Source organism: Cryptomeria japonica, chromosome 7, assembly GCF_030272615.1.
Source record: "Cryptomeria japonica chromosome 7, Sugi_1.0, whole genome shotgun sequence".
Taxonomy (NCBI): Eukaryota; Viridiplantae; Streptophyta; class Pinopsida; order Cupressales; family Cupressaceae; genus Cryptomeria; species Cryptomeria japonica.
The window spans coordinates 130,973,320-131,045,408 of record NC_081411.1 but is presented as its reverse complement, the minus strand read 5'-3'; the positions used below and the strand labels follow the sequence as shown (position 1 = coordinate 131,045,408).

Sequence of the window (72,089 nt, the reverse complement as noted above, 5' to 3'; positions counted from 1 at the left end):
CTGATCTGCAATTGCTTGTCCTTTGATGGCTCGTCTTTCTGTGTATTGGATGTCAAATTCACTGAGAATCATGATCCATTTAGCCAATCGACCTGTAAGAGCTACCTTGCTGAGTAGATATTTGAGAGGATCAATTTTTGCCACTAGCTTGATGGTGTGTGCTAGCATATAATGTCAGAATTTCTGAGATGCAAAAACCACTGTTAAGCAAGCCTTTTCAATGAATGTATAGTTGAGTTCATAGCCATTCAATGTTCTACTGATGTAATATATGGCGCATTCCTTTCCTTGTTGATCTTCTTGTGCCAATAATGCCCCCAGTGATATGTCTGTGGTTGAGATATATAAAATAAGAGGCTTTCCTGCGACCAGAGGTACTAGAACTAGTGGATTCATCAGGTATTGTTTGATTTGGTAAAAAGATTCTGCACACTTAGCCTCCCATTTGAATGGTACATTTTTGTGTAGTAAATGGTTAAATGGTAAACTTTTATCTACTAGCTGAGCGATGAATCACCTGATTGATTGAAGTCATCCTTGCAGAGATCTGAGTTGGCTGATATTCTTTGGTGGTGGCATGTCCATGATGGCCTGTACCTTTACTGGATCTACTTCAATACCTTTAGCTGAGACTATGTAGCCTAGTAATTTGCCTGATGTAACCCCGAAGACACACTTCTTAGTGTTAAGCCTGACTTGGAATTTCTCCAATCGATCAAAAATCTTTGTTAGGATGCCAAGATGTTCTGTTCTGGTGAAGGATTTAACTAGTAAGTCATCCACATAGTCTTCCATAAATGTGTGTATCATGTCATGGAATATTGTGGTCATTGCTCTTTGATAAGTGGCCCCTGCATTCTTTAAGCCGAAAGGCATAACATTCCAATAGTACGTTCTCCAAGGACAGGTGAACACAGTTTTATCTTGATCTTCTGGGGCGATTTTGATTTGGTTATAGCCTGAGAAACCATCCATTAGGGAGAGCACTGCATGGCCTGCTGTGAGATCTACAATGATGTCGATACTGGGCAAAGGAAAGTCGTCCTTTGGACAAGCTTTGTTGACGTCCCTGAAGTCAGTGCAGATTTTGATACTACCATCTGGTTTTGATACTGGAACGATGTTGGAAATCCATTCCGCATAGTCAATGGGTCGGATGAATCCAACATCTAATAATTTCTTTAGTTCAGTTTTGACCATGAGTGCCACCTGTGGATTCATCTTTCGTAGCTTTTGCTAACTGGCTTAACTCCTGTAGAAATGGACAGATGATGCATGATTAAGTGTGGATCCACTCCAGGCATATCAGCATATGACCAAGCAAAGTTGATTTGCTGTCCTTTAAAGAAAATGATGGACGCTGATCTTTCTTCCTCTGTTAGAGATTCTGCAAGGTGTAGGTTCCTAACTGCTTCTATGGTACCAATGTTGATTGATTGAGTGGGCTCAATCAATATGGGTGATCGCTCATGAAAGTGCTCAGGAAGAGTGTCAAGTCTCCCATCGTTAGGTGCCTTAAAAAGGTTTTCACCCCCCGATGCTTCCTTTACTTTTACTTTTTTATGATCTAGAGCTGCCATTGACTGGTTTTTAACATCCGATCCTTTATCTGGTTCATTTTTGCAACTAAGAGACTTGGCACTCCCTGGCTTGCAGACATCGTTATTTTGTTCACTAGCAGAGCCTATTTCCGGATTTATGGTACATAAGTAATGGATAATAGATTCGTCATTTGAGAAAATTGGTATATTATGGATTTCAGGTTCATCCCAGTCGATGAGGTCAGGAAAGACAAGTGGTAAGGAATCGTTAGGTGTATCAAGTTCAGCTACTATGAGTGTTAGGACAGAGTTTTCATCGTGATGGTTCTAGGTTTTAAAGAAGTTCAGGATTTTGTCGAGGTCTTCGGTCGTATTATCCTCTACATATACTTGCTCATAATGTCCTTGTTCGCTTTCCTCGGCGTCGTAGATATTCTGCAATCCAAATTCCAGAGGTCTATCTTCTACGTTATGTTCTTCTTGGGAGATAGATATAGAATCAGTATCACTAGAGATATCTGTAGTAGCATTGGAGCAGGTACCCCATTCATATTCATTGGAATCAGTCTCATAGGCATCATCCCAGATTTTATCTGTGTTGTAAACAGGTATGTTGTAGGGTGAAAACAAATCTTTGATGATGGACACCATTTTGATGGTTTTTGTTGTCAGATCCATCCTCCACTTTCTGAATTTGTTCATAGACTGTGCTTCCTCGGAGAGGAATAATGGTATCTGGAGATGACATGATTTGTTCTTGAGATATTGGTGTCTGAATATGAGCTACTACTGTAGCTAGGGCCTTCTTATGACTTAGAAGCTTTTCCTGATGTAACTTCTGATCTTGACGTTCCCGTGCCTTGCGGATTGTTTCTGCAGATTCAAAAAGTGCTTCCTGCCAGGATTCTTCTTTGTACTTTGTCTTTACTTTCCATTGAGGTTTGATAAGTAGGTGTGGCGGCCGTTTCAATAGGAACGTGAGTTTGGAACCCAATCCTGCTTTGTTTTTGCTAGGTTGTGAAGGAAGATCTATAAGTTCAGTGACTCCTTCTTTGCGTTTGCTAATAGGTCCTTTACCGTCATATCCCATTTGTTTCATGATTAAATAGCCTTTTCCATATAGGTGTGTTGGTATAACAATGTCCAGAGCGGCTGCTCTATGATTTTCTTCCTCATCTTTGTATAACCAACTAAGAACATCTTTGTCTTCTGATTCATGTGCCAGAGTACCCAATTGGATGAAGGTACCATCAAATTTAGTGATGGGCCAAGTAGTCAGTTGTGTTGATGTAGTAGGCAAACCATGTGATCTAGGTGATGTTGGCAATTTTGCCAAGCATAAAGGCTCTAGAGAGTATTCTCCCATGCCTTGGTCTTTGATTTGCATTTTCTGCTTGAAGTCTCCCTATAAGGAGTTGGATTTTGCTGTGTTCGGATCTGATGTTGAAGATTGCTGCTTTTCTCTATTATGAGGAACCAAACTGTCCTGGGCTGCCCCCATTGCATTGCAATGTTGAAATGGATTGTGATCAGCAGATATGGAGATTTTTTGTCCATTATAAGGAAACTTGACACACTGGTGATATGTAGAAGGTACTGCTTGCATTTCATGTATCCAGGGTCGTCCTAACAAAATATTGTAGGTTAGATCAATATCTAAGACTTGACAAATAGTATCCTTTTGTACTGGGCCTACTTGAATAAGTAATATCACTGTGCCTTTAGAGGACCTTTCTTCATCATCATATGCTTTTATGGTAATCTTTTTGCAAGGATCAATAGATTCTTCTGAGAAGCCTAATGCACAGATAAGCTTTAAAGTACATATATTAAATCCGGCTCCTCCATCTATTAGGACTCTTTTGACTCGGTGTTTGCAAACAATGACTTCAATATGGAGAGGAGTATTATGTGGATGGATCAAGGAAGCATCGTCATGCTCGGAGAAGGTGAGGTTATGAGATCCTGTCATATGGGCAACCATGGCTTGAAATTTGTCTGTATCTAGATTTTGAGGTACATTGGTTTCCAATAGTGCTTGTTCCAATATGTCTTTGTGCTTCGGTGATAGTTTCAATAATTCCAGGACAGATATCTGAGCTGGAGTCTTGTGTAGTTGGCTAACCAAGTCATATTGGATTTTTGGTGTGGTAGTTGCAAGTGCAGTATGTCCCTTCAAGACATATTTCTGAGTTCAGGTTGTTACATTGACAGATTCATGATCACGCTGATCTCGGATGGTGATGACATTTACACGATGATCTTCAGTGGATATGTGGTTGATGGTGTTGTTGTAGATGTGATTAATACAAGCTCCGCATGTATCATCTGAAGTGGATGCTCCATCTTTGTTGTAATTTGGGAGAGGATTTTTAAAGGCTCCGTGATCATCATTTGTTTTAAGTCCATCGACCATTAAGTCACCTCGATCAATCATGTCTTGTACTATGTGTTTCAATCTCATGCACTCGTTTGTTCTATGACCCTTGTTGCGATGGAAATCACAATAGTGTGAATCATTCCACCAAGGTGGTTTGATTGGGGGTTCATAATTGTTGATTGGAGGTAAAGACAGAATCTTGTTTGCCAAAAGTTCTCTGAATGCGGATTCTAGTGATTGTCCTAGTGGTGTGAAGATGCGCTTTTGGAAATTGTTCGTGTTGTTGCGTGAATTGTTGTTAGGTCCCGGATTCATATTTTTGCTTTGAGTATCGTTGGTATTGTTTGTATTGAGTTGTCCTTGATTAGTGTTTTGTGCATATGTGTTAGCATTTGGTGCAGTATTTTTAGTATTTTTCGTGTTCTGAGGATTTTCAGATAATGCAAGCACTGGTTGCTTTGATTTAGGATCATGTGATTCGTTGTTTGCCTTCGTTTCTGTTTCGAGTCCAAAAGCGAGATTTGTCAAGATTGGTGTTGTTTTGGTTATTGTAGTTTGATGAGTTCGTTCCTTCCTTGTAAAATTTGAGTGTTCCCTTTTTGACACACGCTTCTTCCACTTGAATGCCATTTTCAATCAATTTAGCGAAAGATGGTGTGCATTGAAGTTTTAATCTGTAACTCATTTCGTCGTTCAGGTTATCGATGAAGATTTCCATTTTCTCCTTTTCAGGAATATCTCGAGGATATCTGGAGACCATGCGTTGCCAGCGTTGAAGGAATACCATGAATGTTTCATTGTTCTTTTGTTTGGTATTACAAACATCTAGCATGGTTATGGCATGTTGGATGTTGTAGGAATAGTGGGTTATGAACTTGTTAACCAACTCATCAAATAATCTGACAGGTGGTGAGATTTTGGATAACCATTACATGATTTGCCCTCACAAGCTTCTAGGGAATAACCTCATTAAATAGGTGTCATCATGAGCAAATTCAAGGCTCAATGTGCAAAATTCGCGAACATGATCCCAGGGATCACTTTTCCCATCATATTTATCAAATTTGGGAACGTCCGAGTTTGGAGGAAAAGGCACCATGTTTAAGCTTCGATCAAATGGATAAGCACAGATTTCATTTAAAGAGTACCGCACTGTTGTCCCTTGTTGCATATCCTGTATTTGCCTTTGCAACATTTGCATTTGTTGAGTAAGTGTTGCCAAGGGTATATTGTCTTGCCAAGGAAAAAGTTCTTGCCTTGTATTGGTTCTTAGCTGAAAAGGTGTGGTAAATGGTATATGTTGCTCTGGTGTCTCTAGCTCAGGTATACACATTTCTGGTATGCGTTGTTCTGGAATGTGTTGTTCAAAGTTATGTTGTTCAGGTATGCGAGTTTCTTCTTCTCTGGGTTGTTCTTGATATGCATATTGTCGAGAACCAGTTTGAAAGATGTTTGGGTCGAAATCTTCAGGAAGTTTAACGCCTTTGCTTGTGAGCATCAACAGATATTTTTCTTTGTCATTTTCCATGAGTTTTTCGACAAGTTTTTGGAAGGAAGGATTTTCTTGACATTCCCGAAGAAGTGCTTCAGTAATTTCAGGTTCTTCTACGGGTGGAACTTCAAAAAGATTTGATAATCTGCGATTCATACTTGATTCTACGTGTGTCTCGCTTTGTTTGTCTCGTTAAGAGCGAGTAACAAGCATTTTAGTAAAAACTTTCAGTGATGAAAGGGACAAAAGCCTCTTCGATGGGTTGCTCGGGTGTTGGTGGTTCTGGTCGAGATGTGTTATATGTGATGCACTCGTTGGGCAAGAATGCTGGATTGATTTTCCCGCCGCGGTTTATGGTTTGATTAAAAGCAGACTTTTGACAGTATGCTCTTGTTTTCAAAGGTTCTTTGTCAAATTCACTAGATTTGTTTTGGATGTAACGTTTGACGTGATGAAGGAATACCCGATGAGATTTGAAGAGTTGACGATTGATGTATAAAAACTTATTTCTCTTGATGAATTTGGAAAAACTAGGTTGTTGTTTCTTCAACGTGATGTTACGATAGAGGTTCTTTCTTCTCAGAATAAGGGGATTAGTCATGCATGAGTGATCAATGATTTCCTTTGATGTGTTTGGATTCAGTTGATTCTTGTTTTGAAAAATTTCAAATCTTACTTTATCAGAGTGAACGTTTAGATGCCCCTTCACGATAAAGCGTGTCAAATGATATGGATAAAAGCTTCCCGATCTGGAAACTAGATTTGACAATTTGAGAATTTTAAACAAGTGTTTTAAGATAGAAATCTGTAAGATGGTAAAGGATTTTATTGATACTGATGATGAAATCTCTGGATTATGATAGGAGAGACGTCCTCTATTGTGCGATTTGTTTAGGATTCTGACAACTTTTGTTTTAACACAAATTGAGCTCAAGAAATAGTTTTAGTGGTTCGTTTGTCACTCTTGCTTGATGAAAACTGGTTTTTTGATGAAAAAGGATTCTAAAAATGTTTTTGAAAATTTAAAATTTTTCACGGTTTTTGCTCTTTGTTTTCCTGTTTTGGATCACGTGCTAGAACAGAGTCTACATGCGCTACTGAATTTACTTGATGCGCTAAAATAATGGGCCCACGCGCTAATCTGCCCCTAGACACGCGCTAAAATTTGGATTTTGGAAAATGGCAGTTTAACAGTTTCAAAAGTTTATACGCTATCCTGGGTCTTCCAAGCGCTAACTTCTAGACTGCATGCGCTAATGTATCTATGCCACGCGCTAAGCTGTTTTGTCTACGCGCTAAAGTTAGGACTATTGAAAATTGTTGTGGAATTTGTTCGAAAAGGCTACGCGCTATACTGGGCCTGTTACGCGCTAACTTGTAGACTTTATGCGCTAATTCTTGGTACCTACGCGCTAAGCTGTTGCTGCCACGCGCTAAACTGTGTTTCGGATGCGCTAAAGGTTTTTATACTGTTTTGCCTATGGATAAAACGCTACTGTTTTAACTCCACGCGCTATTTTGAGGTGTAGATGCGCTAACAGAAGTATTTCACGTGCTAAGATGTTGCTCTTATGCGCTAGACTGCCCTAATTTTTCCGTTTGGGTGATTTTTTGAGGATTTTGAATTTTGTTGAGAAATTTTCAAGTGCGATGGATGATTTTCTGAAATAATAAATGCAAGCACGGCACAAAAAATATAACCATTTTGCCTAATCTAATAGAAAGTGTATGTTCTGCGAGGATGTGTTCAAATCTTCAATGTTTTAACAGGTTTGAATACAAGTAATACACTTCAGAAAGACTATTTATTCAAGGGTCATAAATAACATCATAGCCTACTAATCTCGATACTCCGTCAGCTCAAATAGCCGTGTCACCCCTAGAGGGCGCCCGTTTTTTTGCCTTTTGCCAGAAATTAACCCAAAGTGAATTGCTTCACAGTTGAGTAGTTATCTTGGGAGATATATGGTGAGTAATCTTGGGGGTGGATTCTTCTCCACCCTTGCACTATGATGTTATAAATGTTCGGTTACTGACTCAGTTCAAAGCTTCTAATTCTATGGTTCGTAATCAGGCTTCCCGTTCGGCCGTCAGTGATAAACTCCTTCAGGAGGCTTCCCAACTTTTAGAACAAAGGCTTTACGTATCTCAAGGATACTGGGGGAAGGCTAATCACTGTGCGCAACCGTTGAAAAGGACTTTCGTCACTTTTCACGTTTGATTATAATAGGTTGGAATTCTTGGCGTCAAAGTTGTTCCCCACTTAGGTCGTTCCCTTCACACCGGCCATAAATGGCTTTAAGAGTTGATTGCAACTCCTCGGGAAGGCAGGCCTGCTAAAGGTTTTAATGCTTGAATTACTGAAAGCTGTAAGAGTGGTCTGAATTTTTGATCACCCAGTTAAGGGGAGAGCATATACCTTCCACTTTCGAGACAAAGCAAATAAGGTTCTTTTTAACCTTCAACACAATGATTTTCTAACTTCTATTTGGAGGTGTTGCTCCAACAAGCATGATGTTCTTTTTAACTTTTAAAAGAAAAGATTGTCTGATCTATAAAAAGGAAATGGTCAACAAAACAAAATTTCCAATTTGGAGGTCAACAAAAGAAATCATTTTTAACATAAAATCCCCCGCTCTATCTGCAAGAAACTGTTAGCATCCTGCAAGCAAACAACCAAGATAAAACGTCAGGTGATTTGGGGGACTTCTACAAGTCTAAAATTTCAGTTTGGTTACAATAAATTTTTTTTTATTTTTGTCTGTGATGCGCTACAGAATTGACTGTACGCGCTACAATAAAAGCCAGATGCACTAAAATTATGCTCCTCTACGCTGTACAGTTGCTTGGATGCGCTAATCTGTGAATTAGAAGCACTGCTCTGTTCTTTGTCTTTCTCCTGCGCTCAGTTCTGCAGGAAATTTTGAAATATGATGCGCTAACTTCTGAGGTTCACGCGCTGGATGATGGACTATAAGCGCTGAACTGGGGATTGGATGCGCTATTTTGTTTACTGCATGCGCTACTCTGTGTTTTGCCAATGTCGAGACCTACAGGAAATTATTAGTTTGGTCATGCGCTAAGAAAATGTCTTCACGCGCTAAAGTATAGGGCCCACGCGCTAAACAGTGAGCTGGATGCGCTAGACTGTTGATCAGATGCACTATGGAATGTTGCCGACGCGCCAATTTCTTTTTCCCGCGGACCTGCAAAAGTCATTAATTTGAAAAACTGATTTGTTATTTGGGGTCGGGCCCCACGGTGGGTGCCAGAAATGTATGCGGAAAAAGTGGGCGAATAAAACTTAATATGTGAAAATATGTTAGAATACTAGTCCACACACACACAGGACTTCTTGGTGCAAGCTATGGAGTAACGTAGTATTACTTAGCTTCCCAAGGAGGGTCCCATGGTTCTCTATCTCACAATGTCCCTCAAACCAATGTTTTGCTCTCAGATCACTGAGCAAAATGGTTCAAGGATGGCAAATGCAAGAATGAGGGATGTTTTGATTGATTTTAGTATAAGATGTGTTGTAAGCTATGTATGATTCTAGGAATACAATAAATTAGATGATAAGATGACGAGATTAGTATGAATACTATCCTAGCATGATATGTTTAATCTATGATTGAGCTAAAATGATAAAGAACTTATTCTAAACATGCATATTTAGTCTAATTTCTGATCTAAAAGAGGCTAAATGATGAGCATATATGAAATGAAAGCTTGAAAGAATTTGAGCATAAGTGTGATGCTTCAAATTTGAAAGATGATTGTTAAGAATGGAGAAATGAGAGCTCTATTTATAGCATAAACAGGGCAATGGATGGTCAAGATTGAAAGGTTTAATCAAGGGTCAAGTTTGAAAGTTGGGGATCCATGTACACAATTGGCACCAATGAAATGGTGACAAGTGTCAACATAGGGTTGGGTTGAGAGAAGAGGTTGGAGGCATTAAAGGCCTGAGAAGACCTCATGGTTATCTAAAGGCTAAGGGTCAAGTCTAAATTAGGTTTACCCAATGGATTAAGATTTAATCCAAGGATAAACCTTTGTGCAAATAATTAAGAGATAATCATGGTCAAAGCATTAATGGTCTGATGAGACCTTTGGGTTGGGTAGAGGTTGAATCAAAACAAATGTTTTAACCATGTGGGAGGGTTTGAGTTAAACCATTAATGGTTATTGGAGACTTTGGGGATTAAGTGGTTGAAGGTTGAAAGCCTTCAATGGTTATCAAAGACTTTGAGCCATTTAGTGGTTGAAGGTTGAAAGCCTTCAATGGTTATCAAAGACTTTGAGGGTTTGAGAAGTGACTTCCCTTTGCTTAGGGATGTGACAAAGTTTAGAGAAGGTGTTAGGTTAATTAGAAGTGATTAGAAGATTCTAGAAGGGTTTAGAAAGGGGTTTGTGATTTTGCAAGTGGATGGGGGGGATAATAGGATTTAATTGAAATTATTTAATTCAATTTGGTTGTAATTAAATAAATTTGATTTATTCAATTTGGGGTAACTATTTAATTAAATTTGAATTTAATTAAAAGTGGATAGGGAGATTTAATTGAATAAAATGATTTATTCATTAAATGGTATAGTGAATTTTATTTAAATAAATTGAGTAATTTACTTAATAAAATAGAAGAATGTGGATAATTTAATTAAATTGGATTTAATCAAATGGAGAAATGAACATAAAATATTTATTTGGGAATGTGGTCATTTTTATACGTTTACAATTACAGAGGCAAATGATCAATTAACTTTATAAAAGAACAACCACAAAATACAACGAATACACAATAATGAACTCAACACTCATTTATTGGATCGAATATCAACATTTATATACATATATATAAAAGGCATGTTTGCCAAGTCAATACAAGTATTACAAAAATGGGGCATATGCCATGTCCAAATTGATATACAATAAAAATGTAGAATATATCTACATTTATTAGTCATTATATGATCACAACTAGCACTATATGATCCTAAACTTGTGGTGGATCATCAAAATCAAGCCTCTTCGATGCAGTACATGGCTCTATAGATGGCTAGAAAACCACAATTCAAAAGCCAAGTTAGAATTCTTTTGTAGAAAATAGTTCACAATTAACAACATAACTATGCATTTAACTATATTTCCTTTTCAATTGAAATGTAGATTACCTCATCGATTGATCTCAGAACTAATGTCTTCGCTCTCCTCTCTTTGTCACTCTTAGGAGTTTTCTTGAATACAAACTTAAAAGGATCCACGTTATGGTTGAACCACGAAGGGGTCTATTGTAGATTAAATATACAATTAATACAATGTACTAAGATAAATACATCAAAAACACTTAAAAGCTATAATATAGAGAACAATGACGTACCGGTGCCAGTGATGCTTCTCCAATGGATTGAGGATGGCTCACTATCGATGGAGAAACTATCGCTATTACCTATACAAAAAATGATTAAAGATTAAATACAATTAATATAATGATAAGTATTGCAAGTTAAAAACAATTAATATAATATGTCAAACAAAAGTGTACCGGATCTTGAGATGCTTCTCCAGTGCATGGAGGAGGGCTCACCATTAATGAAGTAGTTATGGATATTTCTTGTATGAAAAATTTTAAGATTAGAATTTATCACAAGTTCACATGTACATGTGCATATAATCATGAAATCAAGAAAATAAAGTAGAGATACATACCTCCGCCCTCTCTTGATCCACGGGCGAATCTGGTGCATTCAACAAATCCACGTAGCTCAATGACCATTGTACATGTAAAATAGACAAAAAAACACTAATCAATCTACAAACCCCAACTAAGACTTGATTTCAATATTTTCAAACAAAATTACAACTAAAAATGTGTTCAATTACCTTCTTCCCACGTTTTGGCGTCTTCGAGGAATTCTTTTTCTTAGGAGGCCACCTAGACGCAGAAGGGGTACCCTAAAAACCAAAATTAACATGAGATATTAGTACAAATAATATATTAAACATAATTTAAAAAATTTAAAATGAAATGACTTGCATATTCCATCAAAACAATACATAAAAAATGGTTGTATAAAATATGATACCGTATAGCCTTATAGGCCAAAATCGATCGCTGAGAGAATGATGTCATCAATCTAGGACATTTGGTCCCCTGACAACACCTACAAACCAAAAATTGGACCAAGCATTAAAGATGGTTAGTATATCTTGTAATTTTTTTTAATTCAAAGTGTACTATTCTATTTTAACATGTTACAAAATTTATACCTTAGGCATCGAAGTTGCAGTTGTAGTAACTGTGGGAGGAGTATGGGATACTGTTGCTGCATCCTGAAATGCATATTATTTGTCTCAATTTAAATTGATGTATAAATAAAAATTAATTTATGTAATTACAAATTTAAAGTGACTTATAAATAAAATGCTATGAATTGAAATCAACACACCTGTGTCTGTCGCTGATGGGCAAACACCATGTCCATCAACTCCTTTGTCAGTGCCAAATCCTCAGTCATGTGGGCCTGACATCTACTCCCACAAATCGTGCATGAATGAGCTATGGATCCATCTGCAAGGGTCGCATCATCTGTCTCTAAGCATATCCCCGAGCAATTGACACGTGTATGTTGAATGGGCTCTCTATCGCCACCTGGAGCAACTAATGGCTCATCATCCAGTACAAGAGGGTGTGCTAACGACGTCCCATGCTGGATGATGACACTAGTCAATGTTGTGGCCGCCTAAAGATTTTGTAGCTCTGGCGACTCTTTTAGTTCTACTGGGACAACTTGATGCACCTTGGGTTTGGGTGCTAGGGGGCGACGACTCTTCAGGGCTACTCGCCTACGGGCTCCAGGTCTATATTGGGCAGAGCTGCCACCTCTACCATGAAACTCTCTCATGTCAAAATAGTTTGGTCGCACATTGAGGACAAACTCACAGTATACCTTTCTCAAAAATACAATGGCACCTCATAATTATTACAAGGTGTATCATCAAAGACCATTGCCCACCTCTGCCAAAAAAGATTCTTCAATCTGCACATTGGTACACCAATGTATGGGAAACCTCTTTGCATTAAGAGGTAACAACTCATCAATTTTAGGATCAACAAAAAGAGCACATATTTGTTGTTTACTAATATTTTTATTTTTCACTTCCTTGTATGATAACCCATCAACATAGTATTGACGACACATATCCCTAAAGTTTCCCCATTTTGTAATTTGTGTGGAAATGGTTGTGGCACCACTAGCTAATATTTCTAGGCTAGTGGCGAGGGATTTATGATGCTCAAGCTCAGATGTTTTCAATTTATTAATCAGTTTATTTATTTTAGACGTGTTTTTCCCTAACTGATTAATCAATTGCTCCTATGTTTTAGGTGTGCGGTCAAAAGGAGGAACTGGAGGTGTATCTTGTGGGTTTTCTTTAGGGTTTTTAAGAGGTGCATTTTGTTGTTCTTGTTGTGGATTATCAGAATCTGGTTTTTGAAACAAAAAATTAAAAAATCTAATCAAAATTAATGAAATTAAATTTAAAACGTAAAACAAATTGAATAAATGAGAAAGAAAGACAAAAATTAAGATAAACTAACCTTGATCCATAGTGTCTAGAGGAGAAATGAGGCATCTCGTTCGCGATTTCATGGAGGAAATGAAAGAAAAAACATCATGGTCATGAGAAAATAAGACCTAGTTTAAAAATAATAATAATAATTTGACAGGTACTGCGTATGCAGTTCTTTAGAGCTTATGAGCGCATAAGCGCTCACTTTTTTAAAAGAATTTTAGGCTCAGGAACAAAGAACCTAAGCACGTACGGGGTGGTTTCAAATTTTATAACCGTGTATGTGCTGCTTGTTTTTTCATGTTTTTTTTGGGTGGTGTCCACTTTTCTGACCACCATCTTTGTGCACAGACCCTTGGACCAAGGGATCTGTACCAATCTAAAGCTCTCCCTTTGAATGATGCCATAAGCAATTTCAAAGCTATATTTTGCTCAGTGATGTTATGGATGGTACAGACATTGACTACATCTTATAGGTGCTCTTCAGGGGTCTTGGGACATTCTCTGGTGAATTTAGGGACAACTTTTAATGCGATAGAGGGAATCGACCCCATACTACAGGTGGAATGTGAGGAATGAGAGGGCTTCTGTTGTTCCATGTCACAAAGTTCCTAGGAGGAATGTAAGCCATTATTATAGGGACAACTGCAGGGAAGATATGTGGGTTCTAGGAAGAAAAGGCTACGGGCCAATGGACGTTTACCAGGGGTGGAAGGAGAAAACTGGGATTCAAAGTTGTTTGACTCCTGGTAACAGGTATATGGCTCATAAACTAGCTTAGACTTATTCAAAATTTGGGTCCCATCAGGCGTGCCAGAAAAAGAACTGTTGACTCTTAATTTTACCTTAAACGCAAACAACCTTATGGGAAATTCAGTGGTGGGGGACTTGTTGCGCGAAACTCACTGAATGACCTTCGGGTTTGAGAAGTCAGCTCTTCATACAATTGAGGGAGAAAAAGGGAAGGAGAAAACTTAAAACAAATGATCTACACTACTTAGGCGGTACGCTAGAAAATTTTAGAAAAGCATTAGCAACATATAAAACCTAGAAACATGTGGTTTTAAAGCTCATTCAACAATCTACATGCTCAGAAACATTCGAGAGAATAATTCAACAAAAAATCATTCAACATAAAATGATGTTAACCATTCATCCAACAGATAACAAGTCTCATAACATAGTTTAATCCGCGGAGTCTCACAACAAATATCATATAAGTTATTGAACTTGAAAACAACACAGAAGACAATATATCAAGCTTCAAATAAAAAAATCACAAAGGCCATAGGCACAATCTGACATGTCTATCATTCACCAAATTAAATCAACATAAAGGCTACTTTTATGAGCCAAAGTCTAAATTTTTTTTGAAAGTCTGAACCCTTTTAGGCAAGGAAAAGAAAGCATAAATAGAGCCCTCGGCTCCTAACTAACAGCTTGCAGCGTCAACAACATCCTAGCAACTGCTTCTGACAAGAAAACTTGGCATGGCACACCGCAAGATACTACCCAGCAAAACAACCTTAAAAGTTGTTATTTCCATCGTGTCATGACGATCCCTGCACCTGCCCAACAAGAAAATCATGATGCAAACCACATCTTGGTTCACGAACTACCATGGAAGACACACGACAGCTCAGGGGGCATCTGCAGTCGAGCGCGGAAAGAAAACCAGATCGGGCAACGTGGGAACACCAAGTGTCTTTACCTTCACATGATGGATGGTGGGGTTGTGAAGCGTATAATGCTATAAAAACTCGAGCCATGCGGCAGCTCCGCGTTCTCTCAACTTGGAATGAGAAAATGGCCGAAAATAAAAAAGAATCATTGCCACTTGATCAAAATACCGCCTACGAGCAATCCCAAAATAATGTTAACACATTGCAACAACATCATGTTGTACTCAGGTTCTATGGATATAATAGACTCTTGAGGATATTAGAATGATATGTGATGAAGCTATTCATATTATGTGTGATAATACTAGTGCTATAAACATCTCAAAGAATCTAGTCATGCATTCAAGGAAAAACATAGCTCAATTCATTATCATTTCTCAAGGGAAAAGATTGTAGAAAAGGAAGTTAGATTGGAGTATATTTCTACAATTTAAGAACGGGTTGCAAATATTTTCACTAAGGCGTTGGGGAAGGATACCTTTGAGCATCTCAAGTAGAAACAAGGGGTCATTGCCCCTTCTTTTTCAAACCAAGTGCATCCTTCTAGGGGGAGATTCATAGCTTATCTTTTATCTCTTGGATTGATGTTGTTGTTGCTCTTAGTGAGAGTAGTCAAGTATGTGTTAGATGATCAACATGACGTGTTTTCCCCTTTGACTTTGATGCCAAAGGGGGAGAGAACGTGTTGATAGAGAGAGATGATTTGATGTGCTTAAGTGTTGTCATTAATGACAAAGGGGGAGATTGTTGGAAGTTAAAATTTTATGGTTGTCATTGATGTCAAACTTGGTTGTCCGAATGGATTTTGGTTTTGATATGCTCTTGATTGTTGCAGTTGTGTTTTGGGTTGCAGATTGAGTTTGATATCTTTGGTGTTGGTTGTGGCATTTTGATTACGGTTTTAAAAAGTTGGTTGTTTCTATTTTCTCGCAGTAAGAGTGTACGTTAGACTAGTTCAGAAAGTCTTTGGTGGCCTCCGAATATGCTACAGTTTAGTGGACGTGATTTTATGGCTCGTATAGTATTCTCAGTATGCTTCTCTGGTGGATTCTCTATACAACAAGAGAACAATGTTGATTTGTGTTTGGAATATTCAACTGTGATTTGGTTCGGTGTGTTTGGATGAGCTATCTTGACTGGATCATGTTCTTTGGTACAAATATGCGTTGAAGAATGAGTTACAAGGTTCTTATTGGTCTCATCATTGTGTGTGGTGATCTGCGTGGCATAATTTGCATAAGAAGATATCTTTTGGCCAATTGCTTGATGAGTTCTATTGTCTATCTACACATTATATTTGATGGCAACTTTGGAGGATGAGTTACAAGGTTCTTATCAGTCTCATCATTGTGTGTGGTGATCTGCGTGGCATAATTTGCATCGAAAGATATCTTTTGGCCAATTGCTTGATGAGTTCTATTGTCTATCTACACATTATATTTGATGGTAACTTTGGAGGATGAGTTACCATGTGCAGATCATTGGTTTCTTCTTGGAAAGATGTGTTATGATATATTTGGGTCCCCTCTTTCTTGTGGAGTGAACCACTTTGAGTAGTTTTGGGCTAGGTGTCTTATTTTGTGGAATATTGTTTATAAAAATTATGTTCACAGCCCAATTTAACTATTACTAGTGGAACCCATCACTCCTTATGAATGTATTACAAATAATGGTTATGATTAAATGTTACAAATTGTTTTTCCAATATATCCTAAGTGCCTTTGAACACTTTCCAAGGATGTTAAAACCATGCCATAATATTTACGAGGTAGATATCACCTTAATCTTAACAACATTTTTCCTTAGGTTTTCCACAAATATTTAGGGCCTCCTTGGCACTGATGGATACTTTCTTCCTCATCTCTATAGAAAACAAAGATCTCACCACATCTTCAGTCTTCAAAATAATTGCGATGTTGAGACACCATTATTCTAATAGATCTAAGCACGATATTTCTACATTAATGCAACTTCATTTTTCTGCATATACATTTTAGATTTTCATGTTGTTATAATATAAGCCTTGTTTCTCATCCTTTGATTGGTTATTTAGATAAAGATTGAATTTCCCAACCTTTGGTATTAGAACATATATATTTCTCAACAAGTTTAATACTAGAACATTGTAAATTTATTCTATGTCTCACCAAAAAGCACTACATTGAGTTGGGGTTATATTATTTGAATTTTACTTTTTGATGCTTATAAAACATATGCCTAGCAAAATGTCAACATAAATTTAAGATAATTTTTATGAGGTTGATAAAATATTCATAAAAGTAATTTTTTTTTATAAATGCCATCAACATGTCTATTGACCTTTATGTTGTGACTCCTACTTATATGATGTTATGTTTATAATATTAATTATAATTTGATTTTATTTTTATTTTTTTTATAGGTAATAGGCCGTAGTCGCAATATTTCTATAAAATTTTTAGAATGACACCTCGGTTCAGTGTGGGCACTGGTACGAAATAACCGAGACAAGGAAACCTCTAGTCTCGCCCAAGGAATTTCTTCCTAGCATACAAGTTTACATAAATTTCCGGGTGGGTTGGCATTTTGCCATACATTAGTGAAACATGCTTTGTTTTTACAATTAGGCTTGTCCAGCCGATTACATAAATACACAATACCTATTGTGTTAAATCTTTCATTAGTACCGTTGTGGTGGTATTGTTTATTTAGCTTCAGAGTAGTGCCATGATGCTTTCCTATTGAGCCTCTCCTGATACTCTTAGTTCCTTATGTATTTCCTCTTCTTCTTGATGCCTCTTGCACATAGCATAAACCAAAATACCAAAACACATATCCAGCTATCGGGTACAATTTGTCAGAACCATATCTTCCTCAATATCCTGGGATTATGCAGTTATTTTATCATTTATATGCTCAATGTGAAAGAAGCATACCCCCCTAATTCTACAAATAAATATCAATGAATCCCATTCAAATGTTACAAAAAAATGCATAACAAATCATACATCTAATATATTCAATTAACATAGTGAGATAGGTACTTTCTTAGCATACTTCCATGCGTATTTAAGACAGACAACAATTACTAATAAGGAAATATAGATCAATCATATATCCTAGATAATTGTCTACTATCCTTCCCATCCAGCTACACAAAAATCATTAATATTTTCAGAGGGGAGGATACAGAGTCTTGTATCCTAAAATCAACCCAGCAGGAAGCTTGCGGTTTGCGTTGACTTCAGGATAAAAGGACCTCACATCTTCCCTTAAACGCGCGAGGCTATATCACACCCAATACTATCAGATAGTATTCTATAAGAAAAGGAACTCAGAACCTTCAAAACTCATTTGCCTTAAATAACAACCCACTTCAATCACAAGCTCTATTGAAAGTTAATACAATAGAATCCCTAGACCAACCTTCAAGCCATTTCCTGCATGAGTTATACTTGTCATTTTACATAGGCCCTAAATGACCCATTCCAATTTTTGATAGGGAGTCTTAACACGAAGAATCTTAAGTAGCAAAAAATAGGCCCTCGCTTGTTCTGTTTTGACAATTTTTTGACAAATTACCATGTTTTTAAAATGATAAATATTTAATGCCTAAATTTAGTCTGAAGGCAGCCTAGATAAATAGACAACTAGCCGAAATAAGCAATTAGCCCATCACAACAACTAGTTTCTAGAGTGGACTGCCGATTTTGTTTCGATAAACTATTACTTACCGAATATATTAACACTTTAGATATGCTGAGTTATCTTATAATCCCCTAACCAAAACTAATGTTATCCTCCTCAACAGTGCGCTTTCAGTCATAATGTTAATAAACCGTGAGGGGAGCAGTCAACCATGAGAGGCTGCTATTGGAACAAATCGGGCAAGAAGGATCCAAAATACCCATCCGCTAGGCACGAGGGGGCAACACATATAAAAATGTCAATATATATATATATATATATATATATATATATATATATATATATAAAGCTAGTATATTCAGATATCAACGAGAACACACAATATAGAAATGTGTAACAATATCTTACCTGTTATGAATACAACACCTTATTATAAGTGATTATCTAGGAAACAACATGCTTATAACATTTTTCACACTTTTAATGAAAGGTATCATTTTCATAGAGAGGGTCAGCAAAAATTACGTTGAGTACTATATAGTTAAGCATAATCCAAAATTATCAGAGCAATTAGGGTGGTGCTTGCAATTTTCAACATTACCCCCTGTAACAGGGCGAAATAACAGACACTTGCCACAAACTGCATATGTCCAAATTGCAATAAACACTACATAACCTTAGCATATATTTAATAAACTATTATCAGAGGGAATTAGATAGTTTAGCGAGCGTCGCCCATGAATGATGAAGGCTTTGTCTAGCTTTTTTAAGATAGAGATGAACTTTCTAGAAACCGCTATAATTAATAGGCAAGCCTATGATGTCGAATCGTAATTATTATTAAGACAGGTCTTTCTCATCTACCAAAAAGTGATCATATAAGTACATCTTCCCAAATCAGGGTAGAGTGTTAATAAGATCGGTTTCTTACTCCTTATGGTGTGAGGCCGACAGAGTAATTAAATGACAACTCATCTCCCTCTAAACTATACTTTTGTGAGGAAATAAATATTATCCACTAATGACTATCTCAACATGTGTTGAGTTTAAATGCTATCTTGGTGTTAAATATAGAAGGGGCCTCGAAGTTACCTAACTTCGATCCGATTGCTAATTATGAAGTGTATACTTCTTTTAGTGAGAATTGTGTTTTTCTTTTAATTAAAGGTATTACTTTTGTAGTTTCTGTTTACAATTTTAGGTTCTTTTAGTAAACCCTTGCCACTATTAACTGTTATGAGGATCAACTTAGGGGTGAATGGCCAGGCTTTATGTAGATACTAGGTTTTCCATCTGCACCTTGGTTTGCAAGATGGTCCGCCCTGGAGTTTCCTTCCCTATATATGTGGTTGAAGGTTACTCCTTCGAAGGATTGGACCATACTAAGAATGTTGTTTAGGATTGCATTGAGTTTCCAATTGGGCATATCCCCTTTCCTGAGGGCATTGATAATGATGACAGAGTCTCCTTCTATGTTAATTTTGTCAACTTTCAGGATTTTACATAATTTAATTCCTTCTTCAAGAGCTCTAAGTCCAACTTCATATTGGTGTTTATACTCAAAGGATGGGCTAGAGCAACTATTTCTTCTCCCTTTGAGTTATGTATGCAACAACCAATGCCCGCCACTCCTGGATTGCCTCTAGAGGCTCCATCGAAATTGAGTTTAACCCAACCCTCAGTTGGGGGCATCCACTTACAATCTTTGCATTTTTGAATAGTAATTGTAGGACCATCCCCAACAAACAGGGGAATCTTTAAGCCAATCCATTTTAATCTCATTTATCATCCCACTGTGTCATTTCCATGTTTTTATGGCCTTTCAAAGAGTGACTATTGATTAGTTCTATTATGGCCGCCTCTACCTTGTTTGTGAGTTGCTGCCATTCCAACTTGTCTTCTCTAAAAATTCTCCTATTTCTTTCTTTCCAAATCTCCCATACAAGCATTGAGGGAGCCACCACCCAAAGCCCATCATATATACACCTTTTGTTCTTGGTGGGCCATGCCTGAAACATAGCCATGACTGAGTCTGGGATGGGGGAGTACCAATTCAATTATTTTCTAAGCCACCTCCAGCAATTATGAGAATATTCACAAGTAAGTAAGAGATGATTGGTTGATTCTTCTTCCTTCTCACGTAGCGGGCATCTATTGGGGCCTTCATACCCCATTTTTTTGAATATGTCAGCAGTTAGGACTCTATTTTGTAATGCAAGCCAGGCATATAGCCCTGCTTTGGGAAGGCATCTCTTATCCCAACAGAGTTTTAACAGAATGTCCTTAGCAATATCAGGCCCCTGTTTCATAAGAATGTTGTATCCTTCTTTTGTGCTATACCTACCATTCTTAGCCCCTGCCCAGATTACTCCATCCTCATCCTTACCGAAAGAAATTTTCTTTGACAATAGTATCTCTTCCAGTTCTCTTAGCTCATTGGCTGGTAGACCCAAATTTCCAAGTGATTTCCACCTCCAAGCTTTTGTACCCTCCACTATTTTTTCCTCAATATAGTCAGCAACCTTATCACCCCATAATCTTTCCAGGATTACCCTAGAAGTGTCAAATTTGTTATCTTTGCCTATTGCAGGGTAACCTCCCCATGAATCTAACCAGAATAGTGCTTTCTTGCCATTCCCTAGATTCCATGTTAGCTTTTTTGATACCATTTCCTTGCAGATCATCATGAAATTCCATATTTTGGATCCCTTGGATGGGGAGAATACTCTAAAGATGCTGGTTGGATGATTATTATGGAGATATTTGTTATATAGGATTCTGGGCCATTTTAAATGGGGATTGTTATGCATTCTCCATACCAATTTTGCCCCAAGGGCTTTGCTTTGTAGAATCATATCTTTTATCCCCAATCCCCCTTTCTTTTTAGGTTTGTGGATTTTTTCCTAGACCATCAAAGGCATTTTGAATTTCTCACTAGCGCCCTGCTAGAAGAAGGTCCTAATGTATTTATTTATTTCATTCTTTTTTACTAAAGGTAGGTCTATACAAGAGAGTTGGTATATGGGCATAACAGGTAGTATTGATTTTATCACGGTGGCCTTGCCAACTGAGGATAGCCATTTCCCGCTCCATGAGCTAATTCTATTTTTGATTTTTAATATAATTTGATCCCACAAATTTGAGTATCTACAGCCTTTGTCCAAGGGTATGCCCAGGTATTTACATGGCAGTATGCCTTTATTGAATTTGAAGGTACTGCATAAATTGTCTACTAGTTTCTCTTCAATATTGAAGAAGAAAATATTTGACTTTGTGGTGTTAATTTCTTGTCCTGACACCATTGAGTAGGTCTGTAGAATTTGTTTAATAGCTTTGGCTTCTTGAACATCACTATGTCCAAAGAGCATGGTGCCGTCCATAAATTGTTGATGTGTAGTTGCTTCCAAGCCACTGGTAATTTTAATTCCTTGAATAGATGACTGTTCTCTTGTAGCATTTATCAGTCTTCTGAGGGACTCAACCATTAGTATGAAGAGGAAGGGAGAGATTGGATCCCCTTGCCTCAGTCCTTTGGAGATATTGAAGAAGCCAATAGGAGATCCATTGACGAGGATTGACATTCTTGGTGTTGATATACACTCATATATAAGATTGATCCATTGTCTTGCAAAGCCAAAAGCTTCAAGGCATTTACATAAGAAGTGCCAGTCAACCTTATCATAGGCTTTTTTTATATCTAGTTTGATGAGCATACTTGGGTCTTTATTAGTTTGAACTGTATGTATCGCTTCTTGGGCAATAATGATTCCATCATAGATTGAGCGTCCTGGTACAAAACCTATTTGTTCCTCACTAATTAACAGAAGGAGTAGTTTGTGAAGTCTGTTTGCAATGGTTTTAGTTAGAAGTTTGTATAATGTATTACATAGAGCAATAGGTCTGAATTCTTCAAAACTTTCAGCTTTGTCTTTTTTTGGTATCAAAATTATGAATGTATTGTTTAATTCCTCAAGGATCTTCCCTGAATTCCTAATTCCTTCTAATGTCTTTGTGACTTCATCCCAATGAAGTGCTAGCATTGTTGATAAAAGGATATACTCATGAAATTTATTTACTCATTATAATACGATGTGTTAACATAGTCAATGATATACTCATGAGATTTATTTCTTATGTTATTAAAATCACATGTTATACTTTGACTTGTAACTATCTAAATTTTCTTATTTTAATATTTATATTATACAATTACACACATACTAATAAACATATAAGAAAAAGCAAAAGAAAGAAAATACTTGACTAAAAAACTAAGAATATTTATGCCTATAAACCATTGTTGGATACCACTTTTTAGGCAATTGGATAACACCTTTAAAATGCTATTTAGAGTTTAAAGGCAGACTTCTCCATCCCCAACTCATACTCTTACTATTACAGTTAAATCATGATTGGTTTCTTTGAAGCCCGGAAGAAATTGAGTAAGCATTATTTTAAAATAATTTTATCTATGGTTTGAAAAAGACTCATAAAAAAACAACCGGAAAAAAAAAACAAACTTAAAGGCGGAGAGTGGTAGAAGAAAGAAAAGAGTGGTACCTACCTACCAAAGCAGTGGTGTAAAATCAGATGACCTGATATTGTTTTTCGGATTTTTATGAAAGTGCAGCACGCGAAGCTCCATCTCATCGATCAAAATCAGGGTTTTTAGGCAGATCGCGGAAGGAATTGTGGCCACGAAAAATAATCATAGTTATAGCAATACCATCCTGCCGCTTATCGATCAATAAGAAGCAGGTGAGCAGAGCCTCATGGTTATCAGATAAAAGCTCTGTTTATTTTATTTTTCTGTCACTTTGTTTGCCGGAAGGAAAAACAGAGGAGGGAAATAATTTTGAGCATGGCATCTGAAACGACCCATTTGACTGACCGCCGGATTGAAATGGGGGCTAATGATGCCGATTATGAGAGCGATGCAGAGGGGGGGTCTCTTGCCCTCGCCCTGCGTCGCAGACAGGCGAGTGATGACGAGGATGAGGGCGAGCACTCTCAGCTGATGGTTCCGCCCGCTTATGCGGACGATGATTCCGAGGGCGAGGGCGCTCCACCTCCGCTGGAGGACGAGGAAGAGGAGGAAGACGAAGAGGAGGAGGAGTATGAAGAGGATGTTGTAATTGTGGAGGAAGAAGAAGAGGGGATGAGGTTGCTCCGCCGTGGCGGTGGAGAAGAGGGAGGAGAGCTTGGGGTTTTGAAAAATGTTGGGGATCAGGGAATTGCTAAGGATCAGGTCGTTGAGGAGGAGAAGAAGGAGGCCGAGCCCTTTGCCGTGCCCACTGCGGGAGCATTTTATATGCACGACGACCGCTTTCGCGATAACGGCGGGGCGCGTCCCAGGTATTGATTTCTTGATTGATTATCTTGATTGAAATTCTATGTTTTTGACTGATTGAGTACTGTTGTTTTCGATTGGGTTTGGGGGTTTCTGTTACTTGATAGTTAATTTTGATTTTTTTCACTTGTGAGTATCGAGTGGATCTATATAAGGTAATAGGTTGTTGTGGAAATTCAGGCAAGGAATTATGGGTCAGCTCCCAAGGGATTTGGATATGATTATTCTAGTGCTAGTTGGCAATTGTTTTTTGCAATTATTTTTTTGACAAATCTTTGCAAGACGTGTCAAATTTTGTATAAGTTTTGTGAAACATAGAAAGTATTTAGGAAATTACAACAGCTGTATACTATTGCCAAGCATAAGAAAGCAAGAGCTCCATGTTGAAAAGGATTTGCCACGGGCTCTATACTATAAAAATGTTTATGCCTAGATAAAATCATCCCTAAGCAGCCAAGTTTGACTCGTGTGGAGGCATGCCAATTGCATATGTAGGATTGGCTAACAAAGTTTGTGATGGAATTCGGCACAGAGCCTTATTGAGGTAAATTTCAATTTGTGAGCTATCAACATCCATGGTTACAGTTGCTGTGGCAATTGTCAGCCATGGATAGTGACACCCAGTTCCACTCCCAAAATTCATTGTTTGGACATTTAGATGTTGAGTACTGGTATTTTCCCTTTGCAGGGCAGTGGTTTTTTGTGGAGTTAGAGACCCGTCACTTAGGAAATTACAAGTTCAGCTCGTAAGGGATTTAGATAGAGCGAAGTCCAGTTCTAATGGAATCGTGCCAATTGCATATTTTTCAGGCCAGTGGTGGGTTGTGATGTGTTTTGGCGTAGAGGCTTAATGGAGGGGAATTACAATTTGTGATCCATCAACACCGATTACAGTAGTTTTTGTCACAGCTGTCAATTATGAGTGTCAACTGTCATTTCCGTTGTACAAATGCTTTTGGTGGGTACTTAGATGTTTGACTATTGGGGTTTTCCTTTTTGCAAGGCAATGACTCTTGTGAAATTTAGCCAATTGTCTCTTAATAAGTTATGGTTTCAGCTTCTGGGGAATTTAATTAAGGAGTCAAGTTCATTTCTAATGGAGTCATGTTGATTGTATATCTGGTATCCTCTAACAATGGCTAGTGATGGATTTTTGGGTGGAAGTCAAAGGAAGAGGAGTTTTAACTTTTAAATTGTGGGGCAGCAGCACCCGTGGTTGTAATTGCTGGGAATTTTTTTATCTTCAATCATTGGTGCTGCCAAATACAAATGGAAATCCTTTTTATGGGCATTCAGAGGCCTGGGTATTAGGCTTCTACCTCCGCATGGCTGAGTGGGTAGTTTTGTTCCCAGCGTATCCCAGGTGTCTGCATCTTGCGAGTCAATACCCCTGCAGGAGAAATTCTTGATGCTTAGGCTTTGTCTTGGAGATTTGGATCATCTTAATAAGCCAAGGTTACAAATTGACCACTAGATATATTTATTAAGGTCTATTTATTTTGGTAACGTTCTGGATTTATTTATTTATATTAGTTAGAGTTTATTGCAACTTTTTTTTTGAATTTTTTCCTCTTGCTGAACTTTTACCCGAATTTTATTGTTGCTGAACACAAACACAAGCTTGAACCTTTTGACATAGGTTTCCAGGTTCAAAAAATTTGATTTGTTTGGATAGTAAAAAAGGATTGGCAATTCAAAAAAAAAAGAGAAGTAATATTTCTATAGCAATATTGTTTTTTTGATAGAATTTGACAAATCTGGCTGGTCAAAAAGCCTCAGATCTGGCCAGATTTGAACCAATTCTGGCTCTATTTGGTAATTATGGTGGGTAGTTTTAGAAAACAGGTAAGGGTGTCAGACATGTCTTTGGAATTTGGAAATCTTTTACCTCGTACAGAATGCTGATTAGCTTCTCATGGAGTCATATTGATTGTAAACTGGAGTTACTTTTAGGTTCTCTGTAGTATTGCAATTTCACGCATAACATGCCCCATCAGTGGCCCTGGACTTAGTCCACAAAAAATATAAATTTACCTGTATACATTGCAGAATAATTATTGGACAGTTGAATGCCTACAGAAAGCATATTGTTGATATGCACCATTAAAGTTTAATCCTTAAAGATAATTATAAAGTCCTTCATTTCAGATAGTTTAGGCTTCTGAAACTCTATGAACTTTCAAATTACTTCCACTTTTACTAGAGTTTTTTCACTCAAAATTCAGTGGTATAACAAGAGAAGCTTGAATACTGGCAAGCCAGTTTTTTGTGTGCATTAAGTTGGCTCTTAAAAAGAGAGAGGTGAGTGTGTTTTTTTTCAAGAAGCGCAGGGCAGAACCACTCTAGGAAAAGTCAAGCTTTCCCTGTTGATTTTTCCTGCTTCCTTGTAATTTTCATTCATGGAATCATCAATGCTGTGCATAATAGCAATAAATTCAGTTGAAAGCCTAAGCTGCCACATAGATTTCTTTCCCCATCAATAATCTTGCATTTCAGTTAGGATAGCTTGGGCAAATTTGAAAAGGGATGATTGCATAAGGAGTCTGTTCACCATAACTAATAAATGTAAAATATAAAGAATTCATGTTGATGTAGGCTCAAGTGATACAGACACAACCAGATTTTATTGTTTTTGAGTTTTCTGGTTCATTTGAAGTAAACAATGCATTGTTTTCTTCAAAAGTAGGTGCATATAATGGGCCGATTCTTTAGACAATTACATAGTTCTTGTAATGCCCCAATTTTGACACAGTGGTCTGTCAGCATATAATTAGCATAGATGGGTGTGTTTGTAGTTTCTGTCAGATAGATAGGATTTGAAATAAGTTGGGTGTGTGGTCAGTTAGTTAGGTCTGGAATGAAGTGGATAAGGTGGTCAGTTAACTTTTTGGTTTCTTGATTGAGGAGTAGCTTTGACAGTTGACTGTTTAGAAACTACCATTGATTGAGGAGAACTGCTCAGTTCAATTTTGAAACTGCCTGTGATTGGGAATGCAGGGAGTGGGCACATTGGCTATAACTAAGTATAAAAAATAAAAACAGTAAAAGCCAAAATTAGATATTTTTTATGACAAGTGTGAAGTGGCTATTTTGAGAAGCATGTTGTATGGAGACAGGGACAAGTCGGTGCTCAAGATAAATATCATATTTATGATGAATGATATTATCTTTTTTATTAGCTGTTTCTAAAATGGAACCCTACTTCTAGAAGCTTCTCACATGCAATGTAATTTTATACATATTGGTGGTTTAGATAGTCATTTAAGAGAGTTTAGTTTTTCAAGTCTGTAGGTTGTTGAAATTTCTCCAGGATTTAGTTGAGGTGAAGAATCTTGTAAGAATTTGCATTGCAAATGTGTTGTAATCTGTTGTAGAATTTGATAATACATTTTGTAGGTTTTGTAGTGTGCTCTATTTCTTCTGAGAGGGTTTTCCCCATGTGTTTCTTCAAATCTATGTAATAGTTGAATTGAAATTTGCATAATATTCCAGGTTCCTATCAAGATTAGCATAGGAAGTGTTCCACACACCTTTGCTTCCTCACAAGAAGTGCTGACAAAAAAGCAGAGGATACTTTTTAAAACATTAAAACAAAAATCAACTTAATTTTTAGAACCGTGAAGCTTTTTGCAGCACCTTTTGGGTGTTTGGAGATGGAACCCTTCAGACATGGCAGCTAGATTTTCTTGGGGACCACCCTCAAGCTGTAGATTGAGTGTCAGAGTGTTATAGGTTCAGAGGAGTTTAGATTTGCATGTTGAGTGTGTCCAGTAAGCTGTTGCAGTCTGTTATTTTTCGATTTGATTGTATGTGTTTGATAATAATAAAAAATACAAAAATATCCATTCATGTTGCTATAGTATGTTCTGGGTTATCATCACCTATTGATTTAGTTGGATTTTAACTTTTTTGAATGGCAATATTTATTATCCTTGAATTCTATTATTTGTATGTGCACTGGTAGTAATCTCATTGCTAGTAAATGGAATACACAGATCTTGTATAACACTTTAACTTGCTAATAATATTATCCAGCTATTTATTTTAGCAACCTTACATCTGATTGGAATGCATATTCTAATTGGATGAGTTTTTGTACTTGTTCTTGCTTAAGTATATAACAATGAGTGTGAATGAAATCTGATCATTTTGTAAAGTGTAAAATTCACCTTCTTGGTTTATCTTGTTAATAAGTAGATACAAATAGTTATCTGCATATAAATAGTAGCTCAAATCTAAGCATGAATTATTTTTAGTTATTAGAATATTGAGTTGTCGTCATAGTCAATGCAGTTTTTCCAGAGTTGTACTGAGTCTAGAAAACAATTTGCCAGTTAATACCATCTAAATTCTTAGTTTTTGTAATTTTGCATTTTCTTCACTATATTTTCTATGCACAGACGCAGTGCTGGTGGGAGGAAGCTGTGGGAAGCCAAAGATGACAGGGAGTGGTTGCATGACAGATTTGAAGATATAAATTTGCAAGATGATGATGAAGTATGTTCTCCTTTTTTTCTAGCTTATGATACACGTTTTCTTGCTATATTGTATGATTATGTGGAAGGTCCAAAATCTGTTTCATTATGAAGTCAAGTTTAACAAATACATGAAACGAAAGCTACAGATTTCTCTCTGTTAACTTATAAACATTCTGAGATGTCATGTCCATCAGGATGAACATTTCTTGGCACATGTTTATTCTGTGCATTTCTTGTTTTAGCTTTGAGGAATGTTTGGATTACTATATGAAAACTTCTAGGCATTTTAAAGGGCTAACAACCCAAGGAAGCAAGTAATGAGGAGTATTTTGGAAATTTGGAGATGTAGCTCAGATTTTGATGCCTTATTTTGTTGCTTTTCATTTTCTTGCTATAATATGTTTTGCCTTTGCTTCTATATATGCACAATAGCCTTTCCTGAGGTCTGACTGGTATAATATAAGATCTGCACTTTCCCATGATGTTCAAAAAATGGCTTAAAGGCTGAAATCTTCAAAACTATGTTTGAGAGATGAAGGCAATTCCTTTTTGACATCCAGTTATCCACAGTTCGGAAATAGTTCATAATTTTTTTAATACTGTAGTTTTTGTCCAAGATTCTGAGTAATATGTAGAAGAGGCAAAGGTTAATGTGGAAATATTTTCTGGACAAAAAACTCTGTTGAAAATTTCACATCTCACTGTGATCCATCATTTGACCCAATTCAGATACCATTCCGGCACTGTAATGTCCCCACTTTGAAATAGGATTTAATAATAAATAATAATAATAAAATTTAAATAGTATAAATTAAATTAAAATATAAAAGAATATAATTAAATATAATTAAGTTAATGAATGGTCAAAAGACATGAAAGGAAAAGTTGTGACTCCCTCAACAATGAGATACAAAAGGGAGAAGAGATCCTCATTTGAGAGGGGGATAATTTGGGAAATCAGAAGTGCTGATCTGATTTAAATAAGAAATGCAGATCTGATTGTGTCCCTTTCAAAGGGCAGAAATAATGAAGAGTTGCACTCTTTTCAAAGAGTGCTAATGGTGAAAGGGTATGTCTCCTGCCAAAGGTTACACCTGATGAAGAGGTGTGACCTCTCCCTCACATTGAGAGATATAAAGGAAAGGAATCAAAGCATTCAGTAACAGCACCATCGTCAGATCAGATCAGAACTGTTATTAAGTTACTGGCAGTAACATCCTTGTCCTTGGTGGTTGCATGGGGATATGCTTAATATTTATGATTAATTTATGAAGCCTGGCACGATTAGTGTTAAGCATGTTAACCATTCTTTAACTGTATCAATGAAGAGCCAAAGTGATTAAGGAGGAAAGGGCAGCAACCCTTCCAAGGGGTCGCTGCCACTAACCATTGTGCCCAAGAGTCGTGGCTATCTACCACGGAAAGGAAGGATAAATACCTTGCTAGGGGAAAAGGAAGAAAGGTAAGAGGAACAAATCTGAAAGAGGAAGAGAATATAATACGAAAACTACACTTGGGTCAGAAAACACACGCTTCCACAGTAATAAGGCATTGCGTATTCTTTGGTATGTATTTTTATGTTTATATTCTCAATATTGTTGGGGTTACCCTGTCAAATAGGGGTTGTATATTCTTTAATAATAATATTAGCACAATCAAATATATGATGCAATGATATGTTAATTTCTGTATATAAACAATCAGACACACCCTGCAGTAATCTGGGAATTGGTAACAATCTAAGCATTGATAATTATTTGAATTGTCTGAAAACTGATAATAATCTGAATATTTACAATCGAACCTGGATACTGGTAATTTTTTGGCAAATGAAATGAATACTAATTAACACATGGAGGCCGATAACAATCTGAGTATTGTCTAAACAATCTGGACACTGGTAATTATCTGATAAATAATCTGAATATTAATAAATACACGAATACTGATAATAATCTGTACAAGGGCACCCTACATGGTTACATAGGATAGGGGGAACTGTTAATCAAGGCACCCTACCAAATCTTGCACTATAGCTCACTACCATAATTCTATGATTTTTACTCTATTAATGTTACAGGAATCACTCCTTATGTTATACATAGCTAATTCTCTATATATAGTCGCTCATATGATCATTCCTTAATGTAATTTGTAGTATCTTCTAACTTTATCTTTGCTGGTCATTTGACAACAGCAGAGGCTAAGGTACCTTCTCTTAACCCTTGTACTAAGAATTGAGATCCATAACTAGGATATTTTAAACCAATTCACTAAGGGACATTACAGGTACACACGATCCCTTTTGTGGGGACCCAGAAGGGGATTTCTTTTCATTTACCTTATATACTATTCAATTTTAGTAACCCTGGGTGGTGACCATAGATGAACACCAATACTCGTTCATGATGCATATGGTTTAGCCTATTTGTTTGCGGTTTTTAATTTCTTTTATGCTCATATTCGTAACTTGTATGGCATAATTTTGTATTTCTTCTTTTTGAGTATATGGTCTATTGACAAAGGTTTGATCATAATTAGAAAAGTAAAAGCTAAATGTTATGGGCTACCGTTTTGAAATATGGGCACTGATTTTATTGCATATTTTTATAATTTGTATCATTTTAACATCTAACAGGATTATTCAATTTTTTCCATATTAGTTTTTTTATTTGTTGACATGTAGATTATGATCTACGTTCCCAACTTTGGTTGCTTGATCACATCAGTGAATGATATGTACTTTTGGCTCTCATCCTATTCTTATGGAACAAATATTTAAAAAAGTCTTAGATGTTTTCATGTTAAAAATCAACATGAAACAAAGGATGTGTTCAGTAGCATAAGAACAACATTGTATGTCACAAAATTTAAATTATCAATGGATGAATAATTTGATTGAGTTTTTTAAATGGGCAAGTAGTGATTCTTCTCCTCATCTCAGTCAGGATTTAGTATCAAACCTGTTCTGGACTTTTAAGAATGGTTTCCATTATAACTGAAATGTGATTTTTGGAGCCTCTAAGTTTTGTACTGCAGTTCTGTGTGTGCGTGCGCGTGTGTCCTTTTCCATGAGAGCTCACAATTAATTAAGAAATAATAAATTAATATAATAATTAGGATGGAAGTTTTGACACCTTTACCAACAAAATATGTCACATAGATTTAACTAGCAAAAGAACTACTTTTTAACAATAAGTATGCAAACACAATAAATGGAAGACATCGGATAAAAAATAGACATGACACAAAATTACCATAAAATTCAGTCAACACAAAATTCTCACACCATATGTATGTGGATTTGCCTGTGCATTACATATAAACACACACAGACAGACTCCTAAATGTGCAGCATATATATGTAGACATGCATGCTTATTGGTTTGTTATGTAATGCTTATGGGATTTTTTGAAAGTGAGTAATCAAGGTTGAAATCCCACTGTGGGATATGGCATCCTACCATTTAAATGTCTCTCTTTTAAGGGGGTGATGTGGTTAATAAAATCATGGGCACTTTGTCTGAGGTAGGGCTCGGTAATGCCTCTAGTTGCTCTTAATTGCTTACTTACATTTGTCTGTTCAGGATTCTTGCAGAATTATATATCTTAACTAGAAATAATGAGGATTCACACTATCAGGAAGGCAATTGGTTTATTTTCAAATAGAAGGATAAACAAACAGAGTTTTCTTTGGCTTTCAATCTGTGTGCCATGTTTCCTAATTGAATTTTTGCCCTTCCATATAATGCTGAAGAAGAATGTGATGATTTGATGATTGCTGCTAGTATTTTTGAAATTATTAAGATACTAAGGATGTGTGGAGTTTCAATTTTTTTCAGTCCAATTGAAAACTTTTATTTTGGGATGGTGTGTATTGAAAAAGATGGATGCAGGGATTGATTAATTCTTGGTTATATGCCTGAAGAGTTGTTTAAATACAAAGACATTTCTCTCACATTCCATTCCCTTTCTGGATATGCAATGAATGTTAATACAGTGCAAAATATGTCACAGTTGTATCATTTCTCTTCTTTATACATTTATTTGCATGTACAATCTGGAAATTGATACAATACAATAGACAACTCTCTGTAAATAACTGATTAGGCAAGAGTATGGTTAAAAGCAGTATCCAGCAGGCCCATTAGCTTGTGGTGTAATGATAATGAGATGCTTTTGAGAGCGAGTGATCAAGATTTAAATTCCACTTTGTGTAAAGATGTCCTGCCACCCATCTTTTGTATGTCAATTGATTACATATCGTGGGTGACGGTGTATGTACTCCCATTCTTTCAGATGAGGATGGATGAAGTGATTTTTTAATTGTTTGACATACTTTCAATGTGTTCAGTACGAAGGGATATGATATTATATTGTATATAGGTTGATGGAGATGATGACGTGTGGCACATATTCCTTAAGTTAATTATATTGAATAATTAAGAATTAGGAGCATGGGTTTATTGGTTTGCCCTTCCATTAGGTTATTATTAGGAGGTATATATAAAGAAGGTGAAATCATTGTAAGGATAGGGGAAAAGTATGTTATATATCTAGGATCTTTTGGTGATACAGTGTGTAGTGATGCTTTCCATAAGGAGTATTTCATGGTGTTATTGCACCTTAAAAGGATTATTTTATGTCTGCATATATTGGATATTAACGCATCTTGGCCCACAAACATTTTTTGTTGTGGTCGTATCTCTTCTACGTTATATTACAATTAATATATGTGAGAATCTTGACACAATAGCTTTGATTTCGAGAATGATTTGAATGTGGAATGTGGCATGTGTTGGTGGGCGATGAACATTTGGATCTTGTTGACCTCAACATACTCTTGTTTGATCCAATTTTTTTTTGCCCATCTTTTGTGGCATTGGGTTGAGTGGACAACATAAGATGTCCAAAAGATGTATGGCATGCCTTAACAACAAATCATCTACTTTGCATTTTTTGCATTGTCCTATTTGATTTGGACAATTGTTGTAGCCTTCACTTCCTCAATGGCACTTATGAAGATGCTAGTGATAAATTCATAACCTTCATTGTCCTCTCACAATCAACAACTTTCAAAAACATTGCTCATTTAGTCCACACTGCAATCACATTAATCAAGGCTCAATTTTTTTGAATCCTTTCTTTTGTTGGAAACTATGGTTGTCTTTGTCTTGATCCAAGAGTCCTTAAGGGGTTTATCTCCTTTGCCTATAAGGTCTTGCATATCTTCTTGAAACCTGGGCTGTTGTACCCTTTTGGAGTCCCATTATTTTTTCTCACCCTTTCTTGACAATGTGTTGACCAAATAATGTTGAAAGACAACCCACTTTCAAAGGACCATCATATAAGGTGTTGATCAATGGTCTCTCATGATTCATTTTGAAATGATTTTTACAAATGGTCCCTTTGTTCTCTTAGGTGAGTGGGTTCTTCATGTGTGGCAAAAATTGGATGGCTCGCTATCACAACTTTAGATTTGCTAGGAGATAGGGAAGGAGAGGGGGTTTGAATGAGATCCTCTCATTGCTAAAGGATGACCTGATCTAAGGGCAATTACTTGTATTTGTGTCTAGTCTTGAATATATTCCAACACTTGATGTTGGCATAGGTGCATTCTTTTTTGTCAAGGCAAGGTTTGATGCCCATGCTAGGAATATCGATGATTCACTTGAATATATGAGCTTGCATATCTCAAATCCAAAAGCATGTCCACCACTTTGAACCTACTCTATTATGTTAGGATACTTACATAATGGTGAATTTTGGTTTGTTTTGAAATAAGTTGGTATGAGATAGAATTGGTTGCCAATGTAATCCTCAATGGCAACAAATTTGGAAAACAACACATATCGATCGAATAATATTAAAAAAGATCTTAACCCATTTAAACATTGAAGAACAAAAAACAAAGCAAGAGAGGTTGTTCATAGAAAAAATGAAAAGATAGAAGCGTACATCCTATTCAAGAATTTTTCTCCATGGTCTCCTTGGTAGTGAATGAGTTCTTGGTAGTCAATCTTCAACTTAATGTGTGCAATGACAAGCAAGATTGAGAGAAAAACAAGCGTAGTTGGTTTGAGTGTTTTGTTTTGTGTTTTACCTTGTTTTGAGGTTCAATTTAGTGTTTGGAGTTAGGATTCCAAGTTCATAATTCAAAGGTGAGGTCCAAAAAAGTTGGCACTTGGAATCAAATTAAAAAATGGTACCTAGTGGAACTTAATAGGATTTTTTTTTTGGTCCTTAAACCATCTAGTTATGTCTAGTTCTAAGATGGCTTGTACCTAGCTAGAGAGAGAGAGAGAGAGAGAGAGAGAGAGAGAGAGTGTGCATATTCAAACTTCATACACACTCTAGGAATGCTCACAAGTAGATGGACAATTGAGTACATGGCTAGTTGAAAATGCAAATGTTGATTGCAAATACTTGGTTTTATAGTGACAAAAAATCCCTTTCCTTGTTGCTTTGTAGGAAACTTTACATTTGTTGTTTGTTGATGTTGTGATTTGGGGAAAAACATTCTTTATGCTTTGGAAGAGGCTCTCATTCACCCCTTTAGTGAGATTAACAAATTTGACTAAATTATTGTTAGTGAGATTAACAAAGCTAGACTAATGTGATTGCCTAAATTATCAACAAAGCTAGACTCTAACCATTCATTTGAAACAAAAATTTATTTCAAATTCCTCTTCTAGGCAAATATAGTTTGCAATGCAAGGTAGTGGGTGGCAAATCTCGTCAACCTACATCGAAGTTCTTTTCTATTCATGAAGGTGCACATTATATGTAACACTCATATGATCGTAGATGAATTTCATTATTTCTTTGGACGGATTTAGTATAAATTTAACTAATTGAATTTTTAGCATTCTAGGGTTAAATTAAATTGAGACAATGAGGATTACATAGATTTTAAAACAAAGTGGGATATTTTTCCATTAGAACACATGTTGTGGCTCATTGAAACTACCATCTCATCAAATAAAGTGAATAATGTTTGCATCTATGTGCCTAGGGACGTGTCCCCTACCCTTAGCCCTATAAGGACATATGGGGGATATAGGCACAAGTAAGGAATGTCCACCTTGTCTTATTTTTTTTTCAAAATTTATAAATGTCCTAAGGACATCAAAATTTTTCCTAGGTATATTGGAGGATGGCTAGCTATCCCAAGGACAACCAAGGGACGTCTAGACATCCCTTATCTATTTTAGGGACAACTATTGTACCAAACAAATTTTAGTTACCTTATTTAAAAAATTACATCTTTTCAAAGCTTGTTTGGTTTATGACATGCCTATCTAAGATTTACAAAAAAATATGGAAGTGGTTTGTTCCATTAAGGTTTTTGTGGTTTTGAAGGTCTTCATTTGCATTTGGTGGCGTGGGCTCTACTCCTCAACCTTGCCTTGTACCACAATAGGGATCTTGCAAGGGGCATTGCCCTTCAACCTTGTTGGGGCCATTGCCACCAACCCCCACCAAATTATAACAAAGTAATGGACCAATGAGAAATCATGATTACAAAATCTACAAAATATATATCTTCTATTGCAGATCCCTATATCTTCATAGTTGAAGTCACTATCAAAGATTGCATTGCTTTATACATTGGACAACTTGTTCACTATATAGTGACTACCATAGACAAAGTTAGCATGCTATTGTCATTATGTAGAAATGTACCAATCATGCCTTGCACATACAACTCATAGAACAATCCCATCTGTTAGTATCCCAAGAAAGGTCAAATTGGAACATATATAGCTATCTTTTTACTTAACCAATCCTCTTATTTAATGAGTTTGACAATAGAACCTGTAGTCTTGAAGGCCCCAAGAAAACTTTAGTAATATATCCCTCAGTTGAATATACATAATAGTTAGGCATGTTTGTATTAACTCATGTTGACATATAAATAACATTATATTTCACATTTAGTGATCCATGCTCACAAAAGTTTATAATGCCTATGATGAATGTTTTATCAATACTATTATATTTGTAAGAATTTGTTGAAAATAGCCAAGGTCAAGAGCACATTGAATAGCACAAAAGAGAGACAAAATAGAGAATAAATGGTATTCTCAATATTATCAAAATGATCATTAAAAATTACATGCAATGTAGATGAGCTTGCTTATAATGGCAAGGCTAAGAGACAAGAGAGCACACAAAGATGACATGTGGCTCAATGAGATGCAAGGGTAGGTAGGAGAAATAATAAAATATTCCACATGAGGTGGATCACCAACCGAAGGTGGAATTATCATCCCACAATAAGTGGATATGATAAAGTTGTTGAAATTGTAGCTAGCTTGGATACCTATCTATTGTATTTTAATGTTGTCAATGACAATTAAAATACACATGTATTATCTATTATGTAAATTGAACTTAGGGCTGGGCCCAAATACATGTAACTTGTAATTATGTCTTGTTAAAATGTAACTTGTGGATAGGATAGGCCCTACAAATGTAACTTGCAATTTGGTCTCACCCTAATTTGGGCGATGTAACTTGTGGTCCTATAGTGAATGTAACTTGTAGCTAGGGTAGACCCAAATGTAACAATTAACTATGTTTTGGGCTGGGCTCAATTGTAACATGGTGGCTATTGGGCTGGACCCAATACTTAATGTGGGAAAATGTATAATATTAATTATTTATCTTGCAAGCCGACTTGAGGATGTTTAGCGCCAAAAGGATGGTATATAATCCACTTGAAGATGAAGTCATTTATACAATCATTCTTAGCAAATGCAATCTGCTCTGCTACACTTTAGCGAACTCTTCACTTGTTGCGAATTCAGTCAAGGCTATTGTTGGGCGAAGTTGTCAAGATCTTCTGCAATTCTGCTCCAGCCTATTGTTGTCATCTACTGCTGATCCTCTCTTTTGGTCATCTACTGTTGATTAGGGCTACATCCTTCATTACCTTGTCAACTTGCTGTTTGAACAGCAATCTGAGATAAGTTTGCTATATTGTAATTGCCTACAATTGAGATAATACATATCATATTTAAGGCTGGGTTTTTCACCTCCAAGAGGGAGGTTTTCCTAGGGTATTAGCGTCTTGTGTCTTGTGTTTTATTACTATTACTGTTTATTCACAGTCTGATTATAATTAATTGGGTTAGTTTAACATCTGATTGCTTGAAATTAACAAAAGTAACAACAATATCACACCATAAAAGGTGTAGTTTCTCCTACATACACACTCCCAATGCATGCATATCCCTAAGTGTCTCATATGCAAACTACGATGTTATGCTTTTACCTAAGTCAACTTAAGTAACGTGTAATTATATCTTATATGAATAAATAATTTTATTTTTATTTTTTTTAAGCAAGTGCTATCTAGTTTGGGGATAGCGCCCTTTTATTGAAAGAAAACTGGGGATTACATAGAGTCGGGCCCAAAAGAATAGCCCAAAACCAAAAAACAAAACCAGACAGCCAACAAGACAAGAGGGACTAAGCATTTACAAAAGCTTGAGAATTGTAGCCACTCTGGCACCTAACGTTGCCACCCTTTCAATGTTGTTATCCGACAGCCAACCAAGTTCCCCATTCATCATCCGTCGAAATGATCCCATCTCTCCATTCACAACCCTAACACGGAAGGCATCCCAAGCATTACACATAAAATTCTCTTTCCTCTCCCTCAGAGCTGCTGTAATCTCCTGATCTTCCCCCTATATGAATAAATAATTACACCAACAATATTCATAAATGAAATTTCTTTATATTTCAAAAAATTCCTTATTTTTTGATCACTAGAAGAAGAGAGAGAGAGGGGAGGAGAATATCTAAGAAATTTTAATTGTTTGGAAAGGTTTCTCCAATCTTCTTATCACTTCAACTTCTATAATGGTAGATCACTAGAAGAAGAGAGAGAGAGGGGAGAAGAATATCTAAGAAGTCCTTATTTAATAATGGTAGATCACTAGAATAAGAGAGAGAGAGAGAGGGGAGGAGAATATCTAACCAAATTTTAATTGTTTGGAAAAGTTTCTCCAATCTTCTTATCGCTTCAACTTCTATAGCCCTTAAATATATGTTTGAGACATGGCTTTCTAGGATACAAGATGGTAATCTTTTCGAATGTTTGTTTCATTGCTTTATATGGTCTCAAGAACCAGAATTACATGTTGTATTTAGTAATAGTAGTATGATATCATGTAAATGCTTTTAGTATTTAATAGGGATATACGATGATGCATTGGCACTGCAAAACCCATATCCTTGTTCCACTATTGCCTTTGTGCCCTTGGGGTAACCCACTTCTCATTTACATCACCACTCACAATTACCACAATCATTTTTCATTTGCAGCTGTGAACTTGAAGAGAGAGGGAGTAAACTATTCACTTTGCCAAAAAAATAGAACTCATGGCTTGAACGCATGACATTTAAAACACACTGTGCTCGTGTTAAAATATTTGATGTTATTAAACAATAGAGTGTGAGCTCTATATAAAGAATTTACAAGAGACGATGTTTCTAAAAGAAACAATCATAAACTGAAGTTGAAAAGAAACTAACTAAAGATGGCTAAGATGACTAAGATGATTAAGATGACCATTGAAGAAACATTACAATATTCTAATACCCTTAATGGTCATAGTTCTTAACTACCCAGAGAAAAACAAAGAAGGCTGCCCCCTTCTTCTTAGAACGTCTTGCAACATGAGCTTGCCACTGACCTTGTCATTGAGAAGAGCCTGCCATTAACCCTTCTAGAATCTGGAGAACTTCTAGATAACACAAATCGTCCACAAACTTTTGCAGATGAGCATGATGCCCCAAAACAGGCTGCAATAAGCCATGTTTTTTGAGGAAAATATCACCAAACCCAGAAATTGAAGATTACAAAGCATCGTTTTTTTGGTAAAAATGGTAAAAACCCTAAGATAGGAACACCTGTATCTGTGATTTTTGAGGATAAAATCAAACAAAACCTAGAATCCCATGGAAACATCGCGAATTACTGAATGTTCAGACATGATTTTTGAGGAGAAAAATTGATCAAAATTGGACACGGTTTTTGAGGTGGAAAATTGATCAAAATCCACAGACAAAAAATCAGAAATCCGAGGTATAGATCAGAATACAAAACTTCATTTTTTCCGAAAAATGGTAAAACCCAACAGAATTTTTTAAGGATAAAAATTATTAAAACCCTCCCAAAATTTCTCGAGGGAAAAAATTATTAAAACTCATAAGAAATTTTTAAAGGGAAATTTTTTATTAAAACCCATCAGGACACGTTCAAATGACCATACAAAGAGGCAGATTGTGTGCCCTAGTCGCATTGTTGCAAGGAGATGAAGACATTGAACAAGGCCTGACTCCACGAAGCCTTAGACCGCATGTATAGAGGATCTGAAACCCTAGGTCACATAATGCATAATACAAATGTAGGTTGCACATCTGAAACACCATAGTCGCGAACAAAAACCAGAAATCCGTGGGCACGAAAAAACAGAAGAAAACCTCCAAGATATTCAAATGCAGCACCCAAACTGCCCACGAACACAAGTTCATGAACCCACAAAGATTTCAACAAAACATCGAACGATTTATAAGAAATTGAAAAAACAAATTTCTGGAAAAAAAATTCAGATCAAAAGAGGTTACGAATTTTTGGCCAAATTTTATAAAATCCCATTGGGCTGCTTTGAGACCATGTTAAAATATTCGATGTTATTAAACAATGGAGCGAGAGCTTTACATAAAGAATTTACAAGAGATGATGTTTCTAAAAGAAACAATCGTAAACTGACATTGAAAATCTAAACTAACTAAAGACAACTAAGATGACTAAGATGACCATTAAAGAAACGTTACAATATTCTAATAGCTCGATGTTAAATATTATGATATTCCACAAAATCTATAGTGGACCCAAAGGCAGCTTAAGAATGTTGGATATAACAATTTTCCTTATATTTTTTTGTAAGGCTCTCTAAACAATGTGTTGTTGGGATCATATGGTGATAATCTTATATTCTCAGTGTGTTATAAACTTGGAAACAAGGTGATTTCTATGTTGGAAAACAATTTGCTTGGTTGTATGGCATTATTTAGTTGCTTGATTCTACAATGTAATTAGTTCTATTTCTTTCGATAAAGTTAGGGACACCAAGCATACATTCTTTTGTCTCCTTTTATATATATCATCCCATGCTGTCCCCAAAAATTGGCTTACTGAATTGTCATCCTTCAAATGTGTCCTACTGTCCCTGTCCCACAAATGCTGTGGAACATAGGTGTTTTGCAACAAAAGAAGCAATTACATACTAGCTAAATATTAGACAACCTTAACCTTGAGTCTTGGAAAAAATTAGGGTTTAGGGTTAGGGTTAGGCCATATTAAAGCATAAGAAAGCCCTTACCCGAACCCTATATTGCAAAAAAAATTAAGATTTTAATATGCCCTAATCCTAAACCTTGAACCCTGAATATCTCTAACCCGAAACTGCAGGAAAACTTGATTTTAGGGTTAGAGTTCACAGGTATGGTTATGGTATACCCTAGCATACAAAATGAAAATCCTAAATGTAATGCTTAAAATTTCTGGGTTTAGAGTTAGGGGTTAGCATGTAGTATACTAATTCATTAAAATAATCCTAACCCTAATCTTAAGCATTGAAAATAGTTAGGGTTAGGGCAAACCAAAGCATAAAAACCCTAACCCTAGATCTAAACCCTAAAAATTCAGGATCAGGGTGTTACAGCATACAGTAGTAACAAAAATACTGCATCCCTCCCGCAAACCCTAAAACAAATTTAAGGTTTAGGGTGTAAATAGACAATGTTTGAAATGACTAAATAAATTATAAACAAACTCTGCTTAGAGATTCGAATAATTGGTTACCAATTTCAAAGGTACTGACTGTTGAGAGACTGAGTCAATCTGTTCGGTTAGCTTCTTGTATGCTTCAATGCTCAAATCCAAAGAAAAATCCTGAAAGGTCAACCCAAATCACTCTGACAAATCATAAAACCCAGAGAAAAGAGCAAAATATAAAACTGAATTTTTGGAAAAAAATGCAGCAGGAATATATAAAGTTTAAAATTGTGATTTTATGCAGATAAAAATTGGTTGAGCAATTTATTCAGTGTTGCTGGGAGACACGTCTCCTACCCACAGCATATCTTTCTGTTACCGGCCACCACCCCATGCTCTATGGTAGGGAAATCCAAGTAATATATAGTAGGGGATTCTTGACCCCGAGGACCTATACGGATTGACAATCTGCAGTCTGAGCATGAGTAAACAAGGACGAGGATTGTTGGAACAGCTGGTAACAGTACCTGTCTCCTATTTTTTTGGAAAATCCTGTAGTGGTACCTTTCCTGTCCCTCATACCAGTACCAGTACCAGTCTCCTGATGCTGTAGAATGTATTGCATTAACTTGATTTCCAGATGTCAAAATTGGAAGGGGGGGCCGAGAAAAGATCTCTTGCATTTTTCAGCTAATTTCTGCTTGTACAACTTAAATATTTTTATAAAATTAACAGCCCTGGATGCTGTTGGTTCTGTGGGTTATTGTTAAATGCTGTCCCAAAAGTTGGTTTTGACCCTCTGGTTATATGCGTCACCATAAAATTGGGGTCAATAAATTATCCTTTCACATTTCTTTTCCTTCTGTGCTTGCTTCCTTCTTCGATACAATGTCTACTGTTTGTTCTATAGCTTTCTTGGCAAGCTTGTGCTTGCATTTTCCTGAAGCAGAAACAAGATGAAAATCTGATTTTCCATCCCTGCTCAGTTGTGGGTTTTGTCCATAGAATATGATATATGTCACAATTTGCTTTACAGGGACAACGCAAGGGAGGTCGAGGCCGTTTCAGAGGTCGTGGTAGAGGTAGAGGTGGCAGACGTGGTCAAGGGAGAGGTAATAGATCTAGAACCTATGAAGATAATAGTGCCGCTCCATTTGTACGTAGAGGTGGTGGAAGGGGGAGAGGATCCAGGAGGAAGGAAGCTGAAGTAAGAAATGCTGGAGATGGTTCTGTGGGAATAAGCAAACAGTGAGTATTCTTATTTTGTTTTGTCTCTAACACTTACAATGAATATGTATCACTGTAGTAATGTTTCTCCTTCCTCTTATAGGGCATTGAAGGCTTCAGATACTCTACCAAATAGCACATCAAGTAAAACTATTTCCCAGCCCAGTAGTGGACACATTGATGGTACGAATCCAAAGAAGCATGTTGGTTCGAGCTTGAGTTCCGCATCACCTCCTTTCTATCCATCTGGTGCACAACATCAAAATGTGCTATTACCTTTGAAAAAGGAATCACAATATGGAGGTGCCACTAGAAGTACTTCTAGTTCAGCAGTGACTGGAGATGATGAAATGAGGATTTCAAACACTGCTACTACCTCAAGGAATGGCAAGAATTCTGTTTCTGTTCGTGGACAGTCACAGGCTCAAGTTGATCCCAACTTGCGTTCAAGTGCTGGGAAACAGACAACCAATATCCAGCAAGCTTCAAAATCTTCTTCAACTAATTTGCCTCAATATCAGCAGTCCAAAATTCAAGGAAGGAGTCCAATGAATGGGGGACAGCCAACTAATCATCCTACCAATTCAGGTCATCAAATTAATAAAGTTCCCACTTTCACAAAAATGGAGCCTACAGCTCATCCAAGATCAGTCCAAAGCCAGGGGCAATCAGGGTCACGAGCTCATTCCCAGCAACCAACTCAACAAAGAGCTGGTAATAGTCAATCTTCCTCGGGACCTAGCACCTCTGAAGTTGGAAATGCTTCATCTCCACCTAGTTCAAATAAGGGAAAAAATGTGGCATTGGCAAGGGGTGGGCCCAATCCTCAAGGAGTAGGAAGAAGTTCTTATGTGTATAATAGCACTCAGGCTATCACAGGAACAAGTGGCATGCCTGTGGCACACTCTGAGCAAAGCTTTCCACGTGCACCGGCATTATTACCAGGTCAGTATACTTGGAATTCATTGCATTGCAATTTGTATAATGTGAGGATCTTTTGTTTCTTTTCATAATGCATAGAGATTATCACATTCAATTTTGGTATGGATATTATCAGTTATGCAGTTTGGAGGACAGCATCATGCCGGGCTTGGGGTTCCTGCTGTTGGTATGGCACTACCTGGATATGTGGCTCAACCTCAACTTGGTTTTGGAGCTACTGAAATGACATGGTCTGTAAAAACTTCCTTGCACTATAATACTGAATTCTTATTACATCATAGAAGAAAGGAGTGCCAACAATAATTTGATACGTATTAACTATTATGCAAAGAGTTGAGTAATATGGTGTTTTGTTTTGAATATTAAATAGATTTAGTATTGCGAGATGGACATAAGTGTTTTGCAGTAAAATCTAGTATACCAAACAGGACATAAGTTATAAAGTATTGCGAGAAGGACAAAGTTATAAAGTTTTGCAGTAAAATCCAGTATACCAAACAGGAACTTGGTTTTTAATTAGAAACATGACTTGTATCTGGTTATCATCAGTAGTTGTTGAATAACTCGATGTTGAGTCTGAAACATGAAAAATAAAAGGGAATGATCTTTAATCTAGTTGGGCACTTGGTTTGGAATTCAACCATTTGTTTCAAATTCTACATCAGTGTATCTAAGTTTGTGGGAGGATGTTTTGCTCTTTGAACATGATATTGACTGCACATGAGGGTTTCATTTTTTCGGTTTAGGGTGCCTCTTCTAGGAGCTGCTGGTGCCCTTGGAGCCACATACTGTTCTCCATATATAGCACTTGATGGTAGTTATTATCCTCAGCACACTGCTCAACCCGCTTCATTTGGGGCTGCCGGGTATGTGTGTACTGTTACATAATCTTTTATATATAAATCTCATTTAGTGTATTCACTACCTATGTATAAAGAATTATTTGACTCTGTGACTACCTACTGCAGAAGGGATTCTGACAGCAACAAGCACCAGAGCACATGGAAGCCAACTCCAAGATCAGGTATGCTTGAAATGTTTCAAGAAAGTGTTCTTGTGCCGTTATATTTATTTCATGTCTTTCTTTTAAAAGTAGTTGGGAACTAATTAAATAATATATGGTGTTATGCAGAACTTGTAAATGATGAATTTGGCCAGCGCCAGAATAAGCCACGCAGGCATGAAACCTTATCTTACTGTTCTAATTTGATTTTTAATTTTTTACTAGAAGGAATAGTACTGATTTGCAATTCCTATGCTTAAAAAAGCATGTTTCTGAATTATTGGTTTAGTTTGATGTTTGTTCTGGTTTTCCTTGTTTATGCAGATATTCTGAGATGAACTTTGGTCAGTGAGCACTATAAGTGATCCGTCAAGCAATTTGCTATAGCAGTTACAAGTAGGTAGCATGTGCCCCTATTTGATGTTCATATTTTCAATATATTAACAGCTTTTTCCGAAATTAATGTTTGATGTGTATTTTTCAGGGTTCACTTGTATCAGCCTTCTGTGATTTTCACGTTTGCCCTGATACATTTGAGGTGGTAACGTCGTTCAGCATATTTTCTGTAAGTAATCTAATAGTTTGCTGCAGTGATTACCAAATTATTGTGTCTGCTTTACATTCAAGTCCTTGCTTAATTTAAAGAATTATAGTAGTATTTAGTCAAATCTATTCTGTTATACCAGCAGAAGTAGAACAAATTACAGATGCTGCCTGCTACAATGCTAAAAGTTAATCATTCGATGACTTCATCACTTGAGAAGGGCATGCCACTAAATTTATTTGAAAATAAAATATTCCCATCAGATTGTTGAAACGAGAATGGTCCCCCATCATAAAATATTTAAGTGAGATCATAAGACAAAATGGAGAGGATAAGATAAAAACAGGTGACAATCCGCTGTAAATAATATATTAGCATTACAGATCAGCAAGGTCGTGCTAAAGTTTGGAAACTTCTATGATCTCTAGATATGATTCAGACATAATTTTATATGCTGGGTTCTCCAAGTATCTCTGTAAGTATATTATGAATAGAGTTAGGTTTTGTTTTGAGTTAGCAGAGCTTACCTATGCCAGGCTTCATTTGAATGAATTGACTAGAAAGAAAGAAATAACAAAGTACATAGAATAAACGAAACCAGGTCATTAAGGCTCAGAAAATACTCAGTTATAAATGAGACTTACTAGGGCAGAAAGGCCCTAAGTTCTGTAAGTAACAAAGTACAAGGTGTGTAAGATTTTGTTATGGAGATAGCCACCCAAGATCTAGAGGCCTAATGGAAAGCAGAAAAACATGAGAAGATCAAAGTTGCATGGATATGGATACGGATACGAATATGGATATGGTATCGGATATGGATACAGCGATTTTTGAAGACACATAATATGGATACGGTTGGATACGGCATTCATTAAAAAAATGTACATGTATATTTAACACAATTTTCTAAGTTATTAGAGGAGATTTTCATTACTTTGAAATCAACATAGACTCATAATTGTTACATAAATAATTATAAGTTGATTTATCAATTTACAATATACACAAAAATATACAAACTAGGACCTATAATTAAATATATTAAAATAAAAATAATAATATAAAGAACTAGATAAAGAATAATTTAAACAAAAAATAAAATATCACATAAATAGAAAAAAAAAAATTGCAATATTGAAGTTTTTTAAATTAAGTTTATGAAGGTTCATATCAAACAAATCAAATCACAAGGTTTTTGACACGACTGGAAAATTAGTGCTTTTTTGGGCATGTTTGGATATGGTATCCAACACATATCCTAGCCGTATCCGATACAGATATGATGGTATGCGCACCCAGAGAGGGGCATGTGTGTATATGACTACTTGGTCTCAAGCTTGACTCTGTAAAGAAAGGGAGTCGGTGCTAACTTACAATCAACCATGTGGAATTGAGTTGAAAGATCAAGAGCAGACGGGTTGAAAAAGTGATTTTGAAAGGTCGTGTAGTGATTTTGGAAGGTTGTGTGATCTCAATCTTGAGAACATTTGACACAATCAATGATGGATGATGTACTCCCTGTAATGATCTGGTCATCAACATAGAGAGCAAGAAGCAAATGAGAGACAACCTAACACAAAATGTAGACATTCGGATCTAAGTGGCATTCGGTGAATCTTGTTGGGAGAAGGAACCCATCATACCAACCCCAAGGGGCTTTCTTGAGGCGATAGATAGACTTCCTCAACCTGCAAACCAAAGAACTTGGAACAAATCCCTGTGATTACTATTACGAACAAGTAATTGGTAAAACCTTGAATGAATTAGATGAAATGATCGAGAGATCATTTAAAGAATTACAAATTCGATGTTTCCAAAAAGAAACCATTGAAAAAGGAAACGAACTAATTATTTACAACACATTACATAATTGACCATTAATTAATAATAAACAATATTATTCTAATACCCTCCCTTAATGATCAATCTATCAACTACACCAAGTTGCCCCCTAAATTTTACAAACTTGTCTGGGCTCAGAGACTTGATGAGAATATTTGTTGTCTGATCCGTTGTCGAAACATACAACAACTAAGTTGATCTGTCTTCATCCAACTTCCGAATGAAATGATAGTGAAGTTGAATATGCTTGGTTCTCTTGTGGAATACCGGATTTTCGGCTAGTTTGAGCACTCCCTGATTATCATAGTAAAGGGGAGTAGGACCTGCTTGAGACATTTGCATGTCTTAAAGCATTCGTTGAAGCCAAACTACCTCACAAGCTGCCTTAACTGTTCCTCAATGCTCAACTTTTGTTGAGGAAAGAGCCATTGCCTGCTATATCTTGCTAGTCCATGTGATTGCACCGGATCCCAAATTGAACACATACCCAAATGTTGATTTCCTGTCATAAACCGAACCTACCCAATCTGAATCTGTGAAACCACTGAGTCTAGGATTGTGACTCCTAGTGTAAAGACGTCCATAATCAAAAGTGCCCTTCATATAACGCAGCACACGCTTTGCTGCTACCCAATGAGCAGCCTTGGGGGCTGTCATGAAGCGTGAAATGTAGTTCATTGCAAAGTTGAGATCAGGCCTAGTAGCAGTAAGATAGATGAGACTGCCCACCAATTGCTTGAATGTTGTTTCATCTACAGGAGGAAATTCAGACTTGTTTGACAACTTTAGTCCTGACTCCATATGCATGGAAGTAGGTTTACAATCCTGCATTCGAAACATTGTCAAGCAAGTTCTTGGCATACTTAGATTGAGAAATAAAAATGCTACCATCAGTGTACCAAACATCAACACCTAAACAATAATGGAGAAGCCCCAAATCTGTCATGTCAAAAACCTTGCATAGGTCTTGTTTGATTTTTGCAATCAATTGTATTGAACTACCAATAATGATCAAGTCATCAACATAGACAACAAGAAAGAGAACGTCATCACCAGAGTGTTTGATATATGGATTAGTGTCAGAAGGGCTACACTGAAAACCATGAGCAACCAAGTACTCATCAATCTTGATGTACCACGCTCGAGGAGCCTGTTTGAGTCCATAGAGTGCTTTCATGAGTCTACATACTTGATGTTTTTTGTTGACAACCTTGAAACCAAAAGGTTGCGTCATGTAGACTTCTTGTAACTCACCATTGAGGAAGGCACTCTTAACATCCATTTGATGGACTTTCCATCCAAACGGAGCTGCAATAGCGAGAAGAAAACGAATTGTACTCATCTTGGTAGGAGCAAAAGTCTCCTCATACTTGACCTTATACAACCATTTGCAATTAATGGGCTTCTTCCCTGGAGGAAGATCAGAGAGAACCCGAGTCTTGTTTTTAAGAAGGCTCTGGTATTCTGCGTCCATTGCATATTCCCACTCTAGAATCCCTTCTGCCTCTGCATATGTTTGAGGCTCATAAATACTATGAATGTTGGCCATGAGAGAAAAATTGACTATAGACTGTTGTTTGCTCTTGTTTCTGGATGATCTACCCTTGATGAGCTCATCAGGACAAAGATCGCCGATGGTCATAGCCCACCGTTTAGGCCGGAGAGTAGAAGAACCAACATCAAATGCATGAGGAATAATTGGAATTGGAGGTGGAACATGGTTTGGAATAGGTGGAAGATTAGTATCATCCAGAGAAAATTCAGGTGGTGCATCATCAAATTCAGAATCTGCATCATCCCTTCCAAATGGAAGACGGACACCTAAATCAGAAGCCTTAAAAGGCTGATCCTTAGAATGCTTCTTAGACGGGGAAAGCTGAAAAGGTCCTTGTTCTTATCAAAGACAACATCACGATTGAAGATGAGACAATTAGTGTCTACATCAATCAGTCGGTAAGCCTTGTGGTTGTCATTGTACCCTGTAAACATAAGCTTCTGACTCTTGGAATCCAAAAACTTTCAAATGACTTATCCTAGGTTTGCGACCAGTCCAGGCTTCCTCATGAGTCTTCCCCTTAACATCATGTGTGGGAGACCGATTAAGGAGATAGACTGCAGTGTATATTGCTTCTGCCCAATATTTCTTAGGAACATTTATGTGTTCCAACGTTGACCTAGCCATTTCTGTAATGGTGTGGTTGCGATGTTCAACAACGCTGTTTTGTTGAGGAGTGTATGGTGTGGTTAACTGACGTTTTATTCCATGTGTATCACTGAAAGTGGAGAAAGCAATAGAACAAAACTTCCCCCCCCCCCCCCCCCCCCACAATTATCAAACCTAAGAGTAATCATAGTACAACCTGACTTTTTTTCTACTAAGGCCTTAAATTTTTGAAATATAGGAAACACATCTGATTTTTGCTAAGAAAGTACACCCACATTTTATGACTGAAATCATCAACAAAATGCAAGAAATACTTGCACCCAGTAACATAAGGTGTATTCATTGGACCACATACATGAGCGTGGACCAACTGTAGTACCTTAGAGGCTTGCCATGAGTCACCATCCTTGAACGGTGTCTTGTGTTGCTTCCGAGCTTGACAAGCTTCACAAACTCACTGATTCTTAGTTTGAATTTCAAGTAGGCCATGTAATAAATCTTCTTGAACAAGCTGAGCAAGGTAGTGAATGTTCAGGTGACCATATCGCTGATGCCAGAGATTGTTGATAGAAGATGATTTAGCTGGGAAGGCATGCTCAAGAGAATCACTTGTATCGACAACTTTGTAAAGACCATGATCCTCAATGCCAAAAGCTACAGTAGTGTGTGTCGCATGATCAACAATTGAACACTTGTGTGCACTGAATATCACATCAAGTTGAGGAGAGTGCCGCATAATTTGGTTTACGGAGAGAAGGTTCAGTTCCATACTAGGAACATAATGATCAAGACTGAATGTGTAAAAGGCAGATTCTTTCTGCTCTGTGTGCTTAACGACATTGGCTTTAGGCCAAGACCCTCGGAAGCTATCCGATTGTGACAATCCTTGATCATATGGCCATATTTATGACAATAGTTGCGTTGAGCCTTCTTCTACTTCAAACCATCTTGATACTGACTGGAGCCCTTCTACTGAGATGACTTAGATGATTGAGATTTGCCTTAATCGTTGTGAAAGGATTTGGCTACAAAGGCTTGCTTTGAGGAGGACGAAGTGGCACTGCTACCAAACTGTTATTTCCAACAATCCTGCTGCAAAAGTTTGGTGCACAACTCTGAAAATTTCAGATCAACATTTGTTGAAGTAATGTTGAGAGTTTCTATGAAGGGCTCATAGGATTTTGGCAGACTCTTGAAGATGATGACTGCCATATCCTCTTCCTCCATTTTTCGACCAATAGCTTCGAGCTGATCTCGAATGTCCTTAATCTTCGTGAGATGCTCCTGTAAGGACATAGGCTCATCCATCATGATGGAGAACAACTGGTTCTTCATGAAGAAAGCTCGTCCCTTGTCGGATGTCTCATGCAATTCCTTCAGGTGCTTCAGATATCTGATGTCGGGTTGCCAGAGGGAATCTGAGGCAATTGGTCATCTGTGATGGAGAGCTTGAGGAGCATGATGACTACCCGATTTTGCTCATCAAACTTCTCCTAGTCTTGTTCGATTGTTGTAGGACGAGACATTTTTCCCAAAACAAGATCATCAAGGCGACAATATTAAAAAATTGTCATCATGCGTTGCTTCCAGGTGTTATAATTCTTGCTGTTGAATCTCTGACTACCTTCCAACATCAAGTTGGTTAATGACGCCATTGTGCACGCTTCCCAAGGCATGTAAAATGAGAAATCTGAAAAGGCGTGAAACTGAAACAAAGGTGGAATCAAGTACATACTTCGAAAAAGATGAAGTACAACTGACACGAAACTCAAGGTAAAATTTTTGATAGACCTAGAAAATTTTGATTATGCCCCAAAAAACTTCTCAAATAACCCACAAAGAATATGTAGGTTAAATTTGGATCCGACCAAAAAATCAAAGGATTTCGAAGAAACCCTAGTCGGCAGAATGAAAACCCTAGGTCGTTAAAAAAATAGTGCAGGAAATTGTGAAAATCGTGGGTTTGATGCAAAAGAGTTAGAAAACTCTAGTTGCTGAAATCAGAAAACCCAGATCGTGGATATCTTGTCGAAAAAATTGCAGATGTAAAACAAAGAAGCCACCAATTTCACAAAGGATAAGAAAAAATTCAATTAGAGTCGCTCGGGAAACGACCTAGATTGCGGTTCGAAGTCGTGAAAAAAAATCGTCGCGGGTTGCAGAATGCAGGACACGAAAAACAGAAATAGCATGGGTTGCAGAAGAGAAGACATGAAATCGCGTTGCACCAAAAGAAAAATCGCGAGCATGCAAAAATAAATCAATGGAATATCTCCACCGTCGTGTGTAGAACCTCACGATATCAAATCATGAAAATGATTGTAGACTGAAGGTCGCAGGAGGTCGTGAAAAATTTCGCAAACAACACAAAAGAAATTGCGACTGAAAACCCTTGGTCAGATCACGACATGAACAAAATGATGGTCGAGAGAAGGGTTTGAAACCAGTTCGTGACGCGTCGTGGTTAGAAGATGGACAAAAAATTCTGCCCAGAAAACTTCAATTTTTTTTTTAAAATTAGCCCAGAAGATTTTCCCGCTCTGATACCATATTACGAACAAGTAATTGGTAAAAACTTGAATTAATTAGATGAAATGATTGAGAGATCATTTAAAGAAGTACAAATTCGATATTTCTAAAAAGAAACAATCGAAAAAGGAAACTAACTAATTGTTTACAACATATTACATAATTGACTATTAATCAATAATAAACAATACTATTCTAATAATTACTTAATGTAAATCTGCTTCTGAAGATCCCCATGAAGAAATACGCTCTTTACACCCATTTGATACGATCCAACCATGAACTGCAACAATGCCAAGAGTCAAGCAAATGGAGTTCATGTTAGCAACGGGGGCAAAGGTCTCTATGTAATCAACACCAGGAACCCATGAGAAACCTTTAGCCACTAGCTGTGATTTGAACTTATTCATAGTTCCATCCATTGCATATTTGGTTTGATAGATCAACTTGCACTAAACCATTTTCTTCCCATAGGAAGAGGAACTAAGTCTCATTTGTGGTTCATCATCAAGGAACTATACTCTTCCTCTATTGCTGAAACTCGCTTAGGAATTTTGGATTCTTCCTTGAATGACTATAGACATGTGGAAGGTGCTGATGTTGTGACCGAGTCCTTCAAGTGTTTGGAGGTCCACAACAAGATTGCTTGCTGACTTTAGAGTTTGTCAAGCGCAACAAGGCCGTGACGAAGATGGGAATGAAGGACGAGTATCCTCAACCTCAGAATGTGAACCTTGCAGAGGTGTCAACCTGCGAGTTGGAGGTGAGGTAGAGTCATTTGAGTCACTATCATCTAAGTACATTGTGGAGGAAGGATGAGGTGGAATAGAGGCCAAGCTAGGAGAGCTTTCCTCAAAGTGGAAACTCCTCTCAACAAATAGCTAATGTGTCTTTGGATTCAAGAATTGATAGCCCTTGACACCATTTGGATATCCAACAAAGATGCAAGGCCTACTTTGAGTTTCCAAAGCCTCGTGTTTCGTTGGAAGAATACGTGCCCAAGTTGGATAGTCAAAAACTCAAAAAATGACTCACAATTGGTTTCCTACCACAAGTCTCAAAAGGAGTCATGCCTTTCAATGCCTTTTGGGATACCCGATCTTGGATGTGTGCAGCACAATTAATGGCTTCAGACCAAAATTTTGGACCAAGAGAACAAGCGTAAATTATGCAGCCCATTTCTTTGAGGGTCCAATGTTTTCCTTCAGCAACACCATTCTGTTGTGGTGTGTATGCCACTAAATGGTGAAGATCAATCCTTTCAAGAGTACAAAATTGCACAAGTTGATTGTGCACATGTTCTTGACCATTGCTTGTGTGTAGAATCTTGAGATACTTTCCAGATTGTTTCTCAACATGATCCTTGAAGTTCTGAAACTTGTCGAAGACTTCATTCTTCTGTCAAAGAAAGTAGGCCCAAGTGAATCTGGAGTAGTCATCAACGAAGATGAGTACATAGCGAACCTTACTGAAAGACAAATCTGGAAATGGACCCACTAGATCATTGTGAACCAATTGAAGAATTTCCAAAGCCCTCCAAGACTTTTGACCATATCCTGTGAGCTGAGCTATTGAAGATAGCGGTAGTTAAGATGGCCAAACTGCTCATGCCATAGCTTACTCATTGACTTTGAATAAGTGATTGTAGAAGGTGATCGCGACACAAAGTGGGAGAATGAATATAGCACAGTGTAATAGTTGTCAAGGCATCATCCTTAAGCTCTTTGATCACAATTATATTAGGAGAAAACTGAACTTTCTTACTATTTCCAAGACAAGTGATTTGTTAGACTGAAAGAAGGTTGGCACACATGTCAGGAACATAGGGTACATTCTCAAATGATCCATCATCCACCAACCAAACCATTCTTTAACCTCCACTTTTGTATCATCACCCATAAGAATGCGAGCATACATGCTCTGACAAAGAAAACGGTTCTCTATTATAACCCATGTGGTGTGAATTACCTGGGTCAAGTATCCATTGTTGTGAAGATCTTGTGGACACAACAAGTGCCTCTCCTTTCCCTTTCTTCGTCTATGAAGAAGTGGAGGGCGATTCTTCCTTTTTGTAGGATGATGGCAAATGTTATTCTTCTGGATGATATTTGTCAGCTTATCAATTTGCTTAGTATGGGAATGATGCTCATCATGACCAACTTTTTTGCAGTATGAACAAATTGGTTTCTCCTTTTGTGAATTCCCCTACTTGAAAGAGGATGAAGAATTTCCTTGTTGAGGAGAAGAAAATGTGCTCTATCTTTGTGTGGCTTATGCTTAGATTGCTTATGATTCTTGCTAGATCCTTTCTCATTACTAGCCTACAAAGCTTGTGCCTTGGATGACTTGAGAACACCCATTGTGATCAATTTTGTTTGTTTAAGACTCGAATGATGCTTTAGTATGGGCACTCCCCATAGTCAATCGATGAGTTTGGAAACTAGAAACAAAAGCTACATATTTTGAAGGAAGCTTGTCCAACAAATTGAAGATCAAATGCGCATCCTTATCAATTCCACAATCTTTGAGTTGTGCTCTTAGTTCATTAGCCTTAGTTACATAGCCTTGGATTGTATCAAAATTCTTAGGATCTAGATTAAATAGATCATTATCAAGTTTGTATCCCCAAATCTCATCAACTTTGCCATACAATTGAGTAAGTTTATCCCAAGCATCCTTATTATCAATTTCATTCCCCTGCAAAAATAGAAAGAAAAACAGATTACAGCCCTAAGTGTTGAAAATACAATCATATATATAATAGCAATTTGAAAAGGCCAACTGAGATCATTAAGCCAAACAAGGGTAAATATTGTTAGAGGCTGACATAATAGGCTGACTAATATTAATAAGAGTAAGTTGCAATGTTAAGGGCCCACTAGGGCAAAAGGGAGGGCTGACCAAGACCAAAAAGGAAGAATATAGAAGTGCCAACTTAGGGCAGTAATTTAAAAGGTTTGTCAATTAATTATTCTCCCAAAAGCAGCAATTATAAAAGGCATATAAGAGTATCGAATTCAGGGAACAGCAGTTCGTGAGCATGGTGCAATGATGATGTCAGCACCGAATGCCATTAATATTCTTTTGTTGGCACCAAAAAGAATATTCTCTCAATATTTTAATGCCTAAATTGGGGGAATCTTTGGTAGATTTTGTTGGAATATTTTTTGTTGGCAATTGAACTAGAATATTCCAGTGGATATTCTTTCCAGTATGTTGGGGCTTGCACATTACACACTACTGGGTTGTGTAGTCGAATCACCTTGCGCCACGTGACACTATAAGTGTTGGTGGATACCCACGGGTACTTCTGTACCTGATGGTCTGGGTTGTGTGGTCGAATCACCTTGCGCCATGTGGAACTATAAGTTTTGGTGGATACCCACTTGTACTTCCGTACCTGATGGTCTGTGCAGGTCTTAAGGCCCTTATTTTTTTTTTTAATTTAAGAAAACTTTAACATTGAATAAAAAAGCTCTGCGAGAATAAAAAAGCTCTGTGAATAATGTAATTTTTGCTAAATTTGCAGAATAAAAAATAAATTTTATTTTGAAAGGACTTGCCGTCAAGCAGGTTGGGCCATATAGCTCAACCTGCAAAAATTGTATGGCCCAACCTGCAAAAATTGTTTTGCCATGAAATTAACTTTGTCAAAAATGGGTGAATTTATTGTCAAAATTCATTGCTTGGGCCTTTTGAGTGCGATGTCAAGGTCCTTTTAAGCCAAAAATGCTTCAAAGTGGCAGCTATCTTTTGGATCTGACAACCACCTTCGAACTTCAAATCCTTGTAGATTTGGCCTCCAATGTTCAGTTGGGATAAAACAAAAGGCAAATATGACTTCCTCAGGCACTCTGAATGCAATGGTGTGCTCGGACTTGATGCAACAAGCTCCCAAAATGCACTTGCTATATAAAGCCAAAAAAGAAAGCCCCCCTAGAATCTGGTATTTGTATCACACCTTTCTGATTCTCAAGCTTGCATGTAAATGCTAGTGAAGAGCATACTCAACGTTCAAAAGGTTTACACTCAATCTCTCAAAATGTCTACTTTGATACCATAAGATTTGGCTATAGTGAATTGATACATATAATGTCTTGGAGAAGCCACACTGATCTGTAATACCTGATTAAAAGGCGGGACTCTAATGTGTTGGCATTCCTTTGAGTTTGACCTCTTGACAAGGTCACAAGAGTTTACCCAACAATATATAACCCAATTAAATGCATCAGTAATTTATAATGCTATCAGACAACAAAGATTTTGGAGATGCTGAATTGGGTTACAACATGAATGGCATAGTTTTAGTCAATAGAAAAACTTGGACTTGGCAATAAGTCAGCTGACCCAAAATTTTCATCACTCTGTAGGTTATCTGAATTTTGAAAAGCTCACATTTTCTTTTTCCAAAAAATGCATATTACTGAATTTACTATTTAGTGAACACATTATTAATTTCCTTCATATGTAGATCAAAATCAGAGTTCAACTGAAGAAAGAGTTCAATACATATCAACTGTGAGTTTCAATATAAATAAAAATTACAAATTATATTTTCAGTGTTCATAATCTACATTTCTTCTATGACTAAATGTCAAAAAGGCTGCAGCTGTGTAGGTTTTCGTGATTTGGATGGTCCTGCTGCAACTTCTTGTTGAGGAGTAATCAACTGGAACCCTAGCAAACTGGGGGAAAAAAATCAAACAAAAAACTAGAAGCCTAACAGTAAATAAATCGCTAAAAAAGCCAATCAGTAAATTAAGTACATAAACATTTCTTAGTTGCTGCATCACAAATTTCTGTCGCTACTCAACAGTCCTAAGTTGCTGTGCAACAAGCCATTTACAGTCACGACGGAAGTTCTTGGTATGTGGAAGCAGCTCTTAGGAATTTTAATAGTGAAGGCTTTTTTTATTATGTTCGAGGTTTGCTGTTCAGACTGCTGTTAATATTCTTGATTTTTTATACGAGGGAGTGGACTTTGAGATCACATTAATGTATTAAAAAAACCCTTACAGTGAACAAAAAATAAAACAAAAAATACTGGAATGCCTTGAAATTAAAACAGTAAACAAAACACTTAGTAGGCGACCACCACAGAAATTTTTTGCTCCTTAACACCTAAAAATCCTAGCTGAATGCAGAGCTTAAAAAACAGAATTTTCTGAATAACTTGGTGGCGATTTATTCTGTGAGTAACTTGCAAGTGGTTTCAATTTGCAACTATGTGCAAGTTTTGCAACGATGGTTTTTGCGCTGACCATGATGGAAGAAGTATTAGTTGCAGATGATTTCAACTTTTAAAGTTTTATACCACCGGAAAATGTAAATTATTAAAGTGAAACATCCTTTCATAGGGAAAACACCACTGAGAAAATTGATGGTCAATATTATTTTTTATTTTCTTGAGAAGTTGAATTTCTGTTCTTTTCTCTCAAGACTCTAACGATTATATGCATTGCATGCATACAACTTTTGAATGTTGATTGCATAGCTAACATTTGAAGCAAAGTTTAAAGGTGTGCATTTTTCTAAGATACAAAAATGTGTCAAAGGGGTTGAGTTCAGTGGGTTAAAACATTGGGTTCTCATTGTGGAGAACCAAATTCAAATCCCCAAAGGGACATCTATTGTGGAATTCTCTTGTGGACTTGAAAGTTGACTGTTGGTATTTCATTGTTGGCTTCTAGTATGGATATCTAAGTCATCTACTGTTGCTCGAAAAGAGCTAATTTTTGGTCTTATTAGTGCTCATTAGGAGCTTAGTTTTTGTCTCATTAATTCCCGTAATTATTGTTCTCATTAAATGTTCATAAGGAGCCAAGTATTAGTCTCATTTGTACTCAGCTGCTCTCATGAGCCATATTTGTAAACTTATTCGATATAACAAAAAGATACTGAAATGTTGATTATTTTTAAAGACTTAAAGAAACTGTTGGCCTTTGGTGGCCTTATTTTATATGCATAAGTTCCATAGGCCAAAGGAGAGCTGCAGCAATCATTTTGATACATTTTAATTTATCTTTTAGAGAGACGACTTATTCCGTAATTATTTCCTATGTTTCAATCTTGTGTATTATTTGGATATCCAGTGGACAAATTTTGTTGTGTATGCTTTTTAACCTCAGTTGCCAAAATTAAAATTAGCAAAAATGAGTGAGGGTGCTTAACATTTAATGAGATATATAGAAACAATTCTACGAGGTTTCCAAATGCTTTATCAGGGAACATGGGATAAATTTGGTAAGAATTAGGCAATTAATTAGCTAATTAAGAACGTTATTCAAGTTTTTTAAATAAAGGTGAAACATTTCAAAAAGAGAGTAGTCAATATTTTTGACAGATTATTGCCATTTAATGGTAAGTCATCAATAATATACCAACAGGTTCAATCAATGTTTAAACTATGAAAATACAGCTACCAACAGTTAAACCAGAATGATCGTAACTCCAAAATGAAATCAATGCCATTAACTCCTTTTAAGAGCCTATAAGTGGTTGCTTTGCTCTGCCTTGCAATCTGTGTCTTGATGTGCGGCTCTCTTGATGTGCAATCTTTACATTTGCCGGGGGATTTGTTTCGTAACTATTCTCTAAACTTATCTGGCTGGTCCTGAATTTGTGGAGGTTAGTGACTTGGTTGATCTGTAAGCTATTTTCATGTATCTTCAAAAAGTTGAAATTAAGATCAGGATACCTTCTTTATGTGCAGCTAAAGAAATTCAGTTTGTTATTAATCATCTCGATGTCAAGTCTTCTAAAATCAAATACAAAAACCTAAAACAATCAAATAATTAGAATAACAAAATTGGATTCTTTGTAATTGACCTTTGATCAATTGTTGAGGGTGGTGGCACTGATTGACTAAACTTTTTATGTATCTTTGAAAAGTTGAAATTAAGATCAGGATACCTTCTTTATGTGCAGCTATAGAAATTCGGTTTGTTGTTAATCATCTTGATATCAACTCTTCTAAAACCAAATACAAAAACCCAAAACAACCAAATAACTAGAATAACAAAATTGGATTCTTTGTAATTGACTTCTGATCAATTTTTGAGTGTGGTAGCACTGATTGACTAAACTTTCTTTTTTAAGAATACATATTCTAGGTACGTAGGCTGGCTTGGAAAGAGGCTAAAGAGTAAAGAACCTAGAGGGGTTGATTATATAATAATTGCTGTTCCGTCTCCCATTAACAAATGCTTTGGATAGAGATGATTTATAATAAATATAAATGGTTTGAAATCCCATGAAAACATAAAATCATCTAGTGGTAGATATGTCTAGTGTGTGAAATTTTATGCAATTTTTTACATAGTTATTCTAAACTCATGCCTTGTTCATATTGTTGGTGTTGAAGCTATCTGAAATAAAATTTAGCTGCAGTATTTGCGCCCATTCATGTGTGGTATGTGAATAAAATTTCAATCTAGTTTTAGTCCTAGCTTCTGTGTCCATTTTTATTCGTCAGCATAAGACATTGGGCAAATATCTAGTATCCTGTTAGTATTGTAACTGGGAATGCTTTAGGGTGTTTATTTTTCTGTTTGTATGTTACACATAATTCCTAAAGCTAATGATATGAAGCATTTTTCATTTCAGCTATAAGGATTTCACTGTATTCTTCGTGCTATGGACCTTCTGCAGTGATGGATAAAAATTGGAGTTATAATGAATGTTACAATGGTTCGTTCAATAGTTGTTTTGGATTTGGGTGACACTATTCTAAAGCTGTTCAAATTTTCAAAGAGGTCAAAGGATCATATCATGGTTTGATTTAAACATTGACTCCATTAGCATATATTCTCATACCGTACTCTGCAGATACAGATAAAGGAATTGGTACACAGTGCAGTCTGCACTTTGAAGCTTCTTGTTTTGCAAGGTAGTGTTTTGCCAAGTGAGATTGGGAGAAACAGACGTTCGTCATAGGTGGTAGAAAGCAGTTGCCTGTGTTTGGGTTCAAGCTGCTTATCATCTACTTACCGAGTATATCCTGCCAGCATGTTGATGGTTGATTAATTTGCAATTCTTCATATATGGTATAATTTGGGTTTGAGATATTCTGTGTAGTAGAAGATTTGATCCTTCAAGTGCCCTGCTGGTATGTTTACAGTTGATTACTTTCCAGGCCTTCATATATGCTATAACTGGGATTGAGACATTCTGTATAGTTGAAAACTTGTGTCTTTAAATGAGTACGCTATACATCAAGTTGAAATAGATTCTACTGATTATATCGTGGGCATCATCGGCAGTTTAATTACAAGTTTCAAATTATTATTTAAATAAAGCCACACATTAATTTGTAGGATTCTTTGATTTTTGAATATTCAAAATCTTCAGATGCGTATTCGTTTTGTTTCTTTTTATGCTGGATCGGAGTACTATGTGGTCTTTTGGTGTGGGTTGCTTCTCCTGTAAGCGAGTTTGAAAACTTTATTAGATGATTTTATTATTTTTATATAACATGGTTTATTAAAAACTACAGTCCAATTCACCGTGTGTTTCTAATCAGCCCTATATGAATTTGGTTTCCTAAGCAAACCCTGTGGAATCACTTGTTGGTCCCAACGAATTAATCTAATTCCTATTGATTTTTGCAAATAGAAAGGATATTGTACTACGATTTAACTGTAGTGGGGCAGTGGAACGCTTAACCTTAAAAAATGGCATGGGTGAAAAGACCGAGGTGAAAACCTAGTAGACTGGATTGTTTTGATAATATGCAGAGTTTTAAAAACGTACATTCTGAAAAATGGAGATCTATAAAAGGATGTTTAATTATTACAAAATGCAAAGAAGCAGAACCTTATAAATTTCGTTGGAAATTAAGATCAAATATTGAAAGCAAAGTCAATGGGCCCTTGGTCTGTCAGCGACATTGAATGTTTTTGAATGAGCCTACAAAAGATTTTGTTGAGTGTAAAGCCTTAACAGCATAAGAGTTGAGGGCAGGATTATGCCTTGGGTGACTTTGGTAGAGTGGAATACCCCATAGTATTTGGCTTTTACTTACGGATACAAGAGTCTAAGGTTTGTGCTTCTATATTGAGTAGCAAAAATGATCTTGTGAATGTATTAAAAAGGAAAATGGAAGGAAATGTGTATTTGGTGTTTAGAAGGTGAAATTTGGCCAAGGAGTCCGTAGGATGGTTTAGGTGTAGTGGTGCAGTGGAATGCGCAACCTTCTAAAATGGCATTGGTTAAACAGCCAAGTTTAAAACCTGGTGGACTTTTTTGTTCTGCTAATGTAGGTACTCAAAGATGCCCATTTTGAAAAATGGATATCTATGAAGGGATGTTTAATTATTGCAAAATGGAAGTATGCTATATTATAATATGAGGCAAAATCTAATGTCCATGAACAACAATTTGGATTGCACTATGGACATAACATTATACATGGAAATTCATATCAAGTAATGGAAGCAAATGTGTATTTGGCGTACAGGAGTTACGTTGGCCTAGGGAGTGATTTTAGTTTCAAACTGATTCATGAATATAAACATGGCTTACGATGAGGACAAAACTGATTAGGTGTAATCCCACATCATGTGATGTAAGTGGGGTACTGGACTGGCAGTTTTTGAAAGAGCAATGACAATGAGCATAAAAGATTAAATGGAAAATCAAAAGTAACATCTCACCTTCGCAGCCATACCTAATTTTGAAAGCTTGTGCTTCTTGGAGTTATTGAACTCTCGGCGAGGCATACTACGTTAAAGAGTCCCATAGGTGTCAAGCATTGGACTCGAACCATTTGTATGTGTCAAGCAGGCATTCTATAGACACACGCCAAAGCGACTGCCATCAGAGAACTAAGAAGTGGTTTGTTGAAATCATTGTTTTTTTTAAATCAACAACAATAAGCATAGTGGGGTAGATACGCCCACTCATTTGCATTCAAGAATGACATATCGAGGATGGATTTGTTAAAATCGGCCACAAAACTAGACAAATAAGAAAAATCAATTAGTCAATTTCAATTAAAAAAATCAGGTAAAACACATGTCCATGACCAACGAACGACATTATTTCCAAGCATCAATGGTCCGCAAGATGTAAGGATGTAAATAGGAAAAAATAAAAAGAAAAAAAAGAAAATGAAAAATTTGTAGAGGAACTTGTCTAGGGATATAGACATTAGATATCAAATGGTTTAACCTTGCTATCTGAAACATTGCTATGCAACCAAAATCTCATCAATTTATTAACTCGTCTTGCTATCATCTTGATGATGGATCATGGACTTTGATCTAAAACGTTGATAATATTAAAAGTTCACACGGTCAATTCTAGAAATTATTTAGCAACACTCGTAAACTAATAAACTCACCAAGCCTAATAAAAGGTCAAAGCAATAGGATGATGATAACAAGCTTTTCTTAAAACATAAAACTTTACAAAAGCTACCTCATACAAAACACCATTCAGCTAAATTATTATCTATGTAGTCATTGAAGAGATATATGCCATCCTTGGATAAGTCATATTCTCAATCAACTACAATTGATAAATTAGGGTAGATAAGCTCCCTCGTGCACTCAAGGATGGCATCTCAAAAGATTGAGTATGAGATCATTAAAACCCTAAGCATAAATACCATTGCCATACCTATCTTTAGAGAAATATATGTGAAATACGTTAAAATATCTTAGATTGACATCTAAATATTGTTGGTATTTATTAGTGCTCACATTAGTGTTTAAGTTGTCTTTCTTATTGTGTTATAAAATAAAGTTATGTAAGTTAATATTAAGTTATTGAGAAACAATCTAATATTATGTTATTGTGAGGGTAATATTGTGAGTCTTGTTAATGAACTCATGTAGAGGTTTTATTGAAAATAGGAGGGAGAATCAAGGTGGGTGAACAACCCATCTAATTTAGAATAAGAAGTTAGTGAGACTATAATTAAGGTGGTTGAACAACCCTTCTAGATTTAAAATAAGAAGCTAGTGAAGTTATTATAATATTCATCCTATACTTTTGTAATATGCATTGAACGAAAAATATAGAGAAGCATTGTTATTTTGTGAATAATTTTGTTTTTTTACTTTTATCAACTCTACACAAATTTCTTAAAACTTTTATTTAATATATGAATTTTACATACATTCTTTTAAATTAAAAATAAACCAACTCGATCACACTCCTAAATAAATAAAAAATATATACAAAACTTTATGATACAAAATATATGACCCTTGAAAAACTCCTACATGAAGTAATAATTTTTTATTTTTATTTTTCTTTTAGATATACTCTTTTTCACCCCTTCACAATTCTAAAAACCCAAGTTGATATGCTAAATCATCGATTCTAAAAGCAAATTAATTAAATCATTCCCATCAAACCATTTGAAGTAAAGTAAAGAATTCAAATTTGACTAATTTAACATCATAAATTTAAATATGCAATAATTTTCTATGCTACTATTCTTTGTTCAACACATGTATGATTCTATTGTGGCTACAAAAATCTATTGCAACTTACTATCACCCTCATCGAAAACAACAAACTAACCACCAAAAACAATATCAACTTGTAATTCCAAATTATAAATTTAATCTCATTCATGTTGAAGATGTAAAGCTAAGATTTGCAAGGTCGTAATTAGTGGGTGTTGTAACACTTACAAGTCTTGCAAGGATTGTTAAGGTTGTGTACATCACACCTATGATCATTGCTTAGATTCTTTATTACCAAGTGTGTTCACTCCACAAGTTCTATCATGCTGCTAGTAGAGGCAAGCTCATGAACAATGCTCATCTCTATCGAATTTGTTTTGCAGAAACCATAAAAAACACATGCGAATAGGAATTAAATAAGAAATGTATTAAAAAAAAAGTACAATTATGTGGGACTGGTTACCCCAGAGAAGGACTTAAAGGCGATATGATGGTAGCCTCGACTTTCTTAAACAACTCCATTCTCTCTTCCTTTACTATTTTGCTTGATCTCCATCCAAGGAGAAGAGGACAATGCTTTTGTTGCTTATACGATTTTATGACCATCATGCATACGCTTACAAATTGTAATAAATGATGAGGTGGGAAGGTTGATGTGCAAAAGAGATCATATGCTGTCAATTTCTAATGACAATTATGCTAAGTGTTGGAATCAATGCGAGGTGTCAAAAGTCGTTATTTATGGCCGTGGTGGCATTCCTTTCATCCTGCAAAAAACCTTGGATTGAGTTTGGTAAGAGGAGGGAGACTGGTGGTGGTGGTGTTTGTAGAATGGTGGTGAAGTTTCCACTGGTGACCACCAAGCAATAGTTGTCTTTTATGGGTCAGGTGGCTGAGAAGCAGATGCGTAGTGTATTTAAGTATGAGGAGCCATTTTCTTTTGGATTATGGAATCCTCCTGGGTGAAGAGTTTATGAGCGCTGCACACCATTATCGAATCAACACAAACATTGTGTCAACGGAAATGTCGTGGGGACGTGAATTGGGTAATAAAGAGAATGTTTGCTGGTGTTGCAGCAGTGTGTTGATGAGGAGTGGTTATATGGGATGGACGAGTTGCTGGCTATGTCGATCCTTGAGGTTGGACTTTCAGTGGATGATGGGGAGGGTGCAAATTGGGGACTTGGAACCCCCATGTGCTCGTTCATTAGGAGGGGTGCCACCTCTGACAAGGACGAGAGGCGAGCTGAGGCTCAAATTGGATGGGATGCGTTGTTCAATTTTTGAAAGGAAAAAGAGGTGGAAATGAATGAGGGCTCAGGTGGTGTGGTGTGAACTAGGAAGAAACATTTGCAATTTCCCTTGGAGGATCACTTGGTGAATGGACCTCTAAAGCCAGGAAGTAAGTAGTGAACTAGTTTTTGGTTTAAATTTTGTTTAAATTTTGCTTTAGTATTCAAAGAATGGCTAGAAATTGTCTTTGGTATCTATATTTAGTTTTTCATGGCTATTGCCGAATTTTGTAAATGGTGTAAAGGGTCTAGGTTGTTGGGATTCTGTAAATTTTGTGTAGTTCATGTAATGCTGGGTGTATGTAGGGCCTTATTAGATGTCTTGTTGGATTTCGAGGGAAGTTTCATGATAGTCTGGTTTATCTATTTTGTTATATCAATAAAATAATTATCTTTTACTAATAAATAATAATAATAATAAATTTATTATTATTATAATAAAATATGTTATAGTTAAATTAATTTATAATTAGAGTTAGTTTATTAATAGTAAATATAAAATAATATAATGAATAAATTTATATAATATTATATAAAATATTACATAACAATATAATTATATTATTAATTTAATAATAATAATAAAATAATAATATAATAATTGTATTAGGAAGGATATCCTTTTCCATTGGATGATAATTAATAATTTAATATTTTAAAGAAAATTTTATTTTTGCTTGGAAGTATATCTTTATTCATATCAGTCTTATGCTTTTCTAATATAATGTACTTTTTTTTGGATCAATAACAGGTTTAAGTTTTATATTGCGTGAAAGGAAAGTATACATGCCTTCAACTGCTATGCAACGTTCCACAAAATGGAGTCTCGCCCCTACAATAACAAAAAGAATCCAAGACAAAAACCACACCACCAAAGCCTACCAATCAGGATACAATCCTTACAACAAGGAAACCCTACCCCAAAAACCAACAACCTATAGGAAACCAACCTACCAGAACCAGCCAAGGGCTTCCTCCTTGGAGAAGTTGGGAATGGCCTGACTGGGTCCTGCCTCGGGCAACACCATCTCAATACCTATCGTGGTTCCCGACCGTCTGCCTCGTAGCTCACTGCGATCCACCACCTTCGCACTCTTCCGTGGGATTTGATGACACACCAACAACCACCCAACTTCACCAATCGGAGCCTGCGACTTCATCGGGGTTTGCTTGTTGCGCAATTTTGCTCTCTCCACCGGTCCCAAATTCTGCCACAATTTCTCGCCACCCATTCCTTGCATCCTCCAATTGGGAATCCACCGAGCGAGAAGCTGACCACACCACCAGAGGCTGCACTGCATCACTCCCCCCACCTAAGCGCCTCCACGACCCTTGCTCCATTCTCAGACCCATTCCAATCTTTGTGCATGCCACCACCTTCGCCAGACCGTCCGACCATTTTGGTCTCAATACTAGGGATGCCACCTGCATCACCTCCTCCTTTGAACCTCCCACCATCAGAGCCAGAGCCACGAACAAGGACGAAACATCCAAATTTGTTCGCGGGCGGCAATCAGTGTCCATGAATTCTTCCCTAAACATCAGGTGAACAACCCTCCAGAAATCTACCTCGTCCACCCTAAAAACATTCATCAGGCAGTTGCTAGAGATTGTGCCTCGAAATGCAGGCATTTGACCCTCTGTAAGTAGCGAAAATTTTGCTTCCATCCTTCCCCTAACTCACAGCCAACACACAACACTCGCCAAAGCCAATACAGTCCTCCGCGCAATGCCAAAAAGGAAAACGAGGGCCTAAATAGACAATCTGCAGCCACCCCAAACAATTATTTCATCGCACACACCAGCTCATACCATGCAACACTAGCCAACCAAAATTCCATACGATGCCATTATTGCACCTGCACCGCCAATACGCAACCTGTTGCCAGTACGATGAACACAAACCACATGAGCCATCCCCACCCCTCAATCATGCATATCTAAAAAGGATCACACAAATCTCAACACCACGTCTCGGGTTCCCCTTTCAAACTCAAAGCTCCTTCATCCAAAATCTAAGGGATCCAAATCCCTTAAGTCTTCAAAGAAATTAAAGTGATCAGCCAAGGAACAATTTGCACCTACGTTCAATAGCCTATCCGCCTTAGCATTCGCTTCCCTTAGAACATGCGATACCTTAAAATCTTCAAACCCATTCAGAAGGTTATTCATTCTTCTGATATGTTTATCTAGCTACCAAGCCTCCATCACCACTATTTGGAAGTCTCTTTCAAGATGAAGTTTTTTCACCTCCAATTTTTTCACCAAAAGAATTGCTTCAATTGCCGCTTGACACTCGGCTTCATTGTTAGTACCATCCACCAATCTCTTTGCTCCTAGCACAAGAGTGCTACCTTTCTAATCACGAGCTATGACCCCTACACCAGATATCCCGAGATTCCCCCTTGATGCTTCGTCAAAGTTGATCTTGGTCCATCCCCTATTTGGCGGAGTCCACACATGACTTTTATCACCCACCCAAGGAGGATTAGCCCTCAAAAGCCCATTAGCAGGCCTGAATTTGATTAAAGGCCAACCCACCAGGATACCAACATCAAATTGAGTGAACGGGGTCTTTGCTAAATTTACCTGGGAAGCAGCATTAGAGACAAGTTCCAAAATTGCCTTCTCCAACCTGATCAGAAAACGCTCCATTGGTTTTTCTTTATCCTCAAAGAGTCTTCGATTCCATTCTTTCTAGACTTCCCACATTATTGTTGAAGGCATGACCTTCCACATTGCAACAAAAGCTGAAGATTTGTACAAAACCGGCCATGATTCCAACCAATCACGCAGATTCCCTGCCAATGGCCCCTTCCAACTCAATCTCTGCAACCCAAAGTGCCATGCTTCCTGGGCAAAATCGCATCGTAGGAGGAGATGATCCACATCTTCCGCCTCCTTCTTGCAAAGCACACAACAGAAGGGTCCCACAAACCCCATTCTTTTAAGTCTATCCCCATTTAGAATCCGACTGTTGCTCGCCAGCCAAGAGAAAGCACCAGTTTTGGGTAGACATGCGTTGTTCCAACACATCTTTGCTTCCCAGTCCACCTTCCTGACATCTGCCTCCAACAAGGCTTACCCCAACTTGACAGAATAAATTCCACTCTTCGCACCACACCAAATGATTTCATCTTGCTCCCTAGAACCCACCACCTCTCTGCTTGCTAGGATATTCCTCAACGTCCTTCGATCATCCTCCTCCAAATCCAGATCACTAGGATCCTTCCAAGTCATTCGCTGTCCCAGATCGAATGATTCTTGGACCAGAAAATCACTCACTTTGTCTCCCCATTGTTGGATGGTCTTTTGAACAATCCGCCGATGAACCCTGACATCTAAGGATGGGCATTCGTCCCAAGAATCTTGCCAAAAACTAGCATTATGGCCATCTCCTATTCGCCAAGTCAAATGATTGGTCACCAGGCTTCTACAATTCACAAGAAAGTTCCAAAGGGCAGATCCTCTAGTGGGATTTTCAATCGTGAGAATCCTCTCCCTATTTCCATTGTCCAAGTACTTAGCCTGAAGAATACGAACCCATCTATGCTTCGGCTTACTATACATCCGCCATACCAACTTTGCCCCCATAGCTTCATTGATTAACTTCCAGTCACGGAGCCCTGCACCTCCACCCCCTTTCGTTTTACAAACTCTATCCCAAGCCATTAACAGAATTTTGTCCTGATCTTGTTTATCGTTCCACATAAATTTCCTCATTTTTTGTTGAATATTCTTGATGATCGTACCTGGAAGTTTAAAGCAAGCCATGGAGAAAATTGGCATTGCCGAGATTACTGATTTCAACATTTGAATGCAACCAGCCAATGTGAGCCATTTACTTTTCCAGCCCTCCATTTTTGCTTTACAACCATCAAGTAGTCCTTTCCAAATCTCCATCTTGCTTGCTCCCGCAAAGAGCAGCGTACCAAGAAACTTCCCAGGGAGCTGTCCAATTCTGATACCAAAGAGTCTGGTAATGGCCCTCTGAGAACCAACTTCTGTGTGGAAAAAGAATATCTCCGACTTTTGCCAATTGACCTCCTATCCAGTGGCCCAACTAAATCTATCAAGCACTTGTTTCATCACTGTTGCTTCTTGCATAGAAGCCACACCAAAAAGGCAAGTATCATCAACAAACTGAGAATGTGTAGTCGTTTCCCCCCTCTAGCAATCTCAATGCCTTTCCACATCCCCTGAGCTCGTTTTCTTGCAATTGATCGGCCTAAAACTTCCGCTAGCAAGATGAAAAGAAAGGGGGAGATGGGATCCCCCTAGCGAATACCATGTGAGGTAGGAAAAAAACCTTGGGGACTGCCATTAACTAAAACCGAAACATTGAATTGCATAATCATACTAGAAATCCACTTAATCCAGCACTTACTGAAGCCGAACTTGGCAAGCACAGCCAAAAGAAAGGACCTATCAACTCTGTCGTAGGCTTTCTGGATGTCAAGCTTCAACATCATTCTTCTCTGTTTTCTTTTCATGGCCGTATGAATTGCCTCATGAGCCACAATAATCCCATCAACAATGTTCCTCCCCGGGGTGAAACCGGTTTGCTCACAGGATATAAGTTTTTCCAAGATCAATTTGACTCTGTTGGTAGCAATTTTTGAAATGATTTTGTAAATAGTATTACTAGTTTATCTTTCTTTGGGATAAGCGCCACCAAAGTACAATTGAATTCTTTCAGGATGAATCCCCTAGTACGAGACTCTTCAACCACCGCCAACAACTCGCCCCCTAACAAATCCCCAAAAAACTGGTAAAAGAAAGCCTAAAAGCCGTCCGGACCCGACACTTTCTCCCCACCAAGACCAAAAACAGTTGCTTTCAGTTCCTTCAGAGAGATAGGCTCTTCAAGCATCCGATTATCCTCCCTAGAAACTAATTGTGGGATCATAGCCAAAAACTCCTCTTTCAATCCGTCTTGATCAATCCCACTCTTGTTCCATAATTTCCAAAAAAAGAAACCGCCTCCTGGTTAATCCGGTCAGAATCCTCCATCAAAGTACCATCCTTCAGACGTAGAGATAAAATTCTGTTAAGACATCTCTTAACCTTCACAAAACTATGGAAGAATTTTGTGTTTCCGTCTCCAGCTCTAATCCAATTCTCACGCGATTTTTGCCTCCAGAAAATCTCTTCCCTTTGCAAAACTTCCCCATATCTACTGACCAGGTCTTTCTCCATGAGGTAGTCCACCTCGTCCATTCCCTCTGCAAGGACTTTCGAGTTTAGAGCCCCTAGCTCGCCTTCAATCTTTCGTTTCTCTTCAAAATTATTTCCAAATACAGTCCTGTTCTAGCTTTTCAGTTTCTGTTTAACATAGCTTAGCTTTTTAAAGAACTGAAATGACAGGAAGCCATCAACCACAACGACCTCCTTCCACCATCGAACAACTTGATCTCTGAATCTTTTCTCCCTTAACCACATCTTTTCCACTTTAAAGGGGCATTTGATCAGAGCTCCATCCTTCTGCAAAACAAGTGAGACCAGGAAGTGATCCGAGCTAGAGATTGCCAAAACTTCTGCCTCAAAAATAAGGGGAACCAGGTCCTAGTCCCCTGCCAAGAAGAACCTATAGAGTTTATTAGCTATGTTGGAGAAACCCAAGCGCCTATTGGTCCATGTGAAGTTCCCACCTTTAGCAGCCACTTCAAAAAAAGCATTAGAATCCACAAAAGTCTGAAAATCGGATTGAATCCTGCACATCCTTCTCACCCCGCCACGCTTGTCCGAGTGGGAAAGGGTGGCATTGAAATCTCCCGCAACAATCGTTATGGCCAATGTAATATCCTCTAAAGTCTTGGTAATTTCATCCCAAAGTTGGCGCTTATCTGTTGTTTTAATAGGGCCATAAACATTGATTAAGAAACTTGAGAAGTTGATAGTCGAAGAGCTAACCTTTGCCAACTGCCAATATCTAGAACTTGAGATTGCTTCCACTTTCACTAATTGGGGGTTCCACAAGATACCCAGGCCACCTAAAGCCCCCTCCGCATCAACAAAAAACCCAGACCACCTCTGTCTAACACCAAGAATCCTAGTAGCCTCTTCACTACCTAACTTAGTTTCCTGAATGCAAATAACTTCTAGTTTCGCTTGATCAAAACCTCTTTTGATCATGCGATGCTTGTCAAGGGTATTGCAGCCCCTAACATTCCATGTAAGGAACTTCATTGCTGCCCATGAGAGAACATGTCTCTCCCGGATCTAATAAGAAGTCTGGCCTAGCCCTTCATATTGCCTGCTTCCTCTAGCAGCTTCTGTCTATTTTTCCTTCCCCTCATACTCCCTTTAGTCGCCTTATTGGGATTTGATTTGGTCTATTTGATGGTCCTTGTGTCCGTCTCCCCTACCTCCACCGACAACCCCAACGAATCATCACTCAAGGCATCTTCATCTCCAAACTCCATCTCCATTGAATTCTCCTAATCCTCCTTGATCCAGGAGACATGAATATCTTTGAACCTGCTTGCCTTTACCTCATCAAGCTCTGCAGCAGAGTCAAAAATCAGGGTCGCCGATTGTCTCCCATGGTTCCTACCAAGGGTACCCCCCTTCCACGCCCTAGGGGAGGAGGCGGCGGGGGATGAAAAAACCCCACACCGCCTACCCCAACCTAAGATATGAGAACTGGGTCTGAATCCAAAATAAATCCAATCGTTGGAATGAGACCACCACTAAGCGCTTCTCCACTTGCTGAAGCTGCGTGGGTCTCCCCGTCATATCCTACCAGGAGTAAACCCCCATTCGATGCAACCTCTCCTTCAAAACCTTTCTGGTTTGCAGCATCAGGACCTACAACACAAACTATGACCGAGGATTGATCTCCTGACTTAGGCACCATTTCATCCTTGGGAACATCCGTGGGCACTTCCAACCCATCCCTTCCTGAATCACATTGTAGGAACGTCATGCCCTGGCAAGTAGTAGAGTTGATGACAGGGGCTGAATCTGTTAGCATGACATTCGACACGACCTTTACAACTTCCGATGATGCAACCAACTGATCCTCCAATGCTCTGTCTGCCCTTCCTTTGCCATTCTGTCCTGCCAAACATTCAGACTCCTCATGCCCCCACTCTTTACAGGACTTACATTTCACCATGATCTCTTCAACTTCTATCTCTTGCCTCCAAAAACCCTCAAGGGAGTGGATTTCAATGGCCTTGGGGAACAAGGGTGTGGTTTCCACATAATGTAGATTTGAGCATACATACATGAGTCTAGTTTGTCAATGGCTTCATCTGCTTTAATGAATCTCCCTAACTTGTCGCCAATTAACTTGAAAAATTCCTCCTTCCAGTACTCATGCGGTAAGTTGTACAACCTAATCCAAACATGGATTTCCTCAATGGAGGCTTGCCGGGGATCAAAGTTGGGGATCCAATCTTTAATATAGAACCCTACTCCCATCATCATGAAAGACCCATTATACATAATTCTGGTTTTTTCCACTTCTGACCCAACAATGATTAGGAAAAAGCCATTAGTTAGGGTTTTAATCTCGAAGTGGCTCCCCCATTCCTCATCAACCCATTTCCTAATCTTTGAAAAAGAAGACCAATCTCCTCCCCACTTCATGAAGAAAGCTCTAGCACACAAAACTTGAACCGATTCCTTCCAAGCTGGTGAATCAATATAGATGCTAATAGTTCTCTTTTCTGTCATCGCTGGTGCCTCCACTATAGTGGGTTTCTTAGTAGCTGTTGTTTTTTTCTTCCAAAACCGCTCCTTAGTCTTCTTTTTACTCCACTTAGGGAAGTTCAGAATCTGGGAATGAGCCCATTTATTTTTGTCTGGCTCGAAAGAGATGCAGGCATTGCCAAAACTGCCTCCGTCCCTCCTCCTTCGATTTGAACCTTACCGCTGGAATTGGTTAGCACGAGGTGGGAACCAGGGCCGTTGGTTGTCCAGGCATCGAGAGTCATCCTCCAAAGCTCGCGACAGAAATCCGCCGCCACCTGCAAACCCTAACCTCCTCCTGCGCTCCATGCTATAAATTTTGCTTCTTAATATAAAATACTTTTTTTTTTTGATCGATAATAGTATAGTATATTGCTTAAAATAGAAAAGATTTACATCCAAAAAGTAGATAGACAGTCTTCCACAACATGGGGTCTTGCCCCTACTACAAAAAGGAACCCGACTAGACACCACCCCAACAAGGCCAACAACCACAAAAAGGCCCCTTACATA

The 72,089-nt window shown here is 37.3% G+C and overlaps 1 protein-coding gene across 3 annotated transcripts; it reads left to right on the top strand.

The window, feature by feature from the left end:
- The first annotated feature begins 22,732 nt into the window (after positions 1–22,732).
- Positions 22,733–59,486, top strand: LOC131072357 (protein MLN51 homolog). 3 transcript variants are annotated; one of them, XM_058008495.2, is made up of 12 exons: positions 22,733–23,649; positions 28,045–28,141; positions 41,955–42,166; positions 42,249–43,090; positions 43,203–43,317; positions 43,834–43,953; positions 44,056–44,111; positions 44,220–44,265; positions 44,415–44,486; positions 44,575–44,655; positions 58,533–58,580; positions 58,775–59,486. In XM_058008495.2, exons 1-9 carry the CDS (start codon positions 23,156–23,158, stop codon positions 44,440–44,442), a joined length of 2,010 nt encoding a protein of 669 aa, XP_057864478.2. In that variant the 5' UTR covers positions 22,733–23,155; the 3' UTR covers positions 44,443–44,486; positions 44,575–44,655; positions 58,533–58,580; positions 58,775–59,486. The 3 variants fall into 3 exon arrangements, with proteins under 3 accessions (XP_057864478.2, XP_057864477.2, XP_057864476.2); XM_058008494.2 differs by lacking the exon at positions 58,533–58,580 and having other exon boundaries at positions 58,997–59,486; XM_058008493.2 differs by lacking the exon at positions 58,533–58,580.
- Positions 59,487–72,089: the final 12,603 nt, after the last annotated feature.

Excerpts from the sequence above, each read along its gene's own strand:
- LOC131072357 (XM_058008494.2), top strand. The coding sequence starts at position 23,156 with ATGGCATCTGAAACGACCCATTTGACTGACCGCCGGATTGAAATGGGG. Across the intron at positions 28,142-41,954 it reads ATTTGCAAGATGATGATGAA|GGACAACGCAAGGGAGGTCG; the intron begins GTATGTTCTCCT and ends TTTGCTTTACAG. Across the intron at positions 44,112-44,219 it reads GAAGCCAACTCCAAGATCAG|AACTTGTAAATGATGAATTT; the intron begins GTATGCTTGAAA and ends GGTGTTATGCAG.